At 49.3% G+C, this 72089-nt stretch overlaps 1 protein-coding gene across 1 annotated transcript; it reads left to right on the plus strand.

Moving 5' to 3' along the window:
* Positions 1 to 8818: 8818 nt before the first annotated feature.
* LOC147737092 (uncharacterized) lies at positions 8819 to 33227 on the plus strand. Its single transcript, XM_086963461.1, has 4 exons — positions 8819 to 8968; positions 22178 to 22242; positions 23261 to 23314; positions 26391 to 33227. Exon 4 carries the CDS (start codon positions 27557 to 27559, stop codon positions 29378 to 29380), a length of 1824 nt encoding a protein of 607 aa, XP_086819587.1. The 5' UTR covers positions 8819 to 8968; positions 22178 to 22242; positions 23261 to 23314; positions 26391 to 27556; the 3' UTR covers positions 29381 to 33227.
* The last annotated feature ends 38862 nt before the right edge of the window (positions 33228 to 72089 follow it).

The following is a 72089-nucleotide window of genomic DNA, read 5'->3' on the forward strand; positions in this document are numbered from 1 at the left end:
GGAGCATTAAGACGGGACAGGCGCCATTTTGAGCTCGGCGCCGTCCGGTCCGCAGGCACTCGATCGGTCTTCGTTCTCCTCGGCCGTGCCTCGCCGCGCCTCTCCGTTGTCGCCCCCCGGCTCAGCGTCCCTCCTCACCTAACAATCGGTGGGTTGGGGAGCCCTTAGTGCCCGGGAAACAGGATTAATGGCGGCTCGATTGCGGAGCCGAGCGCTCAGGCGACCTCCAACATCGGCGCTCTAGCCACGCCCCCCTTTGACTCTGCTGAATTGATAAACATTTCAATCCCTGTTATATGCTCATTGTGTATGAAAAGTCAATAAAAAAATTACATATTTAAAAAAGACACAGGAAGTGCTGTCACTTAACATTTGACTTTGACAGTTCCAAAGGAAGAGACATTACTGAATTTATAGACATGATCAGAACAAATGTAAAGTGATAAAATTAACAACCAAGTCTCACTAAAATTGACATTCAATTTAACATTCCACTGAACTGTGTGCAATACTTATGGTGAAATATGAGAAAAGTTTTGCCCCTAAAATGTGAAACGGAGGGTCTGCTCTGTGCCAAATAGTCACGTGTGAAGTTATAGTTAATCCCCATATTTTGGAAGAATGAGCCAGGTTTGAGTGACACTTCAGACCGACCTCCAAATATGTGAGTGTCACTCGTGATGAGTGAGGTTTGAGGGCTCTGATGTATGCATGTCTGAACTAATGTTGCTGTCGAGGCATTCAAGACTGCTTGCATGACAATGCTACAAAGAGTTGACACACTCACTAATCAATGGTGTATTGATGACGAGCGTACTATGATATAGGGGCCTCTGTGAAGGAGTAGAATATTTTCGAGTAGTGAAATGCCCCTCCCCTGTTCTTCAGATCAGTAACACCCACTCATTTTTATGATACAATGCAAACTGTGTGAGAAATTTCTGGTTCATACTTGATATCTCTGTCTTAGGAATTAGCTGTTTCAAAGATAAATTGCTTTATTTTTTGTCAGTGAATCTTTGTTGAGAGAGGATGGTGGTTATTGTAAACAAAACAACAAAGCCTGGAAGAGGCCGCTATCTTAATATTTTAGGAGACAGTTGTGCTCTTAAACCAGAAACTCAAAACGTAATTAGAACCTACAATTCAGTCTTGTTCGAGGATATAAAACCGTATCAAATATAAGGAATAAGCCACTGACACAGCAAAAGTAAAAATAAGCTGTTCCTTCAATTGTCGCTTTGACACATGACCTATGCCTCATTGTCACTGATATGGTTTATAAAACTCCATGGTATTTACCTCTGTTTACTTTGCTATCTAGCACGTTGTGGATTTGAAAAACCAAATAAATTATTTAAAAGAATAAATAAGCTGCCCATTTTAATTTCAAAACTGACCGAAATACTCATATATTCATTAAAATACCGTGTTAGACGGACCGGGAGGGTCGGCCGAGGATAAGGGGAGAGGTCTCCGGGGAGAGCCGCCTCCAGCGATCGTACAGTCAAGTAACTTCCCCCCCCCACAGACGTACACCACACAAGGTTAAGGTTCAACGATACTTTATAACCAATTCTTCAAGTACGGTAAAATGATACAAGGAGGTCTGGACTCAGGGGTCCCCTCGATTCTGGTCTCTGGATTGGGAAAAGGGTAGCGGGACAGTCTTGTTACCAATGGATGAAAATAGCTCTCAATCCTCGAGCTCGGCGTTCTAGAGGGTCGGGCCGCGGCGGAGCCAGCAGGTCCCGAGATGGATGAAGGAAGCGACGGTCCGCGGCGGAGCCAGCAGGTCCCGATGAAGGTGGCAGTTACAAACGGTCCGCGGCCACGCCAGCAGGTCCCGACGACGATGAAGGTTACGAAGGTTGCGGCAGCGCCAGCAGGCAGGACGGTAGTTCGCAAGGCAGGGCTACGGCAGCGGCAGTAGTCCGTCAAGGATGAGTTCTTCTCTGCGTCTCTCGACTCCAAGATACAACTCCCTCCCTGCTCTGGAGCTGCCCCAGTTATAGGGCTGATGCCCTTTGATGTCCGGACCCTCGCACTTGGAGGTCGGGAGGTCCGGGATGAGGGTGTTCAGACACCCAGCAGGGGGGTGGAGCCGGCGCTCGGGGAGGTTGGGGGCGAGCGATACCTGGAGGGGGAGAGCCATCGACACCTCTTTCTCCCATTGACCTGCCAAGTAGTCCGCTCACCTCCTGGGTGGATGGTGGTGCCGGGATATCGGAGGTCTGGCCAGGCCCAGGGTTAGGGTCGATCGGAGGCCACGCGGCCTCGTGGTGTAGTGTCCAAACTGGCGCCCAGGTTGGGCGCGCGGGCCAGTAGTGGATCAGGCCCACGAGGTCGATATGTTCAGAGGCCGGGGTCCCGGAGGGGACGGAAAACGTGAAGTGGTGATGTGTGACACTTGAGGGACCGGGCTCGGGCCTGGTCGGGCAGAGGGGGAGCGGGCCCTTTGTGTGGCCTGTCCAACATGCGTCCCCCCCAGCTGAAGGCGGGAAGAGTCACCCATCCTCTTGGGGACTCTCCTCGTCGAGGCGGAAAAAGCGTGACAGGCCATCTGCGTTGGCGTGGTCTGGCCCAGGCCGATGTTCTACAGTGAAGTCCATCCCTTGTAGGGAGATGGACCAACGTAGTAGTTTTGGGTTCTCCCCCCGCATCTGCATCAGCCACTGCAGGGGTCGATGATCGGTCTGTACCCGGAAGGGTGTGCCAAAGAGATAGGGCCGGAGCTTTTTGAGGGCCCATACCACGGCGAAGGCCTCCCTCTCGATGGTGCTCCAGCGTTGTTCTCGAGGGAGGAGTCGCCTGCTGATGAAGGCCACCGGCTGATCACGGCCTTCGGGGTTTAACTGAGACAGGACCGCCCCAATGCCGTGGTCAGAGGCATCCGTCTGGACGACGAATTCCCGGCTGTAGTCGGGGGCCTGGAGCACAGGGGCGGAGCACATGGCGGCCTTCAGTTGTTCGAAGGCTGTTTGACAATCGGGGGTCCAGTTGACCTTCTTGGGTTGATTTTTGGACGTGAGTTCTGTGAGGGGCCCCACTATGGTACCGTAGTCCTTCACGAACCGTCGGTAATAGCCCGTGAGTCCCAGAAAGGCGCGTACCTCGGTCTGGGTGATGGGGGGCTGCCAGGACTGGATGGCGGTGATCTTGAGCTGCAGAGGGGCCACCAGGCCGCTTCCCACCTGGTGTCCGAGGTAGGTTACGGACCCCTGCCCAATCTGGCATTTGCTGGCCTTGATCGTGAGGCCAGCTTGCTGAAGGGCCTGTAGCACCGCTCGGAGGTGGTGGAGGTGGTCGGACCAGTGGTGGCTGTATACAGCGATGTCGTCTAGGTAGGCGGCGCTGAATCCTTCGAGCCCGGCCAAGACCTGATTAACGAGTCGCTGAAACGTTGCTGGGGCATTCTTCATGCCGAAGGGCATGACCTTGAAATGATAATGGCCGTCAGGAGTGGAAAATGCAGATCGTTCTTGGGCCCGGGGTGTGAGGCCGATCTGCCAGTAGCCCGCCGTCAGGTCGAAAATGCTGAGGTAGCGGGCAGCTCCCATGCGGTCGATTAGTTCATCTGCTCGGGGATGGGGTGTGCGTCTGTTCTGGCGACCGCATTCAGGCCCCGGTAGTCGACGCAGAACCGGAGTTCCGGTGTGGTGCCGGGGGCGGCCGCTTTGGGGACCAGTACTACTGGGCTGGCCCAGGGGCTGTCTGAGGGCTCAATGACCCCGAGCGTAAGCATTTTGGTTACTTCTTCCTGGATGCAGGCCCGTACCCGATCCGGTACGCGGTAGGCCCGGTGGCGGATAGGGGGGCTGTCCCCCGTGTCCACGTCGTGCGCACACCAGGAGGTGACACCTGGGGTGAGGGAAAACAGGCTGGCGAACTGCAACAGAAGGTCCCGACATTCTTGGCGTTGTCCCAGGGTGAGGGCCTCCGAGAGTCGGACCCCGTCCACGGAGCCGTCTTTCTTCCGAGTCCGTAGGAGGTCAGGGAGGGGTTCGGAGTCTTCTTCGGCTCCATTGTCTGTGGCCATCAGGAGGCTGAGTTCTGAACGCACGAAATGGGGTTTCAGCCTGTTAGCGTGGAGGACCCGGAGGGGGTTCCGTGAAGATTCCATGTCGATGAGATAGGTGACAGGGCCCTTGCGCTCGACTACTTTGAAGGGCCCCGCCCATTTGTCTTGCAGGGCGCAGGGTTCGGTGGGGGACATCACCCATACTTGCTGGCCGGGTTCGAATTCGATGGAGGAGGCATTTTGGTCATACCACTTTTTCATGTCCTCTTGACTGGCCTCCAAGTTTGCTTTTGCCAGCTCTCTGAACCGTCGGGTCTGGTTGCGGAGGGTTAGGAGGTATTTGAAGACATCTGGAGGGTTCTTTAGCGGGGGCATTTCCCAGCCTTCCTTGATTAGACTGAGCGGCCCCCGTACGGGGTGTCCATACAATAGTTCAAACGGGCTGAAGCCGAGGGACTTCTGGGGGACCTCACGATATGCGAAGAGGAGGCACGGCAGCAGCACATCCCACTGGCGACGGAGGGGCTCTTCCAACCCCCCAATCATCCCTTTGAGCGTGCGGTTGAACCGCTCGACGAGTCCGTTTCCTTGAGGGTGATAGGGGGTCGTGAATCGGTAGGTGACCCCACACTGTTGCCAGAGGGACTTCATATATTTGGAAATAAAGTTCGTGCCTCGGTCACTGACGACTTCTCGGGGGAAGCCCACACGGGAGAAGATCCCCATCAGGGCCCGGCCGACTACCGGGGCTGTCACAGTTCGCAGGGGAACAGCCTCGGGGTAGCGGGTGGCGTAGTCTACCAGTACCAGGATGAACCGATGTCCTTGTGCTGTACGGGGGTCCAGGGGCCCCACAATGTCGATCCCGACCCTCTCGAACGGGGTGGTGACCACTGGAAATGGTTGCAGGGGGGCTTTTAGTTTGCGGCCGCTCTTTCCACTGGCTTGGCACGTGGGGCAAGATCGGCAATGCTGGAGTACATCATTCCTCATTTTAGGCCAGAAGAAGTGGGTCACTGGGCGGCTGTAAGTCTTATCCTGACCCAGGTGTCCAGCCAGGGGGACATCGTGGGCCAGATTTAGCAAGAAGTCTCTAAAACGGAGGGGCACCACTAGCACTCGACTGGCCCCCAACTCCGCGATCCTTTGTTCACTGTATAGCAGATCATTGTCCCAATAGATCCAATGTGTTCCGGAGGTATCCCCTGCGCTCTGGGCGAGGGCTTGTTGGCGGAGTCCCTCGAGGGAGGGACAGGTCTTCTGCTCTTGGCGAAACTGCTCCTGTGTGGGCCCCCCTTCTTGATGCCACTGGTCGAGGCCAGCGAGGTCCGGAGGTTGAGCTGGTTCTGGGGGGACGGCACGGTCGGTGTCTTCGACTGGAGCGACCGGGGGAGGAGGCGCCGGCCATTCGGGTTCCTCGGGTCGGGGGTTGGCACGGGCGGCCATGGACCGGGTGGTGACGCACGCCCAGTCCGGGATGCCTAACATCCCTAGGTGTTCTCTTCGTTCTACGGCTGCCCACGGAGAGCTTTCAAGGTCATTTCCCAGGAGGCAGTCTACGGGGGCATCATCTCGGACCGTCACCTTCAACATGCCGGAGACCCCTCCCCATTCGAAAGGGACGCAGGCCATCCGGCACAGACTCTCCGAGTTATCGGCTGAACGGACAGGGCAGAGAATGTTTGGTAGGAACTGTTCTGGGGTCACCAGGTGACAGCGGACGGCTGTTACACTGGCCCCGGTGTCACGGAGGGCTTCGGCCTGGCGTCCATTGATGCTCACCCATTGGCTGTACTTCCGGGTGTTAGCGGGTAGGGGGACCCGCGGGACCATGTCTTTCCCCCCTAAGCATGCTAGAGCCATGGCGGCTGGCTCCCATTCTTGATGCTCTTGCTCATATTCTTCCTGCTCCTCGGAGATCTGTTCTTCCCCCAGGGCAGCAGCAGCCACCTGGTGGGGTCTTGGGCTCTGGTACTGTGGGCAATTTGGGTCGTTTGCATAGTGACCGACTCGTTGGCATCGGTGACACGTGACATTGGCTCTGTATCCCGGTCGTGCCGGGGTGCTGCCCCGGTTGGCCGGGGGGGTGGTGCTGGTAGCGGGGGCGGCCGGAGTGTTGTCTCTTCCTCGTCCTTGGCCCCCTCCTCCTCCTCGGGGACGGTGCTGACCGTGGTTGTTCCGGTTCTGTTCATAGGATCCATTTCGTCCCACTCTGGTGATTTCCCACCGGTCAGCCTCGGCTGCGAGCTGCCGAGGATCAGTCAATTTGCTGTCGAGGAGGTGCTGCCGGAGCTCAATGAAGCAATTGTTTGATAGATGCTCCCATACCATGAGATTGAAGAGTTGTTCGTAAGTTGTGACATTGCTTCCCTTGATCCAGCCTTCGAAGGCTCGGCTAAAATAGTTCACGTAGTCCACCCAAGTTGTACCCGGGATGCGGGTGCAGTCTCGGAACCTCTGACGGTACATCTCGGGTGTGAGCCCATAGCGGGTGAGGAGGGCAGCTTTCATGTGGTCATAGGAGGTCATCAGATGGTCCGGGAGCTGTAGCAGGGCATCGCGGCCCTCATTGAGGAATCTCCCCCATAGACCGGCTCCCCAGTCGCTTCGATCGATCCGGTGAGCGGTCATAGCGATTTCGTAGGCCTTGAACCATTGCTGGATGTCGTCCTCTCGGAAGTATTCTCGCACGACATCCTTGGGGATGTGTACCTTCTTATCGGTTGTCCCTGGGGTGCGGGGTTGCTCGGGCACCCCTAATTCTTTGTTCTGTTTGCGTAAGTCTAACTCAGCTAATTTGCGCTCGTGTTCATATGCCAGTCTTTTTTCCTCAAGCTCCCTTTGTCTCTGTTTTTCCTCTCTTTCTTCTCGGAGACGCATATGCTCTAAGCTCAGTTTTTGTTCGGCCAACTTAAGTTCACCATCCATTTTGAGCCGGGCCATTTCTAGTTCATGTAGTCGTGTTCTTTCTCGTTCCTGGATCTCGTCTTGCGAGAGACCCGTTCTTCGCTCCTCGGGGGTCGTGGTGTCTTTTTCTACTGCTGCGGTATTCTGGTCCAGGGGTCCGACAGCCCCGGTTTCTGCCCAGGACTCCAGGACATGCTTGAAATCATCTTTGGTACTTAGACCGGTGGTAGCGATACCTAGTTCGATGCAGAATTGTTTTAATTCACGATGGCTGTATTCTTCCAATTTCTCCATCTGAAATTTCTCGGTGGATCCGCTTTCTTTGGTTGTCATCGTGCTTTCGTCGTGGGGTGAGCTACTCTCTGTACGATTATGCGGTGATTCGGATCGCGCCGCTGGCCACCAATGTTAGACGGACCGGGAGGGTCGGCCGAGGATAAGGGGAGAGGTCTCCGGGGAGAGCCGCCTCCAGCGATCGTACAGTCAAGTAACTTCCCCCCCCCACAGACGTACACCACACAAGGTTAAGGTTCAACGATACTTTATAACCAATTCTTCAAGTACGGTAAAATGATACAAGGAGGTCTGGACTCAGGGGTCCCCTCGATTCTGGTCTCTGGATTGGGAAAAGGGTAGCGGGACAGTCTTGTTACCAATGGATGAAAATAGCTCTCAATCCTCGAGCTCGGCGTTCTAGATGGTCGGGCCGCGGCGGAGCCAGCAGGTCCCGAGATGGATGAAGGAAGCGACGGTCCGCGGCGGAGCCAGCAGGTCCCGATGAAGGTGGTAGTTACAAACGGTCCGCGGCCACGCCAGCAGGTCCCGACGACGATGAAGGTTACGAAGGTTGCGGCAGCGCCAGCAGGCAGGACGGTAGTTCGCAAGGCAGGGCTACGGCAGCGCCAGTAGTCCGTCAAGGATGAGTTCTTCTCTGCGTCTCTCGACTCCAAGATACAACTCCCTCCCTGCTCTGGAGCTGCCCCAGTTATAGGGCTGATGCCCTTTGATGTCCGGACCCTCGCACTTGGAGGTCGGGAGGTCCGGGATGAGGGTGTTCAGACACCCAGCAGGGGGGTGGAGCCGGCGCTCGGGGAGGTTGGGGGCGAGCGATACCTGGAGGGGGAGAGCCATCGACACCTCTTTCTCCCATTGACCTGCCAAGTAGTCCGCTCACCTCCTGGGTGGATGGTGGTGCCGGGATGTCGGAGGTCTGGCCAGGCCCAGGGTTAGGGTCGATCGGAGGCCACGCGGCCTCGTGGTGTAGTGTCCAAGATGGCGCCCAGGTTGGGCGCGCGGGCCAGTAGTGGATCAGGCCCACGAGGTCGATATGTTCAGAGGCCGGGGTCCCGGAGGGGACGGAAAACGTGAAGTGGTGATGTGTGACACTTGAGGGACCGGGCTCGGGCCTGGTCGGGCAGAGGGGGAGCGGGCCCTTTGTGTGGCCTGTCCAACATACCGATATATTCATTGAAATTCAGATATGTTCATTTAAATACAGACTGCCACTTCCAGTTGTCACCTTTCTGTAAACACTCTCAAGTCCTTTACGTCAGTGTTTTGAAGATGCTCATCTGAAGTGATGCTATAAATACTTTTTTACAGCAGCAACCAAGTGTGAGGCCCTGTACTTGAACTGTATGACCCTTAAAACCATTCACGTCTGAAATCCCAGGTCTTTACAGGTATAATTGCTTGTTTGTGTGAAATGTATTTACTGCTGGAGCCTGGAGGCTGTGGTTCCGTCCGTAGCCACCAGAGGGCGCTCTTCGCCTGCCGATGAAATCCACTGAGCACACATTGGATGAAAGGGAGAAGGGTTTCCTCTTCCGGGTCAGCGGCGGCAGAGACAGCACCAGCAGCTGTGACATCACTTCCGGCCTCTCCTGATGTGTCCAGCCTGCTGCAGAGGAGGAAGGAGCCCTGTCTGGTGGGCAGATACCTCCATCTACAGACCCTCACAGACCTCCCCTCACACCACAGATCTGCCTCTGCCCCCAGGCCCCCAGGAGGACGAGAGAGGCCGGACAGGTTTCTGCTCAGGTAGGAGCTCTCTTCCTGCTGCTGAGACTGATTAGGGAGCGGAAGAGGAGAGGCCTGTCCAGGGTTGCAGAGGAGGAGAGGCCTGTCCAGGGGGAGCAGAGGAGGAGAGGCCTGTCCAGGGTTGCAGAGGAGGAGAGGCCTGTCTAGGGGTGCTGAGGAGGTGAGGCCTGTCCAGGGGTGTAGAGGAGGAGAGGCCTGTCCAGGGGTGTAGAGGAGGAGAGGCCTGTCTAGGGGTGCAGAGGAGGTGAGTCCTGTCCAGGGGTGCAGAGGAGGGGGTGCAGAGGAGGAGAGGCCTGTCCAGGGGTACAGAGGAGGTGAGGCCTGTCCAATGGTAGAGGGAAGGCAAGACCTGTCCAGGGAGGGCAGAGGAGGAGAGGCCTGTCCAGGGGTGCAGAGGAGGTGAGGCCTGTCCAGGGGTGCAGAGGGGGTGATACATGTCCAGAGGGGTGCAGAGGGGGTGAGTCCTGTCCAGGGGTACAGAGGAGGTGAGGCCTGTCCAGGGGGTAGAGGAGGTGAGGCCTGTCCAGGAAGAGCAGAGGCCTGTCCAATGGTGCAGAGGAAATGAGGCCTGTCCAGTGGTGCAGAGGACGTGAGGCCTGTCCAGGGGTGCTGACGAGGTGAGGCCTGTCCAGGAAGAGCAGAGGAGCAGAGGCCTGTCCAAGGGTGCAGAGGAGATGAGGCCTGTCCAGGGGTGCAGAGGGGGTGAGGCCCGTCCAGGGGTGCAGCGGAGGTGTGGCCTGTCCTGTGCTGGGGGTGCAGAGGAGGTGAGGCCTGTCCAGGAGGGCTGAGGAGGTGAGGCTTGTCCAGATGGGGAGCTGAGGAGGTGAGGCCTGTCCAGAGCAGGTGAGGCCTATCCAGGGGAGCAGTGTCTCTCTTCGGGCCTGTGTATAGCGCCCGAGACTCAGGGCGAAGTCAGAGGCGCTGTATGGGGTGGAATGAACTCTGGGCTCCTCTGTCCTTAATGAAAATCCTTCACCAGAGCTCCTGTTAGAAGCACCTGAGAGGCCTGTCCAGAGGAGGAGAGGCCTGTCCAGGGGTGCAGAGGAGGGGAGGGGTGTCCTGGGGGTGCAAAGGAGATGAGGCCTGTCCAGGGTGTGCAGAGGAGGTTAGGCCTGTCCAGGGGTGCAGTGGAGGTGAGGCCTGTCCAGGGGTGTAGAGGAGGTGAGGCCCGTCCAGAGGGGTGCAGCGCAGGTTAGGCCTGTCCAGGGGTGCAGAGGAGGTGAGGCCTGTCCACGGGTGCAGAGTAGGTGAGGCCTGTCCAGGGGGTGCACAGGAGGTGAAGCCTGTCCAGGGGTGTAGGGGTGAAGAGGAGGTAATGCCTGTTTCAGGGGGTGCAGAGGAGGGGATGCGTGTCCAGAGGGTGCAGGGGAGGTGAGGCCTGTCCTGTGCTTGGGGTTGCAGCCTGGGTTAAGCCTGTCCAGCTAGGAATGAAGAGAAGGTGAGGCATGTCTGGATAGATGTGCAGAGGATAGATAGATTACTTTATTATTTGATTAATAAAAATCATTACAATATTGAAGTACAGATACTAAAGCATATATCAATTGGCAGTTAAGATGTTTACTCACAATGAAAAGAATAAAAAGGAGGTTCACTCATTTCTGAATTCATGCTACATAGTTTCCTCACAATCCAATTCCAATTCCAATTCCAAAAATTCTTTATTTCGGCCACATGGGCCATAAAAGATGCAGTAAAATACAGTACATATATTACACAGTAAAAAAATGCAATACATATATTACACAATATTTACATATAAAAAAGTCTAGAGGGTCTGCATGGGGTAAGGAAACACAGTGGCACCAATTCAGGGGGACATTTTCTTCCTTATTAACCAAGCTGCCATTAGGAATTTTGATACCGCAAAGACAATATGTCCCAGGGTATTGGTTTTCATTACCCTGTATGCTTGTAGGTATTCCCGAAAACCCAGGTTTCGGCACATCGGTGCAATCCAACGCTTCCTGGGATTCTGGTATGCGTGGCAAACAAACATTATGTGCAAATCATCTTCATCCTTGGTTTTACAACAAGGACAGAGTTTGTCACCCCCAATGAGCCATTTATGGGTGAATACTTTGGTGGGGAGTGTGCCAAACCTCCATTGCAGGAACAATTTCCTCGCCAAAAGAGGAAAAATAAAATCCATAAAAGGTTCAAAAAGGTAAGAATTTTTGGACTCCATAAAACGACTCGTCAAGGTGCCGGTGCTATAAGCATTGTCCATGTCAGCCAAATTTTTATTTTTGTAAAGCTGGGCAAGAGTTTTACGTGTGATCCTTTGACAACCCTGAGCTGGATCATCCCAGAGTTCTGGCAAGTTCAAACTGGACAATTCTGATTTAATAAAAGCCAGCCAGGGGATTTTGTTACTGCCATTCAACCTCAATACATGGATAAGGTCCTGTCTATAGTGGTGCAGTTCCTCAGTAATCCATATCCGGTGCCAGAACTTCACGGGTTTCGACAAAAGATCTTCAGCAATGGAGTGTAACCCCAAATCCAATCTTAGGGGGAGGAGTGGCGTGCCCTGCGGGAGAGCAAGTAGGCGTCTCAAGAAAGTATTTTCCACCGCTACCAGTGCCTTCCCTGCTTTGAAACCCCACAGCTCGCTGCCATACATGGCTGCTGCCTTCGCTTGGGATCTATAAGTTTCAAGGGCCGGGCTTACAGGCTTAAAGGTGGACTTATTGGCCACCTTCAGGAGTGAACCCGCTAGCTGGGATAGTTTCAGCCTTGATCTCGCTATCTGGCAGTCCCAGGCCAAGTTTTCTTGTAAAGTTACCCCCAGATAAATAAAAGTCGAGACCCTCTCAAGACTAACTTCCCCCAGTTTTGGGTTGGGTCTGGTTCTGGTAGGGGGATTGAAGATCATAAACTTAGTTTTTTCTGTGTTGACCTCCAACCCGTGTTGCCGACAGAAAAGGCCAAAACCATTCAGAATCCTCTGGATCCCCATGGGGGATTTGGAAAGCAGGAGGGTATCATCAGCAAACATGATTGCCGGAACCCTCCTGCCTGCCAAAACCGGGGCATCATTGTCCTCAACAGTGTCAAGATGTTGAATGACACTGTTAATGAAAAGGCAGAACAGGGTTGGCGCCAAGACACAGCCCTGTCTGACTCCTCTACGGACCGGGAATTTGCCCGAGAGCTTACCATCCCTCCCACACCTTACTTGGGCATAGTTGTTCTCGTGGAGCCTGATAATAATACTAAGAAGGTGTGGGGGCACTCCTAGCTTCTGCAAAACCTCCCAAAGTTTCCCTCTAGGGACTAGGTCAAAGGCTGACCTCAGATCCACGAAGACCATGTACAGTCTTCCTCCCTCTATGGTAACAGTCTTCCAATATAGGAGAAGAAGGCGGAAGATCTGGTCCATGGTCGACGTGTTCTTTCTGAAGCCAGCCTGAAGGGGGGTCATGATGTCATTGTCCTCCACCCAGTCCAGGAGGTGATTAAGGATGAGGCGCGCAAAGAGCTTTTGGGGTACATCTATTAGGCTAATGGGCCTGTAGTTGGCGGGGAGCAGAGTAGATCCCTTCTTGTGGATCGGAACTATCTCTGCCCCCAGCCACGACCCGGGGATTGACATACCTCCTAGGATGGCATTAAAAAGAATAAGAAGGTATGGGCCCCAGATGTCCAAGTGGTGCCTAAACAAATCCCCAGGTAGCCTATCCAGACCTGGCGCCTTCCCCGCTGATAATTGCTTCAGGGCTGCCTCCACTTCCCCCAGGGATAGTTCCATTTCACAGTCCTGTGTGCCATAGGGCGCAACCAGAGCTGTGACAGGGCAGGGATTGGTATCTTGATAAAGCTCCCCAAAGTGGGCCTCCCAAACCTCTGGGGCAATATTGGGTTCCACTGCATTTTTGAGTTCCCCTATACCATTATTAACAAGGGCCCAGAATTTGCGGGAGTCCCTAACTTTTAGGGCATCATGAAGATCTTGCCAATGGTTTCAGTCCCACTCGGTCCTGGCAGACGCCATCACTGCTTTATAGTGTTTCCTATGGTCACGTACCTTGGCCTTATTTGACCCCTCTTTTATTGCAGCAATGAGCTCAGACTTTGCTGCCCTACAAGAGGAGGTATACCAGGTGGGAACATGGGTCTTTTTCTTTCTTTTTGGCACCAGCGGGTGGAATACCTCAGCCAAGTCTCTTACAAGACCCTGGTGGATATCACCCAATTTCTCATTGTATTCCGGGGTTCTTGGTGCGTTTAGAAGTGCATCCACCTCCATAAACCTTGGGAGTGCCAACTCGTATAGTTTGCTAATGGCCTCTTCTGAGCTCACAAGTTTTCCCCACTTGACCCGGCGCCTGCTGGTTGTGAGAACCAATTCCCCCTCATCTCCCCCTGGGTTTTCTACCACTTTTCCCACTGCACGGGGAGGCCACTGGATATTTAAACAAAGGGCATTATGGTCGCTATCTGACCTGTTTATTACCCTAAAGTCGAGGACTTTAGGCCAGAGTGTAATGTCTAGCATGATGTAATCTAGCCTCGACTCGTGACCCCTCCTATTAAAAGTGCACACTGAGGGAGTATCGGAAAGGGTGCGTCCATTACAAGCCCTCAGTGCGTGGTTCAGGGTAAGGGACATAAGTTGTATTGCAAGGGGGGACCAGGCTTTGGGATAGGGGGAGGACGAGGGTGGGACACCCCAATAGTCATCCTCTGCCGTGAGGGCACCCTCCGACATGCCCTCAAGGGGTTCAAAGTGGCAGTCCTCACAATCTATAAAAGCCAAATGCGGCCCTTGGGCCAATAAAGGTGTTATGTGTGAGAGCAGTTGGTAGAAACTTATGATATTTAACAATAATAATTGCATAAAACCTAGTCAGCACATGTTCAAATCTTTTGGGCTCTTAGGGTCATTCTACTTCAAGTGGGACTGCGTCACCAGGTGAGTTCTGAACCAAAGACCACTTCAATTACGTTACAGTCAAAAGTCACTAATAATTTGTTAAATTTTAACTTTGTATTAAAAGAAGGGAGCTAGGCTCTTGTCTTTACTAAAAACCTACTAACAATCCCACTTATTTAGTACAGATCAACTTTAAAGGGATTCGGAAAATGTGCAAATTAGCATTTTTATGGTGTTGGAGCAGCCCAGTGCTAATTGATTATTGTTGGCTCATCGGCTCTCACATTGAGTAAGCCTTTTTGCCGCTCTTGTTCATGGATGTAAGGCTGGCTTGACGGCAGGAGCGAACACCAAGCTTTTTCCATTCGCCCCGTAACAACATTCTTCGGTCATTAAGAAATACAGGGCAAAGACATAGCACGTGCTCAATGGGTTCCTTACTACTCCCGCTCCCCTACACATGGTGTTATCATTTGTATGGTGCCAAACATATTTTTTTCCAGTACTCTGTATAGGTATATGACAGATATGGGGCCTCAACCCCTGCCTTAAACCCTGATAAAACCGTCCAAGTATGTTTACGATATGCCAGTTTCGCTCTGTCTGAGTGAAAAGACCTGGAACGAATGGTCATTTTAATCAACATTTTGAGGCTTGTTGAGAAGGATTAGTGTCTCAGATTTCTTTTGCCTCCAGAAGTTGTAAAGAATCATCTAAGTAGTATTGATATGATGGTCTCTGTTGACCAAGTGATATTTCCTGCCACATCATAGCCTCCAGGCTCGATTCTCTGGGCGAGCGTAGCTTGTTGCACAGCTTGATAAATGCTCCAGCTCCAACTGCTCGAGGATTTGGAGGGCAAACTCAAGTCGAATTAATGCCGGGGATCAGGATTTTGGTCGGCTCAACACTTGATTAAAGATCCTTGTTGTTATTTTATTCACTACAACTGTTGTCCTTCCCTAACATAATCTCCTGACTGTAAGTAAGATAATTGGAGATTCTGGCCTTCAAAACAGGTATTAGAGGGTTTTGAGAAGGTGCACCTCCTATCCATGTGGACCCCTAAATATTTGTCTGAGGCGGGCTTTTCAATGCTTTTTCCATGCTGCTATCCACCTCCTTGCTATTTCCTTCACCCGTAGGTAATCACCCTTGTCTTTGATATAGATTTAATTCCAGGTCACTTGAGGTGGTGTTGCAGAACAACTGATCAGGCAGCCTCTACAGCCCGATCCTGGTGTGACTAATCAGGATAAAGTCATCTGCGTACAAAAGGTTGCCGACCCTGGTTCCCCCGAGTTTTGGAGGGAGGGAGTTCACATCTTCACGTGACTGTGTTAGATCCGAGATGAAGAGGTTGAAAAGGAGAGACGACAACACACAACAATGCTGAGTTACGTAGGTGCTTTAATTTCCTAATTTCAGCAGATGTTGTGGTTGAGTTGCCTCTTTTGTTTTTTTGTGAGCAGTTGGCTAGAAAAGATCTCCCATGATGTAGAGAGCGGGGTATCATCATGTTCCTTGTTGCTAACTGGGCTCGGCATGCTGTCATTATTGTTGCTATCAAAGGATTTGGCCATTTTACCTTTTTAAGGTTCTCTGTAAAAATTCCTTTTGATGTCAGACATGTCGTGGAGTGCCGAGCTATACTAAGTGACAAGGTGATTACTTGGGGTCGATGGTCACTATCACCTCGTGCAGCGATGGTGTAATTTATTTTCGATCAGTGCGAGCATCTCCTTATTGCATATAGTGTAGTTTTAAAAAGAATAAGTGCGGCCATTTGTTTTTGACTAGTTTGTAGGGTTGTTCATGGAGAAAAGACCATTCAAAGTTATATAGCCCAGATGTGGAACTGTGGTACCACCTATTCACCAAGTTTACTGTATTTGTTGCTGGTAGGCTTTGTTTGTTTCATGATGGGAGGACTTATTAGTCGTGCTTGTCTGGAGAGTCTTGAAAGAGGTTTGTGTTGTAATCTCCAGTTGTCAGATATTCATACTCACTTAATAGGTTACACATGATCCGGAGCAGGTGATCAAACTTGAGCCCCTTCTCCCTGGCGCTTGGTGAAATATCTACGTTGATCAAGAGCATTTGTTTGGTAGATTTGGAGCTTCTGATTCTAATACCGATAATCCAATCTTTTTCGAATTGTAGCTGCCCGATGTTCACGTTTAACTTGCCAGTGCCAGGTGCTGAGGAGGCGAGGCCTGTCCAAGGGATGCAGAGGAGGTGAGGCTTGTCTAGGAAAGGTGATGGGGAGGTGAGACCTGTCCAGAGGGTCAGAGTAGCTACGGCCTGTCCTGTGCTGGGGATAAAGAGGAGGTGAAGTCTGTCCTGGGCTTGAGGGGTGCAGAGGAGATTAGGTCTGTCCAGGAGGGGTGCAGAAGAGATGAGGCTTGTCCGGAAGTGGTACAGAAAAGGTGAGGCCTGTCCAAGGGGGTGCAGAGGAGGAGAGTCCTGTCTTGTGTTGGGGGAGGTGTTTAGAGGAGGTGAGGCCTCTCTAGGGGGTGCTGAAGAGGCAAGGCCTGTCCAGGGGGGTGAGGAGGTGGTGAAGCCTGTCCAGGTAATGCAGACGAGGTGATGACTGTCCAGAGGGGATGCCCAGGAGGCGAGACCAATACAGAGGGGGTGCAGAGGAATGGAGTTCTGTCCACGGTGTACAGAGGAGGTACGGCCTGTCCAGATGGTACAGAGCAGAGGTGAGGCCTGTCCTCGGGTGGGGTGAGGCCTGTCCTGACTCTGCATGATTTACGAATACATGAATACTTCTTAGAAATGTTGCTCATTTTGCCCCTCCTTCAGTCCATATTAAACCAGTGTACACTCCCCCACCCCACCCTCTTGATCCCTTCAGATAATGCAGGCTCACCTGTTGAAACAACTACAGACAGAATAGAACCTTTCCACCTGGTGGACACTGGACACTTCCTGTTAGTCTCCCCACCGAGTGCAGTCCCATCGGTGCTGCGGCTGCACAGAAGCAAAGCACTCAGGTACATTCCCTGACCTCACCTGTCAGAATGTCAGAAGCCCCCCAATATCTTATCCCACATGACTGCCCTCGAGTGCTCTAATCGGCCCCAAATCAGGGAGATCTCCCTCCAAACAAACTTCTCTCCATCAAAAATATGTTTCATCTCAAAAGATTTCACCAGGTTCATCTAAAGGATGAGAGGTGAGCAGTGCACATTCAAGCAGCCTCCTCGTATCAGTCAGGACGCACCAAAGCTGCTCCGATTTATGAAAGAGTTGAAGATGCATCTCGTTAAAGAACCCTACATCACTAATGCATTAACCGTGAACAAACTGCCTCCTCTTCTATCACTTTATGTTATGTTATACGCACTTGTAGAGAACATGGCTGCCCCAACAACAGGGTTTCCCAGCGCTAAATCTGACAGAGCAGATGGCAAGGAAGCTAGTGGTTGGAGAAAAGCCACTACTTGATCATTTTCCTGAAAGCCCAATGGTCTTGCGTGCTACGGGCAGCAAGAAGAATGGAATTCCAAAGGGCTGTTGCCAGTGCTCGGAACGAGTGCCCCCTTGCTCTTGTCCTGTGCACTCGTGGGACACGGGCCAAATGCAGGTCCGCAGAGTGCAAGGCTCGAGCCGGGACATACAGAGAGCACAGCTCGCCCAAAATTGTGGGACCCAGGATCTTGTGTGTCATACACAGATTCTTAAAGTAGACTCTCTGTTCTTTAGATAGCCAGTGGAGCAGGCGGAGAAGGTCTGAAACACGGCAGTACTTAGGTAGTGCAAAGAGTGTGTGGGCAGCCCACAGCACAATTAACACCAAGTAGCAACCCATTACAGTAGTCTAGTCGTGACAGCACGGTGGATAGGACAATCACCTATCGAGCAGGTGCGTTAAGAAGTCCCAAAATGGGTTTCAGGCCATGTAAGACACCAAAGCAAGTGCCAGCCACTGTCTTAGCGTGCCCCTCAAATGAGAGAGCACATCCATAGAAACTCCCAGTTTCTTGACCATGGATTTCGGTTGATGTGGGGTTCCAAGGGCCACAGGCCACCATTGATTGCCCCATCGATGGGCATCTCAGCCCACCAGGAGCACTTCTGACTTGGTGGACTTCAGTTGAAAGTAGTTAACTATCATCCATTCAGAGATGGCCGCGAGGTCGTCTTGAATTTTCGCCTGACTTTATGCTTGTCTTTGGCCATCTACAGCACTCCATTGCCTTTTTCGCTGGGTTCATGCCATAGTAATACCACAAAGCAAACGCAAGGAGATGATGGACGGAGCGCTGAGACTTTTCAGACACTCACCCCCAGTCACAGATCTGGGTTGAGTCCATCATCGTTCTTTAGCTCACTTCGCCACCCCCAGTTCAGACACATCTATATGAAAATTAGTATTGACCCTGTGCCTCATGGGAACAGTCCAGCCCGAACTGCCAAGCCATGTCTTCCCTGGACCGGAAACAAACTTCCGAGGACCGGTTTCTGGCATTCCAGCCGTCTTCAGCCCGGCTTGCTTGAATCCAGTGGCAAAGTGAGCAAGGGACTCACGTCTGAGCATACCCTGCCACACTTATGGCGGCCAAAAGTGGTACAAAAGGGGGTGGTGATGGACGGAGCATCTGAATCAATCAAACACTCACACCCAGTCAAAAGATCTGGGTTTAATCCATCACCGTTCTTTAGCCCACTCTGCCACCCCAGTTCAGACATGGCTATATGCAAATCAGTCTGACCTTGTGCCTCATGGGAACAGTCCAGCCCGAACTGCCAACTCCCTGCACTGGAAACAAGCATCCTGGGACCGGTTTCGGGCTAACAGCCCTCATCAGCCAGGCTTTTAGTTCGGGCTGGGCTGTTCCCATGAGGCAAAGCGTCAAGACTGGCTCAAGACTGATTTGCATATGGCCAGGTCTAAACCGAGGTGGCATGGTGAGCAGAAGAATGATGGATTTAACCCAGATCTCTTGACTGGGGGTGAATGTTTTGATTTGTTCTGCATTTTGTCCATCAATTATGTGTCTTTGCTTCCTCGCCCTAAGTGTACCGGGTATGCCCAGACGTGGGTCCCGGGCTCACTGTGCCACTGGATTCAAGCCATCCTGGCAGAAGAGGTGTGAAACCCTGAAACCGGTCCCAGGATGCTTGTTTCCGGTCCAGGGAGGACCTGGCTTAGCAGTTCGGGCTGGACTGTTCCCATGAGGCACAGGAACAAGACTGAGTTGCAAATGGCCAGGTCTAAACTTGGGGTGGCATGGTGAGCAAAAGAATAATGGATTTAACCCAGATCTATTGACAGGGGGTGAATGTTTTGATTTGTTCTGCATTGCGTCCATCAATTGTGTGTCTTTTGATAGTAATACCTCATACATATATAGATTCATCCATATTGGCATGACCAGTGGGCCCTTGTATAGCTTCCCTGTTCGCTCATATACTTGCCCCACCCTGTGCTGGGAAGCCGTGCTGCCCTCCATTCACTATTGCCAGCCAGGGAATGGGTGACCATCCATCGTTTAAGGCATTACTTCACCCCTTGCCTTTCCAGGGCAGAGGTCACTAATTGCACATCATCATCCAATCTGTGTCTATTTCACATGATCATGGGCTTCCTGGTTCCCATCACAACGGAGGGCCTTCAGGTCCTGCCATCTCGAATGTCCCTCCTTTGACTCCAACATTGCCCACCAGCCATTTATTTATTATTTATTTGTGTAATTTATATAGCGCGCAGCTACCCCAACGGGGTGTCCCGGCGCTTCTGAGTGAAAGCAGAGTGATAGTCCTGGGGGAATTAACAAAAGAGAAAAGTTTTTAGTGCCTTACAAAAGGGTAATTCTTCCTGGATCTTCCTAATTGCGATCGGGAGTTTGTTCCAGAGAGTTGTGGCACAGACCTGGAAGGTTTTACCTCCAGAACGTGCTTTCCTGAATCTTGGTATGGAAAGCAGATGTTGGGAGTTGGAACGGAGGTTCCGAGAGTTACAATAAGGACGGATACTAACAGAGAGGTAGGCCGATCCCCTACCCCTAGTTGCTCGATGGGCTAAGGTCATGGCTTTGAATGCAGCTCTTTGATGGATTGGAAGCCAATGTAATGCTCTGCGATGTGGCGAAATATGGGTGCGTAGGGAAACCCCGCAGACCAGCCGAACAGCCGCATTCTGGACTGTCTGGAGCCGATGTAGGAGGCCCGCGGGCAACCCTAAATACAGGCCGTTCGCATAGTCCAGGTGAGATGTAATCAATGCCTGGACTATGGTTTTCCTGGTATCACTAGGGAGATAGGTGATGAATTTCCTAATCATCCTGATTTGGCTCACATGTTGTTCCTTCAGGTGGGTCGCCTTGCTTCCACTTCTGGTTCACCTTAAGAGCAGGGATTGGATGCATTGATGCCTTGTTGCTGCCATTTCTCAGCATTCGGTCGGACACTGCATCAGCTTAAAGTTGCTCAGAGAGCATGGTTTCTGTAAATCTGAGTGTTGACGGATTTATGGAGGGTGGGCAGAAATATGTACAAAGACTTAAACATGCTGTTTGTCAACCAGATTTCAAGGGCTCTAAATAGAAAAATTGGGTTATGAAGAAGTGGGCTTAGCTGTTTGGATATGCTCTCTGAGACTGTGGGTGTGCTGTAAGTTGACTCAGACCTTGTTCAGCCTGTGAGTGTGCTGTATGTTGTCTCAGACCTTGTTCCGCCTAAGGGTGTCCTGTACGTTGACTCAATCCTTGTTCCGCCTAAGGGTGTCCTGTACCTTGACTCAGACCTTGTTCAGCCTGTGGGTGTGCTGTAAGTTGACTCAGACCTTGTTCAGCCTGTGGGTGTGCTGTATGTTGTCTCAGACCTTGTTCAGCCTGTCAGTGTGCTGTATGTTGACTCAGACCTTGTTCAGCCTGTCAGTGTGCTGTATGTTGACTCAGACCTTGTTCAGCCTATGGGTGTGCTGTATGTTGACTCGGACCTTGTTCAGCCTGTGAGTGTGCTGTAAGTTGACTCGGACCTTGTTCAGCCTGTCAGTGTGCTGTATGTTGACTCAGACCTTGTTCAGCCTATGGGTGTGCTGTATGTTGACTCGGACCTTGTTCAGCCTGTGAGTGTGCTGAATGTTGACTCAGACCTTGTTCAGCCTAAGGGTGTGCTGTATGTTGACTCGGACATTGTTCAGCCTGTGGGTGTGCTGTAAGTTGACTCAGACCTTGTTCAGCCTGTGAGTGTGCTGTATGTTGTCTCAGACCTTGTTCAGCCTGTGAGTGTGCTGTATGTTGTCTTAGACCTTGTTCCGCCTATGGGTGTGCTGTACGTTGACTCAGACCTTGTTCAGCCTAAGGGTGTGCTGTATGTTGACTCAGACCTTGTTCAGCCTGTGAGTGTGCTGTATGTTGACTCGGACATTGTTCAGCCTGTGGGTGTGCTGTAAGTTGACTCAGACCTTGTTCAGCCTGTGGGTGCACTGTTTGTTGACTCAGACCTTGTTCAGCCTGTGGGTGCGCTGTATTTTGACTCAGACCTTGTTCAGCCTGTCGGTGTGCTGTATGTGGACTCAGACCTTGTTCAGCCTGTTGGTGCGCTGTATTTTGACTCAGACCTTGTTCAGCCTGTGAGTGTGCTGTATGTTGACTTAGACCTTGTTCAGCCTGTGGGTGGGCTGTATGTTGACTCAGACCTTGTTCAGCCTGTGGTCGCGCTGTATGTTGACTCAGACCTTGTTCAGCCTGTGGGTGGGCTGTATGTTGACTCAGACCTTGTTCAGCCTGTGGTTGCACTGTATGTTGACTCAGAGCTTGTTCAGCCTGTCGGTGTGCTGTATGTTGACTCAGACCTTGTTCAGCCTGTGGGTGCGCTGTATTTTGACTCAGACCTTGTTCAACCTGTGGGTGAGCTGTCTGTTAACTTAGAATCTCCTATACCTGTGGGTGCGCTGAATGTGCACTTAGACTTTGTTAAGCCTGTTGGTGCGTTGTCTCTTCATTCGAACATTGTCCAGCTTGTGGGTGCGCTGTATGAGCACTCAGACCTTGTTTAGCTTGTTGGTGGGCTGTGTGTTCACTTGGACCATGTTCAGCAAGTGATCATGGTTCATTGTGTGTCCATTGCAGTGCAAGGTTTGGATTTGGAGGATGTTGTGTGTTGTGGGTTGGTCGTAGATACTAGAAGAATAAAAAGGTTACAAAAAAATGTCTATTTAATCATAGACCAACAGTGCTTTACAATGGTTTTGCAGAGAACAAGAGTTTTCCTTTGTAAGTTAAGGACAGTTGTTATGGAAGATGAGATGAAGTGTGATCCATATTTGATGCAGATAAGCTCTTGGTTGAAGCGTCTCTTTCCTTCCTTTCAAGGTATTCTGGGACGGGCCAGGTGGTGCGGCTGCCTCCCTTGGAGGAATAAACAAGATAACTGTCAGGTAACGTTTCCTAGTGCCTTCTGTTTCCTTTTCTTCTATTTATTCTCAAGTCTCTCTGTGTATCTCTGTGTCTCTGTTTTTTATCTCTCTTCAGCTTCAAGAATTTGACTCCCTCTCCAGATCATTCTCTAGCTAGATAGCATATGATCTTAAAAAAATAAAAAAATAAAAAACAAATACGTGGCTATAACGTAGTCCTCTTCCTTATTTGTTTTTATGCTAGCTGTTTTAAGCGTGTTTCTGTACAAATGTTGGTATACTCAAGGGTCAGGCTATTTATCTTCGGGTTCCTAAATTGTGTGATGTTTTTGTTATAATTAACCTGCTTGGTACAACCCTCCTTTCCCCCTTTGTCCTGCCACATTTGGAATGCTCTATCATCTGTTGGCCTGAAGGTATGGAAGCTAATAAGGAACTGTTGAACTCTTTCAGTGTATTCTCTTCATACCAGTTTTATTCTTTCTGCCTCTTACTTTAGGGCTCTTATAAATACTAAGGTTTATCTGGCAAAACGTGCCGCCACACATGGTCGTTGTAGCAGTGGCCAGCCACCCCATCTTCCCGCAAACCTCCCCCATCAATTTTTGAGTTTCCACTAACCCTGGCACCCACCTGATGCAGCCACATTCTCAAGGAATATGAATGTGGTGGGGCCTTAGCGCAGGTCTGGGCCCTTCTCGGGTCGGGAGGCACTGGGCCATCAGCACGCTTGCCTCCCATGTTCCCAAGCAGTCCCTTGACTGTCGACACATTTGTCTCCTCCACACCTCATGATTCTATCCTCTCCTTGGTCTATATCTTCCGTGTTCTTTCTCTCTAGATCTGACTTCCAGCTCTTTGCGTCCTCCCAGCCTGCCCTTTCCTGTCCTGTTTGTCACCTTCAGGGCCACACTGGGTCTCTTTGAAGAAGAGTGGAAGATAGACTCTTTTTTATTATTCTTCTGTTTCTGTAGTATTCGTCTTTTCTTATCCCATTTTACTTTCCTTTCCCGTTATGCTGTGTTTTTTTTTTTTCTAGGTGTTGGACTGTCTGGGTCCTGTCAAAGGAGTGTGACAAGTTCCGGGCCACCAGGTAAGTCCTTATCCTCAACATAATTTGAAATGGTGAATTCCACTGAGCTAACTGGACACAGCCTCAGTCTACGGTGGTGATCCAGGGGAAGAGGTTTAAAATTTTTGAGCTCAGATATAGGTTACCCACCACATCGTAAACTCAGTCCTCAGCAACACAATTCACAATAACACAGAGTTTGGCCCATAGAAACTCTACAATTTAATCACAATCATAAGGTCCTCCGTATGAGCTAATAGGGACTCAGATAACTAGAGACCGAAAGCCACTCCTTTACGAGGACCTGTAATAATGAAGTGCCTAGGTAATAATATTCACACAATATTAATAAAATCATCAATAAGTAAGGACAAACACATGGAATAGTTATCAAGTTATCTTTATCTAAACTTCAGATTGAATGGTCAAAGCACAAACATACACTAGAATCGTTTAATAACGGTTATTCTTTTGTATACAGGTAAATCACAGCACATCCCAGCTCAGACCAAATTCATCGTCAAATAACACCTACTGTGGAAGGAAGAAAGAAAAAGAGAGACAACATATTGCAAAATCGAACACGCAAATCGGAATCATACAAACTAAGAATTGGTTGTAGACTTATCAGGACACAAGGTGGACCCAGTAGAACGCTAGAGCACAGCGTGCAATAGCCGGAGTCATGAATTCTAAGGGTAGGCGAAGTTGGCGGAGTACCACTACGCAGAATTCTGCGGAGTTGAACAAAAACTTGGTGAAATTCCACTCCGTAACTCCGTCCCGTCTCATCCCAATTAATGAAACAGAAACCTCACATACCTTTGGTAAAACAACAAGTAACTCTATCATTACATGCTAAAATGCATATAGTCATCTCACAAAAGTGAAAATGAAAATGTAGCAAGCATGGGAGAGTTGATGATTTTGGGGTCCTCCCTAACCTAAGGGGAGAACTAAGCAGAAGCCTTAGACACAAAGAGCATATCAGGCTGAACGATTCAATGATGCTCCCATCCTCCTAGGACCACCCCAAGCGCAGTCAGTTATGGGCAAAATTACAATCCCAACCAAAGGCCCTGCAAAGCATTATGGGATGAGATTCTAGAGTGCAGTGAATATTATAGTATGCAATATCAAAACATTCCTGTAGCTGCATCTCTCCCGGCTCAGCTGAGAGCTAATAGTATAATATTCACTGCACTCTAGAATCTCGCCCCATAATGCTTTGCTGGGCCTTTGGTTAGCATTGTATTTTTGCCCATAACTTTGCTTGGGGTGGTCCTTGGAGGATGGGACCCCCACTGAATCGTTCAGCATGATATGCTCTCAGTGTTCAAGGCATCTGCTTGGCCCTTCCCCAGGTTTGGGGGACCCCAAAATAATCACCTCTCTCATTGCCTGATATTTTTCGAAGCTATATATTGTGAAACGGTTATATGCTTTTTAGCATGTAAAGGTAACGTTGTTTTATCAAAGGTTGTGGGTGTAGTTGCTAAGTCCCTACGTGGCAGAGTCAGAGTTTTTGCATGGACTCCGTGTTTTCAATGTAATGCGTAACCTCCACTAGCGGACCTGAGTTCATTGCCCGCGGTTAATATATTCTTCCGCTGAAAGATTTGGCCTGCTCAACTTCACCCGCCGGTAAAGTGCGGCGGTAATCAGGAGATTTCAGTTCAGGGAAAAATCAGAGTTCAGACCGACAGCAGGTCAGGCCCAGAATTTGTAAGGGAAAATAGCAGCGTGCCGTCCTTTTCACAATGGGCAATTATGCCTCCAAACGATTTCAGTTCCTGCCCACAAAATAACTTCTAGGTAGTTTGCATGATTTCCATTGGTCAAAATCCATAGTGGAACTGTGGTGTGATCGTTCTCTAACCCAAATCGTCTGGAACCCATATGTAATACCTTTGTTCAGTGGTCATTGTTCTTTTTTTTTTTACCCAGTGGTCATTGTTCTTTAAGAATGTGCAATATCACTTCCCTTCAGAAATAGTAAATACATTTGCAACTCAACGTGTCCACTCCACTCGCTCTCTTCTGAGCTTGCAACAAAGTCAATACAGTTTTGTTCTACCAGAAAGGATGTCCATTTTTCAAACTGTAGGACAAAAATTTCAGGGATAATACTCATTGCTACTGTGCAATCAGGTCAACATTTTTAGTCTATTCGAAGGAAATAATGAAAGACAAAATAAATTTTTGAGGCCTACATGGAAAACCACTAAATCACTATTTTCTAAAGAAAAACATGCTAATGTTGAAAACATTAAAGAACTAGAGATGCATAAGAAATAATATAAAAACACCATTTCATTATACTGTTAAGCATAGCCTAATTACATTTCATTAAGAAACATGCAAGCACTTTCTCTCGGATTTACATCTCAAAAAAAACATAAGCAGGACTAATTTTACTTGAGCATTCTCATAATCATATATTTTTTTTAAACTACAGACTGCATTACTACCTTTCATATTATTTTCATAGCACATTAGTAGGTTTCTCTCTCTGTCATGAATGACTTAATCTCAAATCAGTTTGTGACCCTTCTGCATGCTTTTATGATGCAGTTTTAAACTCTCACGTGTTTCACGAGGCACACTGTTAGTCATGTTTCTTAAGTACGCATTATGTATTAGTATCACACCCAATGGTAAGGAATTGATCGACCAAAACACTCTTAATAAAATAATCACGCTCCACCAGTGGCATTTAAAGCAGTGATTACAACAAGGCAGATTCCTTTGTTCAATGAAATGTCCCTTCATGGATGCCTGAAATAAGGAATAGAAGAGTCCTTTAAATGGGCAGGGGAGTACACAACATCTGATAATTAATTAAAGCATCACTAAGCAGTGCTTAGTGTGATGCCAGTCGTCATCACCGAAAGAGTAAATTGTTGGTGTTGGATGCTTCTGAGAATCTGTGTCATGATGCATGTGTAACTTATGTTTCTTTCTGAAGTATTCACTACTTTTGCTCTGACAACATTGAGTTTCAGTGTTCCCAAGTTCCCTGTCTATGCAGTATCCATGAACTGTTTTACCCCCTTGGATTGCAACTCATTTATAATTTCTAACTCTATTTTTACAGGTCACTGAAGCAACAAAAAGAAAAAGAAATGTTGCAATGTTGGACACATTTCTAAAAAGGGTTATTTTGAGGAAAGTAGAAACATTCTAGATCTCTAAAAGAGAAAACAGTCCTATGCACCAGGAATGGTGAGGAATTTGGTGTGGAAGAAACTGCTGAATGTGAAAGTCATTTATCGACTTTCTTACAATCATTATTTGTTGTCGAACCCTTGAAGTACAATGACCAGGAACATTTGCCAAGATGTCAGTGTTTGGGATGGAATAACCTTTGAAATAATAACTGTACCCGCAAGTAAATTGAAAATCTACTGCAACTACTAATTATAAGAATATTTTAACTTAAAGGAAACATTTCACGATTGGTCAAGCAAAGAACATTGGCAACAACTGATCCTCACAGAGAGCACTTGGGAATAATCAGTGTTGCAAATTCTGTCTGATGGTTTATGAGAAATGCCTTGGAGACCTAAGCCTCTCCCAGCAAATCAGTATCCGTAGACGTGATGTGATGTGACAGAAGTGTCCGGAAGGCTAATAACCTCAGTTTACACAAGCACGCTTATGTCTCTGTCTCCTGTGATTCGGAGGAGAGAAAACCTTGTATTTCAAAAATAACTGAAAATGTTCTTCTCAGATGTCATTACAGCAAAGACACTGGACTAAAATCTACAACATAGAAAGATTTTTCCCACCAACTCTGTCTCTTGGGTTGATTTATGCTGTTTCCAAGTGTGCCAGACCTTCAACGTTAATGGTGGGCCTCACCGGAATAGGAAGCTTAAAAAGGGCCAGTGTTACACTATTGATAATTCGTAAACTACCCCAGCATCTTTTAATCCCAGTTCATTACTTGTATAAAAATTTACCTCACTTGTAAGTACTAATCCTCAAAGACCCTGTCAGTGCTTTTAAAACTAAATTAAATGTGATAAACTGCAGTCAGAATGAGCTTAATTCTACTTGAGAGAATCCTTGTGGGCATAACTTGTAAAAAATGAATCCATGAGGGGCAACTTAATAAAAATAAGGGGCCCCTCAGTGAAAGTTTATAAGACAAGTTAGATAGGCTGGCTACAAAGGTAAGAAAATTGATCTCCAAATAAAAACTATAATTAGTTAAATGCAAATGTGAAGAAGAACTTCGGCAGTGACGTTTAGAAGTTAATGTTGAGTTTTAACATAAACAAGTACATACTCAGATTCAGTCTTAAGATGGCATGTATCCAGGAACAACCCCAACTTGTAGATACAAACAAATCGAATAAGAGCAATGAATGTGAGAACAGCTTTAGTTATCAATCCCACCTCACTAAACACAAGAGAACTCACACTGGACTTAAACTGTATCAGTGTCCTGAATGCCAGAAAGGCTTCAGTTGGAAAAGCGATCTCATTCAACATGTGAGAATCCACACTGGACACAAACCTTATCAGTGCAATGAATGCCAAAGAAGCTTTAATTTTTTAAGCAGTCTCACTCAACACAAGAGAATCCACACTGGGCAAAAACCTTATCAGTGCACTAAGTGCCTGAAGTGCTTTCGTCAGAAAGTCCATCTCATTCAACATGAAATATCTCATACTGGGCTCAAACCGTATCAGTGTTCTGAATGCTTTAAAAGCTTCAGTCAGAAATCTACTCTCTCACAACATGCGGTAATTCACACTGGGCAAAAACATTATCAGTGCTCCGAATGCTGTAAAAGCTTCAGTCGGAAATTCAGCCTTACTTTACATGAAAGGACCCACACGGAGCAAAAACCTTTTCAGTGCTCTGAATGCAGGAAAAGCTTCAGTCAGAAATCTGGTCTCACAAGTCATGAGAGAACTCACACTGGACTAAAACCGTATCAGTGCTCTGAATGCTTCAAAAGCTTTAGTCAGAAATCTTGTCTCACAAGTCATGAGAGAACTCACACTGTACTAAAACCGTACCAGTGCTCTGAATGCTTTAAAAGCTTCAGTCAGAAATCTGGTCTCACTCAACATGAGAGAACTCACACTGGACTAAAACCGTACCAGTGCTCTGAATGCTTGAAAAGCTTCAGTCACAAATCTGGTCTCACTAAACATGGGAAAACTCACACTGGACTAAAACCGTACCAGTGCTCTGAATGCTTGAAAAGCTTCAGTCACAAATATGGTCTCACTCAACATGAGAAAACTCACACTGGACTAAAACCGTACCAGTGCTCTGAATGCTTGAAAAGCTTCAGTCACAAATCTGGTCTCACTAAACATGGGACAACTCACACTGGACTAAAACCGTACCAGTGCTCTGAATGCTTGAAAAGCTTCAGTCACAAATCTGGTCTCGCTCGCCATGAGAAAACTCACACTGGACTAAAACCGTTTCAGTGCTCTGAATGCTGCAAAAGCTTCAGTCAGAAATCTGGTCTCGCTCTTCATGAAAGAACTCACACTGGACTAAAACCGTACCAGTGCTCTGAATGCTTGAAAAGCTTCAGTCACAAATGTGGTCTCACTCAACATGAGAAAACTCACACTGGACTAAAACCATTTCAGTGCTCTGAATGCTGCAAAAGCTTCAGTCAGAAATCTGGTCTCGCTCTTCATGAAAGAACTCACACTGGACTAAAACCGTACCAGTGTTCTGAATGCTTGAAAAGCTTCAGTCAGAAATCTGGTCTCACTCAACATGAGAAAACTCACACTGGACTAAAACCATATAAGTGCTCAGAGTGCCAACAAAGCTTCAGTTGTAAGGTCAATCTCATTCAACATGAGCACATACACACTGGGCAAAAACCTTATCAGTGCTCTGAATGCTGGAAAAGCTTCAGTCACAAATATGGTCTCACTCAACATGAAAGAACTCACACTGGACTAAAACCGTATCAGTGCTCTGAATGCCAGAAAAGCTTCAGTCAGAAATCTGGTCTCACTCAACATGAGAAAACTCACACTGGGCAAAACCTTTTCATTAGTCTAAATGCCAGGGAAGCATCTGCTGGAGACTCAGTTTGATTCAACATGAGAAAATCCACAGGGAGAAAAAAAACGATCAGTGCTCTCAGTGTGACAAAAACTTCAGTTATAAAAGCAACCTCTCTACATGACAGAGACAAGGTGGGAGAGTAAAAGGTGCTCTGAGGAGAAGCTTTCAGCATTGCAAAACCTTCACATTAAGCAGCCACAAAGACATTAATCAATTTATCGTCCAACAAACTGTTTACTGAGAAAAGCGCTCAGTGAGGGATAGAAATTTGTGAATTAACCTCATTCCTTAGTAACTATTTGTGGCCTCATCCCATTCAGTGTATTTTGCTCCCTGAGTGTTTATAAGCAATGACTGACCCACCAAGTCCATTTGATCCTGAACTTTGAGGCCATGCCCCCAAGGATCTGGAATCCAAGTAACCTCAAACTATTTCCAGCCTTAATGAGCCTCAGCAGGTGTCTGCGGCAGGAGTCCCTTTGTTTGTAGGAATCTATGGGACCAACGTCTGTTCATGCCTATGCAATTTGTGACCGATTATTGAAAAAAACTAAAAGTGATGGAAGGACAGGTCATTAATCTCAGCAACATCCCACCACATTATTCTCCAGTCTCTGTGCCACTAAAGACAAGACCAACCATATGCAAACCATTCCTGTCACCACCCTAAATAGTCATAATGACTTCAGTTCCCAGGGGACATGGCCTCGTATTACAAAGATCCGCTTTAGCGGCCTCTTTCCATGTCCTTTTTTGTTACAAATTTAACCTGCTTCCCATCTGCTGAGGACAGTTTACCAAGCTTTAGAAACACATCAGACATACCCAAGAGAGAACTACAAAATGCTATTCACAAACTACATGCGGTTGTTCTGCCTCCCCTATCTTTTTCTGTGTGGAGTTATCTGCCCCGACTTCATAGTTTCCGCACATGTTAGTCTAGTTTTTAGTAGTAAATGTGGAAGGGACAGAGGGAGTGGCTGTAAAATGGTAAATACTTATGAATAAAGGGGAGGGGTTAAGGCAGGAGTAAGGAGGCATATAGGGAGGGGTTTAGGGAAGGACAGGCACTCACCCACTAAAAAGTAAGCCCATTGCTGTTTACAAACCACAACTCTAAAGTCACTAAGCCATAATGTCCCTAAAACAATCGTAAATGTACTTGTGCTCAGAGCGGGAGTAAGTCCAACATCACACATGTCCATCCACTCGAACTGCAGTACACACCCATAAATAATAATGGCGGTAGGGAAATAAAATAAAACCCCATAGGAAATAATGATAAATTAAATATTTAAAACTAGTTTAAAGAAATCTAAATAAATGTCATTTAATGATAAAAAATATCTAAAATTAAACAGTTCATTGTTTTAATAACTTTTTAAAATTTAAACACTAATATAACATTTGTTATTAGTAACGTCTAATTACATGTATTAAAATTAATTCTCTACAGCACATTTAATAACTATTAATACATACTCAAAATTTTACTTTAGGTGGGAAACCTTTAACTTAATCTTAAGAAAAAATATAATCTTTAATATGTTCAACCTGGTTGGAGCTCTCCCTGTATAAAAATATATGGACTATTTTGAATGTTTTTTAAACTTGAAAAAGAAAACTTTTTAAGTTAAATATTATTGTAAATTAATTGTATAAACTTTACCTGTAGAACAAAATGCTTCAACACTATTAACTTGTATTTTAATTAAATATTTAATTGATTTTAAATGTGTTAAAACGTTTTTTTTTCACAACCGTGTAAAACGTTTTTTTTAAAGATGTGTTAAAAAAAAATCCCACCAAAAGTAAAATCACTGTATTTTCTTATTATGTACTAAATTGCCTTACGTACCTCTGTTCAGATGGGACACAGACTTCCAAAAAGTTTTGTATAGAATTAATTGATTTTTTTTTTTAAAAGACAAAATATATTATAGTAATTTATCTTTATTTCATATGAGGTTCTATTTTTGGGTCTCAGGTAGACAGTGCTTGCGCTGTCTCAAAGAGACATGTTTATCTCCGTTCTGGGCTTCAGCCCACCCACAGACTTACCATTTGCTGGCTCCACCATTGATCTGATATTATTTATCCCCATTTGTCCAAGGCATGCATTCGTTTATCTCTACCTGCGTTTAGCCCTCCCTGAGAGCATGGCCCAATTACTACTATCCATCCCCAGCTGCCATTTTAGCATTTGTTATCAGTGCTACTTTTTCCTTTCATTTAGAGCACTTGAGTCGAGCGCTCGTGGTTTATGGAACGCCACTGCAGACAGGGATGAAAATCTTGTTCTATTCATAACATTTGCTGTCCAATCAAACATCGAGATCAAATGTCAGAGGCTGTCTTATCTGTTAACTGCTCTCATATACAATGGCTCCGCCCTGTGTTCTGCCGCTGTCCTGCTTAATAATAATACTGAAGTTTGTATAGCGCAAACTGCTACCTCACAAGGAGGTGTCCCGACGCTATTTTAAGCATCAAGATAAACTGAGTAGTAAAAAAAGCAACAACAAAAAAGATTACTTGTTAAAAAGCCATGTCTTTAGCTGTTTCCTAAAGACGGGCTCTGAATTTGCATTGTGAATAGAAAGTGGTAGGGCATTCCACAGTTTTGCAGTTCTTGCCGAAAAGGCTCTACCCCTGTGGCGAGACTTTGCGAATTAGGGGACAGCGAGCAGGTTCAGAGTATTCGAGCGCAGTGACGGTACCTGCCTATAGCAGGGAAATCTTAATTTAAGATAATTATGTCCCTTACACCGTTTTCTGCGCTCCGCCCCACGCCATACAGTGCATTTGCGCCTCACAATGCGCATGAAAACTGAAGACCGAGATCAAATGTCAGACGCTGTCGCATCTGCTGACTGCTCTCATACACAATGGCTCCACCCTGTATTCTGCCTCTGTCTCTCTCGTCCCTTACACCGTTTTATGTGCCACCCTACCCCCACGCCATCAGTGCATTTGCTCCTCACAATGCACATAAAAACTGAAGACTGAGATCAATAGTCCGATGCTGTCTCATCTGCTGACTACTTTACCTTAAACGAAGTGCAGCACGAGGAAAACAAAGGAACAAAGATTGTGCAGCTCTCCCCAGCACAGCGAGGGAAACCCTGCTACCATATTTACTACTTTCTCAGAAAATCACCCCATAATGCCTTTTCAGGCCTTGCTGTTTAAACACTTTTTGGCCCATCTCTACTTGTGGTGGTCCCAGGATGACGGGACCACCACCAAAAAGTCAACACAACGCAGCCTTTCTTTTAAAGGTACTGTCAGAGTCCTCACCCTAAGTTAGCGGGACTCCAAAATGATCACCTTCCCGGGATTTTCGTTTCTTTTTGAGCTCTCCCACAGCTGTGTCTTTTACTCTACAGCCGGTAGTGTTTCAACCTCTAGGGACCACATGTATGGTAATTTAATGGCATTTAATCAGACCTGGAAGGCCTGGAAATCCACAAATGTGATGTTGATCTTATGCCCTTTAGGGGCTGACTATATGGTTGCAATGCAATGCTTTTTCAACGTGATGCCCTCAATGGGTTGTTTTTATATCAAACCCATGAAAGAATACACAAACACAAGACTAATTACTGATACATTCTTAATGGGGTTACCATTATGATTGAAAATGTTTTATTGCTTATCACAGTAATGTTAATGATTTTTGCAAAAGGTATGTGTTTATTACAAAACAAATGATTGAATAAATGTGAGATGTTTGGGTGACCCTCTAAGGGGTCCCCAGTGATTACGCAATGGCATCTATGGTATGTTACATTTGCCAATGCACATATTTGTAAACTATTGTGTAGTATTTAGTAGTGTGTGTAATAAATATACTTCTCCTTATTCTAAAGAAAATGTACTGACTGGACAATCAGTTATTGGGTGTTGTCATTGCATGCCAGTGATTAGTGATTACTGGCCCACACCACCTCCCTTGAGTAGGCCTTGGACTGCTCCGCCAGCTAACCTGCGAGAGTCAAGCGCTACAATGGGGTGTTTGGTTCCCAGTGAAGATAGTTGTGGACAAATCTTTAGATAAGCCTGACTGCTCTGTGCCAAGTGACCGGAGGGTGCACACAGGTTATCTTTTAGTGTGTATCTAGCTTACCCTTTAGAGAGCAGTGGTTCCTGCCTGGCTTGGTTGCATACCTCAGCCAAATAGGAATCCCATTTTTACCAATCTATCAACCACCTTAAATCAGCTATTTAGGGTCAACGAGCCTCTTACAGAACATTTCATATAACATGAATATCAACATTTCAGAGCAGGTTGAAGCCTCACCAGCAGATCTTTGAGCACAGCAACATCATAGCAAGTGAACATTACATGATCTTTGAGTCAGTGACCTCACATAACCTTTGACCAAGTGACATCGCAGAGAGTGACATCACATGGTTTTTCTTATACATTTCAGTCCCTTACTGCATGTGGTCTGTAATTGGTGAGCTATTTATAGCACCAAATAAAATACAATTCTACTGAGTCTGAATTTGTAAAGTGTGATAAATACCATTCAGTGTACAGATTTTTTATACCATGTTTGTTACACACATTTTCAAATCAGGAGAAGGTGAAAAATCCCTAGCTAAAAGACACTCACATTGAAACGCCTGTAGCTGTCGAATTGCAGAGACCTATTGGATTTGTCAATGCTTGTTAGGTCTCTGCCTCCATTATTTTCTACGGGAGGGCGTTTTATTACCAGTGGTTGGCAGTGTGTGGTGCTGCATTTTCTATTGCTCCACTCTGGATGCAGTAAGTTACATTTGTAAATATGACTCCACCTCTTTTTAAGCGTGTGCAGGCGTGCAAGTCCACACTTTTGAATAGGGGAGGCCGAATCACGACGCCCTGAACCCTGTTGCTGGTCCCTGTCCCATAACGCACTCTGCACTTTATTGAGAGTCCATGGAGGGGCTTTAAAAGCATTGTGGCAGTCCCACAGCATGGGAGACCGAATCACGACACCCTGAACCCTGTTGCTGGCCCATGACACACTCTGCACTTTATTGAGAGTCCATGGAGGGGCTTTAAAAGCATTGTGGCAGTCCCACAGCGTGGGAGACCAAATCACGGCACCCTGAACCCTGTTGCTGACCCCTGGCCCATAAGGAACTCTGCACTTTAATGAGAGTCCCTGGACAGGCTTTAAAAGCATCATAGCGTTCCCGCAGCAACGAACCGCGTGGGGGGTGCCCGGGTCAAGACCGGGCCAAGATGGGCCCGTCTTCGCCCGTCATAGACCGTCAGAGGCCGGTTGGACTGCTATTTTCTTTTATCGGATTGTGTTTGGGGATCTTGATTTTCCTTTGTTTGCTTGGACACAGTAAAATAATGGGTAAAAGGAAGACAGGCTTCACACCCACTATCGCCCCAAGAGTGGGAGGACAAGAATCCTTGATGACCTATTTGACTGGTGCAATGGGGGCCATTGAGGAACAAATAAATACAGTTCAAGAGACTCTTACCCAAGGCAGGTTGGGTACGCTAACTGCAAGTAATACATATGTTAGTTCCCTATATAAATCTCTTACTGGAGTATGTGATGGGCAAGCTGCCCAGGGCGTTGAGGATGGGTGCATACAGGAGACATCAGATCATATATATGTGAGTGACCCCGAGGATGATCCCCAACCACCCTCGAAACGTAAACGTAGTAAGAACCCTGATGTATCTGTGGGGATACAGTCAGTAAACCATGCTGGGAAGTGTCCCGCGAGCCTAAGTAAAATGTGGTTATCTATGAAAAGGAGAAATACTGGTAAACAATTAAAAACAGGCGAACCTAGAAGGTCTGTTAGCTCAGGGAGACCCACCGTGAACATGCTAACTGAGGGTCAAACGCTTGAAATTGATGAAATTACGAGAAAAATTGATGATTTATATAATTATGTGGTTGGTGCTTTGGGGGAATTAATAGAGAGAGTGGCTGTTATAGAGGGATGATTAAGCAGAGACAGAACCTTTCCCTCAGTATTGTACCCGAAGAAACCTCAAGCACAGATCCCATGTCTGGTACAACAAGATTGGTCACACATAGATCAACACCGCCTTGAAATAAATCGCAAGTTAATAATGATCATAAAAAGCCAATAATACAGAAGAAAGGAGTTAATAACAGAACAGGGAGACACCCAAAAGGGACGATGGAATCCCCAGAGAACCTAGGATACAATCATTTTTATTTACCACCGGCTGCCACACCATACATAGTAATCCAGGCCAATGTTCCTTCACTGCATACATCAGTGTATGAAACGTTGGAGGGTCTTCAAAATAAATCTCCTAATTGGCTTGGTAAAATAAACGGTCTTACTGATGCATTATTTGAAAAATTCAAAATGGTTATACGGGTTACATGGGTGGAAATGGCTGTAATTTTTATCAGAGAGATTGTATTGTTTTGACTTTTAGCGACCCTATGTGCTAGCAGCTCTCACAAGGCCAGGGAATGTACGTTTTAATTATACAGAAATTAACGTCTTACCTATAGGCGCTTTCTATCAGCCCCTAGTTGTGAAGCATTTTAAAAGCCATGTAAGGGATCCCTATGTTGACACATCGAGCTCATGCAATGTCCCGCTGTACAATCGTTTTGATTTGTTAACCACACTTGAAGATAAAGATTGACCAAGGGTACAGCATTTGAGAGGGGATGGCCAAACTAGGCTGGTGATACCTCACAGGAGCAGCTCCCTGGTCAAGGGTACAGCATATGAGAGGGTATGGCCAAACTAGGCTGGAATATCTACCATCCCCTGGTGACACCTCACAGGAGCAGCTCCTTGGTCAAGGGTACAGCATATGAGAGGGGATGGCCAAACTAGGCTGGAATATCTACCATCCCCTGGTGACACCTCACAGGAGCAGCTCCCTGGTCAAGGGTACAGCATATGAGAGGGGATGGCCAAACTAGGCTGGAATATCTACCATCCCCTGGTGATACCTCACAGGAGCAGCTCCCTGGTCAAGGGTACAGCATATGAGAGGGGATGGCCAAACTAGGCTGGAATATCTACCATCCCCTGGTGATACTTCACAGGAGCAGCTCCCTGGTCAAGGGTACAGCATATGAGAGGGGATGGCCAAACTAGGCTGGAATATCTACCATTCCCTGGTGACACCTCACAGGAGCAGCTCCCTGGTCAAGGGTACAGCATATGAGAGGGGATGGCCAAACTAGGCTGGAATATCTACCATCCCCTGGTGATACCTCACAGGAGCAGCTCCTTGGTCAAGGGTACAGCATATGAGAGGGGATGGCCAAACTAGGCTGGAATATCTACCATCCCCTGGTGACACCTCACAGGAGCAGCTCCTTGGTCAAGGGTACAGCATATGAGAGGGGATGGCCAAACTAGGCTGGAATATCTACCATCCCCTGGTGACACCTCACAGGAGCAGCTCCTGGTCAAAGGTACAGCATGTGAGAGGGGATGGCCAAACTAGGCTGGAATATCTGCCATTCCCTGGTGACACCTCACAGGAGCAGCTCCTTGGTCAAGGGTACAGCATATGAGAGGGGATGGCCAAACTAGGCTGGAATATCTACCATCCCCTGGTGATACCTCACAGGAGCAGCTCCTTGGTCATGGGTACAGCATATGAGAGGGGATGGCCAAACTAGGCTGGAATATCTACCATCCCCTGGTGACACCTCACAGGAGCAGCTCCCTGGTCAAGGGTACAGCATATGAGAGGGGATGGCCAAACTAGGCTGGAATATCTACCATCCCCTGGTGATACCTCACAGGAGCAGCTCCTTGGTCAAGGGTACAGCATATGAGAGGGGATGGCCAAACTAGGCTGGAATATCTACCATCCCCTGGTGATACCTCACAGGAGCAGCTCCTTGGTCAAGGGTACAGCATATGAGAGGGGATGGCCAAACTATGCTGGAATATCTACCATCCCCTGGTGACACCTCACAGGAGCAGCTCCTTGGTCAAGGGTACAGCATATGAGAGGGGATGGCCAAACTAGGCTGGAATATCTACCATCCCCTGGTGACACCTCACAGGAGCAGCTCCTGGTCAAAGGTACAGCATGTGAGAGGGGATGGCCAAACTAGGCTGGAATATCTGCCATTCCCTGGTGACACCTCACAGGAGCAGCTCCTTGGTCAAGGGTACAGCATATGAGAGGGGATGGCCAAACTAGGCTGGAATATCTACCATCCCCTGGTGATACCTCACAGGAGCAGCTCCCTGGTCAAGGGTACAGCATATGAGAGGGGATGGCCAAACTAGGCTGGAATATCTACCATCCCCTGGTGATACCTCACAGGAGCAGCTCCTTGGTCATGGGTACAGCATATGAGAGGGGATGGCCAAACTAGGCTGGAATATCTACCATCCCCTGGTGACACCTCACAGGAGCAGCTCCCTGGTCAAGGGTACAGCATATGAGAGGGGATGGCCAAACTAGGCTGGAATATCTACCATCCCCTGGTGATACCTCACAGGAGCAGCTCCTTGGTCAAGGGTACAGCATATGAGAGGGGATGGCCAAACTAGGCTGGAATATCTACCATCCCCTGGTGATACCTCACAGGAGCAGCTCCCTGGTCAAGGGTACAGCATATGAGAGGGGACGGCCAAACTAGGCTGGAATATCTACCATCCCCTGGAGACACCTCACAGGAGCAGCTCCCTGGTCAAGGGTACAGCATATGAGAGGGGATGGCCAAACTAGGCTGGAATATCTACCATCCCCTGGTGACACCTCACAGGAGCAGCTCCCTGGTCAAGGGTACAGCATATGAGAGGGGATGGCCAAACTAGGCTGGAATATCTACCATCCCCTGGTGACACCTCACAGGAGCAGCTCCCTGGTCAAGGGTACAGCATATGAGAGGGGATGGCCAAACTAGGCTGGAATATCTGCCATCCCCTGGTGACACCTCACAGGAGCAGCTCCTTGGTCATGGGTACAGCATATGAGAGGGGATGGCCAAACTAGGCTGGAATATCTACCCTTCCCTGGTGATACCTCACAGGAGCAGCTCCCTGGTCAAGGGTACAGCATATGAGAGGGGATGGCCAAACTAGGCTTGAATATCTACCATCCCCTGGTGACACCTCACAGGAGCAGCTCCCTGGTCAAGGGTACAGCATATGAGAGGGGATGGCCGAACTAGGCTGGAATATCTACCCTTCCCTGGTGACACCTCACAGGAGCAGCACCCTGGTCAAGGGTACAGCATATGAGAGGGGATGGCCAAACTAGGCTGGAATATCTACCATCCCCTGGAGACACCTCACAGGAGCAGCTCCCTGGTCAAGGGTACAGCATATGAGAGGGGATGGCCAAACTAGGCTGGAATATCTACCATCCCCTGGAGACACCTCACAGGAGCAGCTCCCTGGTCAAGGGTACAGCATATGAGAGGGGATGGCCAAACTAGGCTGGAATATCTACCATCCCCTAGTGATACCTCACAGGAGCAGCTCCCTGGTCAAGGGTACAGCATATGAGAGGGGATGGCCAAACTAGGCTGGAATATCTGCCATCCCCTGGTGACACCTCACAGGAGCAGCTCCCTGGTCAAGGGTACAGCATATGAGAGGGGATGGCCAAACTAGGCTGGAATATCTACCATCCCCTGGTGACACCTCACAGGAGCAGCTCCCTGGTCAAGGGTACAGCATATGAGAGGGGATGGCCAAACTAGGCTGGAATATCTACCATCCCCTGGTGACACCTCACAGGAGCAGCTCCCTGGTCAAGGGTACAGAATATGAGAGGGGATGGCCAAACTAGGCTGGAATATCTACCATCCCCTGGTGACACCTCACAGGAGCAGCTCCCTGGTCAAGGGTACAGCATATGAGAGGGGATGGCCAAACTAGGCTGGAATATCTACCCTCCCCTGGTGACACCTCACAGGAGCAGCTCCTTGCTCAAGGGCACAGCATATGAGAGGGGATGGCCAAACTAGGCTGGAATATCTACCCTCCCCTGGTGACACCTCACAGGAGCAGCTCCTTGGTCAAGGGTACAGCATATGAGAGGGGATGGCCAAACTAGGCTGGAATATCTACCATCCCCTGGTGACACCTCACAGGAGCAGCTCCCTGGTCAAGGGTACAGCATATGAGAGGGGATGGCCAAACTAGGCTGGAATATCTACCATCCCCTGGTGACACCTCACAGGAGCAGCTCCCTGCTCAAGGGTACAGCATATGAGAGGGGATGGCCAAACCAGGCTGGAATATCTACCCTTCCCTGGTGATACCTCACAGGAGCAGCTCCTTGGTCAAGGGTACAGCATATGAGAGGGGATGGCCAAACTAGGCTGGAATATCTACCATCCCCTGGAGATACCTCACAGGAGCAGCTCCTTGTTCAAGGCTACAGCATATGAGAGGGGATGGCCAAACTAGGCTGGAATATCTACCATCCCCTGGAGACACCTCACAGGAGCAGCTCCCTGGTCAAGGGTACAGCATATGAGAGGGGATGGCCAAACTAGGCTGGAATATCTACCCTCCCCTGGTGACACCTCACAGGAGCAGCTCCCTGCTCAAGGGTACAGCATATGAGAGGGGATGGCCAAACTAGGCTGGAATATCTACCATCCCCTGGTGATACCTCACAGGAGCAGCTCCTTGGTCAAGGGTACAGCATATGAGAGGGGATGGCCAAACTAGGCTGGAATATCTACCATCCCCTGGTGATACCTCACAGGAGTGCTCCTTGGTCAAGGGTACAGCATATGAGAGGGGATGGCCAAACTAGGCTGGAATATCTACCATCCCCTGGAGACACCTCACAGGAGCAGCTCCCTGGTCAAGGGTACAGCATATGAGAGGGGATGGCCAAACTAGGCTGGAATATCTACCCTCCCCTGGTGACAGTGACACCTCACAGGAGCAGCTCCCTGCTCAAGGGTACAGCATATGAGAGGGGATGGCCAAACTAGGCTGGAATATCTACCATCCCCTGGTGATACCTCACAGGAGCAGCTCCTTGGTCATGGGTACAGCATATGAGAGGGGATGGCCAAACTAGGCTGGAATATCTACCATCCCCTGGTGATACCTCACAGGAGCAGCTCCTTGGTCAAGGGTACAGAATATGAGAGGGGATGGCCAAACTAGGCTGGAATATCTACCATCCCCTGGAGACACCTCACAGGAGCAGCTCCCTGGTCAAGGGTACAGCATATGAGAGGGGATGGCCAAACTAGGCTGGAATATCTACCATCCCCTGGTGATACCTCACAGGAGCAGCTCCTTGGTCAAGGGTACAGCATATGAGAGGGGATGGCCAAACTAGGCTGGAATATCTACCATCCCCTGGTGATACCTCACAGGAGCAGCTCCATGGTCAAGGGTACAGCATATGAGAGGGGATGGCCAAACTAGGCTGGAATATCTACCCTCCCCTGGTGATACCTCACAGGAGCAGCTCCCTGGTCAAGGGTACAGCATATGAGAGGGGATGGCCAAACTAGGCTGGAATATCTACCATCCCCTGGTGATACCTCACAGGAGCAGCTCCTTGGTCATGGGTACAGCATATGAGAGGGGATGGCCAAACTAGGCTGGAATATCTACCATCCCCTGGTGATACCTCACAGGAGCAGCTCCTTGGTGATGGGTACAGCATATGAGAGGGGATGGTCAAACTAGGCTGGAATATCTACCATCCCCTGGTGATACCTCACAGGAGCAGCTCCTTGGTCATGGGTACAGCATATGAGAGGGGATGGCCAAACTAGGCTGGAATATCTACCGTCCCTGGTGACACCTCACAGGAGCAGCTCCCTGGTCAAGGGTACAGCATATGAGAGGGGATGGCCAAACTAGGCTGGAATATCTACCATCCCCTGGTGATACCTCACAGGAGCAGCTCCTTGGTCAAGGGTACAGCATATGAGAGGGGATGGCCAAACTAGGCTGGAATATCTACCGTCCCTGGTGACACCTCACAGGAGCAGCTCCCTGGTCAAGGGTACAGCATATGAGAGGGGATGGCCAAACTAGGCTGGAATATCTACCATCCCCTGGTGATACCTCACAGGAGCAGCTCCTTGGTCAAGGGTACAGCATATGAGAGGGGATGGCCAAACTAGGCTGGAATATCTACCGTCCCTGGTGACACCTCACAGGAGCAGCTCCCTGGTCAAGGGTACAGCATATGAGAGGGGATGGCCAAACTAGGCTGGAATATCTACCATCCCCTGGTGATACCTCACAGGAGCAGCTCCCTGGTCAAGGGTACAGCATATGAGAGGGGATGGCCAAACTAGGCTGGAATATCTACCCTCCCCTGGTGATACCTCACAGGAGCAGCTCCCTGGTCAAGGGTACAGCATATGAGAGGGGATGGCCAAACTAGGCTGGAATATCTACCATCCCCTGGTGATACCTCACAGGAGCAGCTCCCTGGTCAAGGGTACAGCATATGAGAGGGGATGGCCAAACTAGGCTGGAATATCTACCCTCCCCTGGTGATACCTCACAGGAGCAGCTCCCTGCTCAAGGGTACAGCATATGAGAGGGGATGGCCAAACTAGGCTGGAATATCTACCATCCCCTGGTGATACCTCACAGAAGCAGCTCCTTGGTCAAGGGTACAGCATATGAGAGGGGATGGCCAAACTAGGCTGGAATATCTACCATCCCCTGGTGATACCTCACAGGAGCAGCTCCTTGGTCAAGGGTACAGCATATGAGAGGGGATGGCCAAACTAGGCTGGAATATCTACCATCCCCTGGTGACACCTCACAGGAGCAGCTCCCTGGTCAAGGGTACAGCATATGAGAGGGGATGGCCAAACTAGGCTGGAATATCTACCATCCCCTGGTGATACCTCACAGGAGCAGCTCCTTGGTCAAGGGTACAGCATATGAGAGGGGATGGCCAAACTAGGCTGGAATATCTACCATCCCTGGTGACACCTCACAGGAGCAGCTCCTTGGTCATGGGTACAGCATATGAGAGGGGATGGCCAAACTAGGCTGGAATATCTACCATCCCCTAGCGATACCTCACAGGAGCAGCTCCTTGGTCATGGGTACAGCATATGAGAGGGGATGGCCAAACTAGGCTGGAATATCTACCATCCCCTGGTGATACCTCACAGGAGCAGCTCCTTGGTCAAGGGTACAGCATATGAGAGGGGATGGCCAAACTAGGCTGGAATATCTACCATCCCCTGGCGATACCTCACAGGAGCAGCTCCTTGGTCATGGGTACAGCATATGAGAGGGGATGGCCAAACTAGGCTGGAATATCTACCCTCCCCTGGTGACACCTCACAGGAGCAGCTCCCTGCTCAAGGGTACAGCATATGAGAGGGGATGGCCAAACTAGGCTGGAATATCTACCATCCCCTGGTGATACCTCACAGGAGCAGCTCCTTGGTCATGGGTACAGCATATGAGAGGGGATGGCCAAACTAGGCTGGAATATCTACCCTCCCCTGGTGACACCTCACAGGAGCAGCTCCCTGCTCAAGGGTACAGCATATGAGAGGGGATGGCCAAACTAGGCTGGAATATCTACCATCCCCTGGTGATACCTCACAGGAGCAGCTCCTTGCTCAAGGGCACAGCATATGAGAGGGGATGGCCAAACTAGGCTGGAATATCTACCATTCCCTGGTGATACCTCACAGGAGCAGCTCCTTGGTCATGGGTACAGCATATGAGAGGGGATGGCCAAACTAGGCTGGAATATCTACCATCCCCTGGTGACACCTCACAGGAGCAGCTCCCTGGTCAAGGGTACAGCATATGAGAGGGGATGGCCAAACCAGGCTGGAATATCTACCATCCCCTGGTGATACCTCACAGGAGCAGCTCCTTGGTCATGGGTACAGCATATGAGAGGGGATGGCCAAACTAGGCTGGAATATCTACCCTCCCCTGGTGACACCTCACAGGAGCAGCTCCTTGCTCAAGGGTACAGCATATGAGAGGGGATGGCCAAACTAGGCTGGAATATCTACCATCCCCTGGTGATACCTCACAGGAGCAGCTCCTTGGTCATGGGTACAGCATATGAGAGGGGATGGCCAAACTAGGCTGGAATATCTACCCTCCCCTGGTGACACCTAACAGGAGCAGCTCCCTGCTCAAGGGTACAGCATATGAGAGGGGATGGCCAAACTAGGCTGGAATATCTACCATCCCCTGGTGATACCTCACAGGAGCAGCTCCTTGGTCATGGGTACAGCATATGAGAGGGGATGGCCAAACTAGGCTGGAATATCTACCATCCTCTGGTGACACCTCACAGGAGCAGCTCCTTGGTCATGGGTACAGCATATGAGAGGGGATGGCCAAACTAGGCTGGAATATCTACCATCCCCTGGTGATACCTCACAGGAGCAGCTCCTTGGTCAAGGGTACAGCATATGAGAGGGGATGGCCAAACTAGGCTAGAATATCTACCATCCTCTGGTGACACCTCACAGGAGCAGCTCCTTGGTCATGGGTACAGCATATGAGAGGGGATGGCCAAACTAGGCTGGAATATCTACCATCCCCTGGTGATACCTCACAGGAGCAGCTCCTTGGTCATGGGTACAGCATATGAGAGGGGATGGCCAAACTAGGCTGGAATATCTACCCTCCCCTGGTGACACCTCACAGGAGCAGCTCCCTGCTCAAGGGTACAGCATATGAGAGGGGATGGCCAAACTAGGCTGGAATATCTACCATCCCCTGGTGATACCTCACAGGAGCAGCTCCTTGCTCAAGGGCACAGCATATGAGAGGGGATGGCCAAACTAGGCTGGAATATCTACCATCCCCTGGTGATACCTCACAGGAGCAGCTCCTTGCTCAAGGGCACAGCATATGAGAGGGGATGGCCAAACTAGGCTGGAATATCTACCATCCCCTGGTGATACCTCACAGGAGCAGCTCCCTGGTCAAGGGTACAGCATATGAGAGGGGATGGCCAAACTAGGCTGGAATATCTACCATCCCCTGGTGACACCTCACAGGAGCAGCTCCTTGGTCAAGGGCACAGCATATGAGAGGGGATGGCCAAACTAGGCTGGAATATCTACCATCCCCTGGTGATACCTCACAGGAGCAGCTCCCTGGTCAAGGGTACAGCATATGAGAGGGGATGGCCAAACTAGGCTGGAATATCTACCATCCCCTGGTGATACCTCACAGGAGCAGCTCCCTGGTCAAGGGTACAGCATATGAGAGGGGATGGCCAAACTAGGCTGGAATATCTACCATCCCCTGGTGATACCTCACAGGAGCAGCTCCTTGCTCAAGGGCACAGCATATGAGAGGGGATGGCCAAACTAGGCTGGAATATCTACCATCCCCTGGTGACACCTCACAGGAGCAGCTCCCTGGTCAAGGGTACAGCATATGAGAGGGGATGGCCAAACTAGGCTGGAATATCTACCATCCCCTGGTGATACCTCACAGGAGCAGCTCCTTGGTCAAGGGTACAGCATATGAGAGGGGATGGCCAAACTAGGCTGGAATATCTACCATCCCCTGGTGATACCTCACAGGAGCAGCTCCCTGGTCAAGGGTACAGCATATGAGAGGGGATGGCCAAACTAGGCTGGAATATCTACCCTCCCCTGGTGACACCTCACAGGAGCAGCTCCCTGGTCATGGGTACAGCATATGAGAGGGGATGGCCAAACTAGGCTGGAATATCTACCATCCCCTGGTGACACCTCACAGGAGCAGCTCCCTGGTCAAGGGTACAGCATATGAGAGGGGATGGCCAAACTAGGCTGGAATATCTACCATCCCCTGGTGACACCTCACAGGAGAAGCTCCCTGGTCAAGGGCACAGCATATGAGAGGGGATGGCCAAACTAGGCTGGAATATCTACCATCCCCTGGTGATACCTCACAGGAGCAGCTCCTTGGTCAAGGGTACAGCATATGAGAGGGGATGGCCAAACTAGGCTGGAATATCTACCCTCCCCTGGTGACACCTCACAGGAGCAGCTCCTTGCTCAAGGGCACAGCATATGAGAGGGGATGGCCAAACTAGGCTGGAATATCTACCATCCCCTGGTGACACCTCACAGGAGAAGCTCCCTGGTCAAGGGCACAGCATATGAGAGGGGATGGCCAAACTAGGCTGGAATATCTACCCTCCCCTGGTGACACCTCACAGGAGCAGCTCCGTGCTCAAGGGCACAGCATATGAGAGGGGATGGCCAAACTAGGCTGGAATATCTACCATCCCCTGGTGATACCTCACAGGAGCAGCTCCCTGGTCAAGGGTACAGCATATGAGAGGGGATGGCCAAACTAGGCTGGAATATCTACCATCCCCTGGTGATACCTCACAGGAGCAGCTCCTTGGTCATGGGTACAGCATATGAGAGGGGATGGCCAAACTAGGCTGGAATATCTGCCATCCCCTGGTGACACCTCACAGGAGCAGCTCCCTGCTCAAGGGTACAGCATATGAGAGGGGATGGCCAAACTAGGCTGGAATATCTACCATCCCCTGGTGATACCTCACAGGAGCAGCTCCTTGGTCAAGGGTACAGCATATGAGAGGGGATGGCCAAACTAGGCTGGAATATCTACCATCCCCTGGTGATACCTCACAGGAGCAGCTCCCTGGTCAAGGGTACAGCATATGAGAGGGGATGGCCAAACTAGGCTGGAATATCTACCATCCCCTGGTGACACCTCACAGGAGCAGCTCCCTGGTCAAGGGTACAGCATATGAGAGGGGATGGCCAAACTAGGCTGGAATATCTACCATCCCCTGGTGACACCTCACAGGAGAAGCTCCCTGGTCAAGGGCACAGCATATGAGAGGGGATGGCCAAACTAGGCTGGAATATCTACCACCCCCTGGTGATACCTCACAGGAGCAGCTCCTTGGTCAAGGGTACAGCATATGAGAGGGGATGGCCAAACTAGGCTGGAATATCTACCCTCCCCTGGTGACACCTCACAGGAGCAGCTCCTTGCTCAAGGGCACAGCATATGAGAGGGGATGGCCAAACTAGGCTGGAATATCTACCATCCCCTGGTGACACCTCACAGGAGAAGCTCCCTGGTCAAGGGCACAGCATATGAGAGGGGATGGCCAAACTAGGCTGGAATATCTACCCTCCCCTGGTGACACCTCACAGGAGCAGCTCCTTGCTCAAGGGCACAGCATATGAGAGGGGATGGCCAAACTAGGCTGGAATATCTACCATCCCCTGGTGATACCTCACAGGAGCAGCTCCCTGGTCAAGGGTACAGCATATGAGAGGGGATGGCCAAACTAGGCTGGAATATCTACCATCCCCTGGTGATACCTCACAGGAGCAGCTCCTTGGTCATGGGTACAGCATATGAGAGGGGATGGCCAAACTAGGCTGGAATATCTGCCATCCCCTGGTGACACCTCACAGGAGCAGCTCCCTGCTCAAGGGTACAGCATATGAGAGGGGATGGCCAAACTAGGCTGGAATATCTGCCATCCCCTGGTGATACCTCACAGGAGCAGCTCCCTGGTCAAGGGTACAGCATATGAGAGGGGATGGCCAAACTAGGCTGGAATATCTACCATCCCCTGGTGATACCTCACAGGAGCAGCTCCCTGGTCAAGGGTACAGCATATGAGAGGGGATGGCCAAACTAGGCTGGAATATCTACCATCCCCTGGTGATACCTCACAGGAGCAGCTCCCTGGTCAAGGGTACAGCATATGAGAGGGGATGGCCAAACTAGGCTGGAATATCTACCATTCCCTGGTGACACCTCACAGGAGCAGCTCCCTGGTCAAGGGTACAGCATATGAGAGGGGATGGCCAAACTAGGCTGGAATATCTACCATCCCCTGGTGATACCTCACAGGAGCAGCTCCCTGGTCAAGGGTACAGCATATGAGAGGGGATGGCCAAACTAGGCTGGAATATCTACCATCCCCTGGTGACACCTCACAGGAGCAGCTCCTTGGTCAAGGGTACAGCATATGAGAGGGGATGGCCAAACTAGGCTGGAATATCTACCATCCCCTGGTGATACCTCACAGGAGCAGCTCCTTGGTCATGGGTACAGCATAAGAGAGGGGATGGCCAAACTAGGCTGGAATATCTACCATCCCCTGGTGACACCTCACAGGAGCAGCTCCTTGGTCAAGGGTACAGCATATGAGAGGGGATGGCCAAACTAGGCTGGAATATCTACCATCCCCTGGTGATACCTCACAGGAGCAGCTCCTTGGTCATGGGTACAGCATATGAGAGGGGATGGCCAAACTAGGCTGGAATATCTACCCTCCCCTGGTGACACCTCACAGGAGCAGCTCCCTGCTCAAGGGTACAGCATATGAGAGGGGATGGCCAAACTAGGCTGGAATATCTACCATCCCCTGGAGACACCTCACAGGAGCAGCTCCTTGGTCAAGGGATTGCGTTTGTTACTGGGATAGATTGCAATTTAAAAATAGATCAAATAAACGAGGGTGTGGACACTGACGTAAACAAAATTAACTCCGAAGTAAACACTGAAATGTGTCCTAAACATAAAGTACCATCAATAATGGGAGGGGACGACCCCAATGGAGAAGTGAACACTAAGATCCCATGAGGGGGACAGGAAAAGAAAGACACAGTTAAGGCATGCAACATACTTTTGTAAAAAAAAAAAGCAGTGGAGACAGGGGGCACTCTTGTCGGGTCCCCCTTCTTATGGGGAAATCCTCAGACACCACCCCGTTGACCTTAACTGTAGCTCTAGGATCTATATATAACAACCGCAAGGCCGAATATGGACAACACCCTTCAAGAAAAGGCCGGTGTACCGCGTCAAACACCTTTTCGGCGTCCAGGTATAAAAACAAATGGGGGTCCCTCAACCAATTGTGGGTCCTTCTAAGGTTCAATCCGGTGGCCCTATCCAGAAGAAAGCCAGTTTGGTCCAGATGGACTGGATCCAGGATCACCCGCCGTAATTGAAGAGCTAAGATTGTTGCTAGTAGTTTTACCTCTACGTTCAGAAGGGATATGGGGCGATACGGAGCGCATTCCTCCACGGGTTTACCCTCCTTATATATCGGAATAATTTTGGCCATCCGTAGGTCAGGTGGCAGCATACCCTCCTGTGCCGCCCCCTCAAACAGAGCCAGGAGGTGGCGTGCAAGGGTCTATCCAAGTCTGCGCAGCCACAAAGGGAAGAGTCTTCTTAATCAGTATGGCTACCCCCCTAGAGCCCATGGTGTACCCCGCATGCGCAAGTACTCTGTATGGCCCCTGTACCAGGAAGCCACACTTGGTGCCCTGAAGATGTGTTTCCTGCAACAAGACTATATCTGGCCCCACCCGTTTTACATAGGCTTGCATTAGACCTTGTTTAACTTCACGGCCCAGGCCATTCACGTTCCATGTTAGAATTTTAGTCCCCCTCTGAGCCGGGACTGCCGCCTCATGACCGTCTGTTAGTGTACAAGGCATCGTAGTATAGGTCTCTCAATTGCGGTGGAAGTAGGGCTCCTGGCTCCCAGGTGTGAATGACAATCCTCATCATGACATGCTAAAACATTCCCCTCCTCCCCCAACCAGAACATTGACTCTTGTAATTCCACCCCTCTCGTAGCCCCAAAAAGGAACAACTTCCCCCCGTAACCCCCCCTCCCCACCTCCTTCCCCCAACCAGTCCCATCGCCGTACAAGACAGAGCATAGGACTTCCAGGTGAAGAAGGTCTGTCACCCTCCCAAATTTCCCCACTAGAAACCCACTTCAGAACCTCTAACTCTAACTAAAAAACATACAGAGTTATACTCGCAAGCAATTACCGACAATAGAAAACATTTAACCAAGAAAGAACAGAGCAAAATTGTAGGGGGTAATTAAACTTGCGTGCTCCCCGACCACTGAGTCCATATTTGGTCTGTCCAGCGAGTTCCTGCTTCACGAATTGGAGTCCGGAATGTCCCCTTGTGAAGCTCCCGCCTCCTGAGCCGATTCTTGCTCCAGGTCGTTAATCGCCACCACCAGTGGATGCCATGACTGCTCCTCCGCTTCATCATCGATCTAGAGAGTTCTGATAGAACCAAGAAGAATAAGGGTTTACACTATAATTTTAATATCAATCTTCCCAGCACAAACCGGTATTCTTTAAATTGGTCAAAAGTGGATCCCATGGTTTTTATTAAGCAACTTGTAAAAAGGTCCAGAGAAAATCTTGAAGCTTGTCTCTCCGAGGAGAGGGATGATGAAGATGTTCTAAATGCCTTCCTTAAAATTACCGGAGAGGTACAGAAATTATTAATTAGGGAGCAGAAACGGGGAACGCACTAGACACAGGGCTGGTTTGATAGGGAATGTAGTAAGGCGCACATCCATTTGAAGAAAGTATTGCATAGGGAAATTAGGAATAGGGAGGAAATAAGACAGGCTAGAATTACATATCGGCAGGCGATAAAAAAGCGAAAGGTAGAATTAAGATTGGAGGCGTGGCAGACGCTATACCAGGCATGTTTAAGAAAAGATAATAATAGCTTTTGGAAAGCGGTTAATGCACCATTTTTTGCTAACAGGGATACTGACATTGTAGATATTGCCTTTACTGAGGGTAAATGGGTCCAGTATTTTCCTGGTCTCTATAATGATGAGATCAACAGATATGATGAGGCATCCTCAGTAGTTACGGTGACTGATGATAGTGTACAGACTAAAGTATTTCCCATAGATATTTGTTTTTCCTTAGAGGAAGTAACTAGGGCCATAAATGAGAGCGCATCTGGTAAAGCACCGGGCCGGATGGCGTCCCTGTGGATGTATATAAAACTAATATTGAGCTGTGGGCCTCACTTTTAACTAATGTTTTACCTAGATATAGTTGACACGTTTCATTCCCACATGGTCGGACGCAATAGTGATCCCCATTTTCAAAAAAGGGAGATAGAAACGAACCAAGGTGCTATTGTCCAATTTCCCTGTTAGATTCCCTCTTGAAAGTAGTAGGGAGGATAATTCTAAATAAACTACAATTATGGCCCGATGAGACAGGAGTGTTATCTAATCTTCAATATGGGTTCTGAGCAGGGCTTTGCACGATAGAGCAAGGACTCAATTTAACCCTGCTTATAAGTAAATATGCATTAGCAAAGGAGGGGACACTATTTTTGTCATTCCTTGACCTTAGTTCAGCGTTTGACTGGTAAAACATGAAATGTTATGGGGTGTTCTTAAAGGTATGGAAGTTGATCCACCTTTGCTTTTATTTATAAAGGAATTGTACAGGGAGGCAGGGGCAAGTGTTTGATTTGGGAGGCAGGAGGAGTGTTCAGCTAAGTTTCAAATGAGAAAAGGAGTGAGGCAAGCCTGTGTACTTGCCCAATTTCTTTTCTCATTATATATTAATAGTCTTGGCCAATATTTGATTGGACACCGGCAGGACTATCCGATCAATAAAAATACACCTGACCCATTTTACTTTATGCGGACAACGTGGTTATAATGGCGCGGATGCAAAGAGGGTTGCAGAGAACTGTCACTAATTTTGTTAATTTTATGCAAGATAGGGGTCTAAATGTGAATATCAGTAAGACTTACACAATGAATTGTGGAATAAAATGACTACAAAATGGGAAATTTGTATTAATAATAATAAAATCTGCTCTGTCATTAAGCCCTAGCTCCCAGGCAGAGAACTTCGCTCCGCTCATTTGGCCCTCCTAGCCATCCCTCGCTTTAAAAAACAGAAAGCGGGTGGAGCGAGATTCTCTGTCCTGGCTCCAGTTTTTTGGAATTCCCTCCCAGTCACCTTGCGCACTTCACCCTCTTACCTCCAGTTTCGAAAGGATCTTAAAACCTTCTTGTTCATGCAAGCTTACTCTACCTAAATTCCCTTGGTTGCTGCCGTCCTATGTTTCACCTCTAGCGCCATGAAACCGCTGGGTAAATGAGCGCTGTACAAACGTTTTTAAATTCAAATTCAAATTCAAATAAAATTGAAAGCACTGACAAATTCTCCTACCTGCGGATTAACTTTGATCGGACAGTGTCTTTGACTACCGCTATTCAGGCAAGGAAACTAATGTTTTCCAGAGAAATAGGTGCAGTGAATAATTTTTCCAGGAAATTAGGCTGCCGAGTTACTAGCTTTTTACAAATCTAAATGTCTATCAACAGCTATGCACGGGGCAGGTGTATGGGGATTGGCTACTGTACCTTGATTTGGTTATATTAAAAAAATGGCGAACGAAATCGGCCATCCTGAATTCTTTGAAACACCGGAGACCATGGATAACAATCCCTAGAAAAACCGTTAAAGCAAATTGTTTGACCTACCTAGAGAATAAGCGATGGCTACAAGAAAGAGATTTTTAAAATATCAAGGGTAACCATTTGATGACAATTCGCCCAGGTAAACAACCCTATTTGGAACAGGTACAGGGAAGCTTTGTCCACATGCTTTTTTCGCTTTCGTTTTTGGACTTTCCATAGATTGATTACCTTTCCAGAAATTAATGACTGGTCGAGAAACCTACTCCCATGTCCACCCAAACCACGATGCCTAGTATTTTATTTATTTTGTAAATGTATACATTTCCTAGGAAAAGGTTTTTATTACCAATTTTGAAGAGTATGGATTTAAGACAATGCAGAATAGCTTACCTGAAGTTACAAGCTTTAGAAAATCAATTGATTATAATGGCTATCTCCTTCTATCCTCTACTCACACATTGACTGTCTTTGTTTTGGACCATGTGCAGAGCACTGATGCCTTCCAGTGATAGTCATGGTATGTTAATGAGACATATATATATATATATATATATATATGAGGTGAAACTTGTTCACACTTGAGTAGCTCTCATCCCTCTTACATTGTGTTGTGAGGAGCTACGTTCAGTATACTGGTTTCCATTTGTGATTCAATGTTGTGACCTGATATGTCAGACACGTGATCTCTTATAAGGTCTTCCTGTTACTCCGTGTGTAGCTTGTAACCAGCTGGAGCTGTGGCTGGAAGAGCCAATGGTATTTACGGATCGGTACATAGAGCGTAGAAAGAGGACAGAGATGACACCAGACTCCACATGACCTGGTTCGGATGTCAGCAGGATTATGGTTGGCAACGGGCGCCGAGAACATTCTGTAAAACATAATGTATCATGGCGGTTGGACTGAATATCCATCACGCTGCAGATTGCCAGACCCTGGCTTTCTTTCATCACCTAGCTCCTCTCCCTGTTTAAAAGCTCCTGTGCGTCATCTTCAACCAGGCACCACCAAGCTCACATCTCCCACATATGTAGAGGAGCACTAGGCTCCTATCCTCCTCCCTGTGTAAACCCGCTAGTGTGCCGTCTCCAACCAGAAGCCACCAGTCGTGTATGTAAATGAGTCTGTGTGCCATCTGTAGCCCAGCTCACTTGTGCATATGTACACAAGCTCCAGGCTAATGTGACTCCCGCCGTGTAAACACGCTAGTGTGCCATCTCCAACCAGGAGCCACCATTCGTGTATGTAAATGAGTCTGTGTGCCATCTGTTACTCGGTTCGCTTGTGCATATGTACTCAAGCACCAGGCTTATGTGACTCCTCACCGAGTAAACAAGATTGTGTGCCGTCTGCAACCAGAATCACTATACTTTTAGTAACCAAGCTGAGGTGTGGCGCCCTTTATAATCGAGAACAGCCTCTCCTATTTCTCATCTCTAAGTAAAGAACATGGTGGGACTCTGTGACCAGGAATAATCAGGCTCCTATCGTCATTATGTAAATCTCCCGGTTACCACAGAGGCTAATTCTGTGATACATAAATGCTATGGCGTTAGTGCACCGCGAGTGTTGATTGTCTCTGATAGCACCCAGTGATGAACATCTAAAGCTGACAGGCTATACAAGTGGTAAAGTACCCTCTGTCATACATTATACAGATATTGCAAGTCACTAAGTGGTTCTGTGACCATGTAGAATAACGAGGCTGACGACAAAGCTCCTTGTTAGGGTCATGGAACTCAGAGATGGTTTAAAATATCCTTTTAAATAAGCCTGGGCAGTGACCTCCGCTCAGTTTGTGGAGTTTTCTGCACTCCACGGAGCACGCGGAATTTCACGGAGCACAGTTTTTTCCTTGCTTGTGCTCGTCAATGTCAAGTTGGTGAGTGTGAGCGAGGAAAATCCACCTCCAGCGAGATTTTATCCTTGCTCGCCAAGGTCTGGTTGGTGAGCGCGAGCGAGGAAAATCAACCCCCTCTCGAGATTTCTGAACACGGGTAATCGAATTTATCAATGCAAGTGGTCACGGCAGGTCGCGACCACTCACATTGACAAACCTTCCGTTCGTCTTGAGAAAGCTGCAGCTGGAGTAGAAAATCTACAGACGCCCTCTTTCCCTGCGTATGGTGCTGTTCGCAATGATTTTACAGTACTGGTCAAACACCCGGCACTCAAAATCACCACCAGTGACATGACCCTAACGCACTCCGCCACTCGCAGTACTCTGAGTAGCGCAGCAGAGTTTTTTTGTCACTTCGCTGAGTTCCCATGAACTCTGCCCAGGCTTACTTTTAATGCCCATCAGGTGGAATTTTCTAACTCATAACTCATCGGCTAGACAGATCAATGCGTGTAGGCAGGTGGATACCTGACTATGGTTACCCCAGATTTTTTGCCTAGTATTTAGCTGGTTTTCGACTTAGTTGGCCTGGGATCCTGCTAATCAGGGTCCCAGGCTATCTGCTCTCTCTGTAAAATAGACTCCATGTACCCTAGGTACATCTCCAATTGGACATTGGGTCACCTTATCAGCCCCTGTACAGTGTACTATAGGTACCCAGGGCATAGGTGTATCCAAGGCCTACCAGGGGCTGCAGCATATCTTTTGCCACCCCTGGCTGGCTCCCCAACCTGACACAACTGGCTGATCACTCAGCTGGGGCAAGGTCGTGTAATCACCCCTTGCTTAGATATAGTATACCTATATCTAAACCTATATCTGGACACATATATACCTATAAGTCACTCCTATGGCAGGCCTTAACAATCCTGGAGGCAGAGTGCTTGGTTTTATGTGAGATGGTGCTCTAGCAAGAGCTGAGCCTGTCTGCAGCTGTCAGGACCAACTCCCTTAGCTGTTCCGGGATATTGCCATACCATATACTCTTAAGTGCATTATAATCCTCGCGGTTACTTGCTAACTTTGGTTTGGCTTCATCAAAACATGTTGTGAAAGGTGTCATACGTTTTGAAATACTACCCCCTCGCCAGTCCTGGCGACGGGGGTAGCATTCCACCCTTCTAGAGGGAGAAGACATGTTACTTTGCTTAAACGCGGTTAAATCTAACCAAAGCATCACAAAATGGATGCTGCTGCCACAGACACGAGTCTGGCCTCCTGCTGCTGACCGAAACTCTGGCAGGGGAGGCCTGAACAATTGGTATCCTGTCTCAGGGAGGTGTTACACCACCCTAGACAGGAGATAGTGGATTGTAGCAGGGAGGGTTGAATGAAACTAGATACTGCCTGGGGAGCACAAGGCTTCCCATGCATAGTCCAGTTCAAACCCATGCTGGGACACTCCAGTCCCAGCTCTGGTGCAAAACTGGACAAAGGGAAAGGGGTGGAACCACCCCCTTCCTGGGTTCCATCCATAGGAGGGACCTAGCAGGTAATCCAGCACCTTGATTTGGAATAAAGGTAGGAGCTGTGCCCAGGAGCATTAGATTATCCTGAACGAAACTTTGATACAGAACTCTGGACCCTTCGACATCCCACTCGACATGGAAGACTGAAGAATCTCCCTTGTGGTCAAGGAGGGACCACCCTGTGCAAACAGGCACCCAACGGTTTGCTTTGTTGCAGTTCCCTCCGGAACTCGAGCAACAGAGATCAACAAGACCCAGCTTCTTTGACTTCTAACAGCTCGAACCACAGTCCCAGCGAATCTGAGACCCGTGGAGGCGACGTGAAGCGTGGAGCTGGCCATCTTGGAAAGACTACGAAGTGCTGACCGTGCAGCTCCCGAGGCACCCTCGAAGCTGTGCATTGGGGTTTGAGAAGCCCCGGCCCGAACAGCTTGTGCACCAAAGAACTCCCCTCCACACTCATCGAGTACTGCGTGGGGCCCTTTTGCATTTTCCTGCTCGACGCGTTGGTCCGGTCGCTTGCCCGTTGGCTAATGGCCCCAGAACCAACAAACCTTGAAATTTACACTGCTAGTCTGGTTGCTCCAGACTGGCCCTCGCTCCCCTGAAAAGGAGCCACCGCTCTGACCTTGCTGGTCTGAGTAAGAAGCAACTTCCAATCCTGCGTGGGTTGCATTTGCCAAGGCCTGTTAACTCCGATCCGGATGCCGACACTGCCGACAGCGAGAACCTTCGTGGGACAGCTCGTGCTCCACTCCTGGTCATCGTCGATGCCCCAGAGTCCACGTGGCAGCGGAGACAAACTTCACGACAACCACCTGATTGCGCCCGACATCGCCTGGTTCCTTCCTGGTGCCATCCTGGTCACTGGCTAGTGACCCAGACTCTGTCCCCTCTGCTTTCAGGTACTCTACATCTTCGATCCACCCTTGGATCCAACCGGACTCTTCTCTCCTGGCCGCCTGCAGCATCTTCATCTCCAGGCTCCATAGATCTCCACGACGAAACCCGACACACTTTGGCACCTATGCACCCGCTTCCTGTGGGTTCAGGTAACGAACTAACACCAGTGCTCCTGTAGTGGTTTACACCACTAGTGTCCTAGTTTAAAGTGGGGTAATTCTATTCCCGTCGGACGACTTCCAAAACAGTAACTCTTGAACTTTTCTGCGCCATTGACTTTGCATTGATGCATGCGTGTGCTTTAGGCACTGCACCCGTGTCCCGCGGGCCTCTCCGGACTTCATCACTGTTAGTCCCGAGTAGTCCCAGCGATTCACAAGGCCCTAGGCCTTACCATTGTTCGAGAGGTGGTACTTATACCACTATTTTAGTATATGGTTTGAGTGGCCACCGGGCCTATCTAAAATTGTGCAACCTTTGAATGTTTAACTGTGCTTTTGTTTAAACGCTTGTGCCTCTGCACTCATAAAGAGTACAGAGGATTATTCTAGTATTAAATACATATATTTTTATAATATATAATTTGTGTGGTGTCCTTTCATTTGATATTACAGGATTGCATATGGTAAAACAGCTGGCTTCACATGCCCTCTTGAGTTTAGCCTAAGACTGCTTAGTCCATGCTACCCCTAGGATAGCTTGTCTATAAGGTTGACTTTACAACCACCAGCATAAGGGATTGTTTGGACTGATACAAGGTGCCCACAGAACTGTGGACATCATACATCAGGCCAACTTCTCACAATGCGCCTTTTATTGTGGGTGGGAAAGCATAGTCAAGTGATGCTTGCAAAGTTCAAACTTTCAAGGATGAAAGTGTCACAATCTTGCCCTCACCTTATGACCGACAAGGGTTGGATTTCAAACCCCCAGGTGCAAGAAAACCACTTTGAACTGCGACCCATACACCACCCACTGAGCAGTACTGTGCAGGAAGTGTTTTCGGGTTATCAGTCCCACTAGGTGAGGTCAGCGACAAAATGGGACTCCAAAACCTCTTTCATAAGTGAATAACACGCTCAAAATTGCAATAAGCTGAGACGAGCTGCGCAGTGCTGTTTTTGTTGTATATACTAATTTTCCAGAAATCACGATTAGAAGTATGCATTGTCACATTTATCCATCAAAATGTATCCTCCTGGCTAATGCCCTATATATATCATGTAACTCAATAAAATATATTGTTAAAAAAAATTGCAATAAGAAACATGGGATATGCTTAAGAATGTTTACTTCTAAAATCCAAGCTTAGTGTATTTAATATGAACAGTAACTAAACAGAATGTGAAAATAAATGCAGTAGTGCATGACATGGTCAGTTAAAACAAAATGAACATTTCTAACATGATTTTCAGGTTCTAGCATCCCGCCACCCTAACTCTGTTTCCAAGCTCTATGCTAAAACTTAGTTCAAGCAGTAACTAGAAAGCTGTAAATCGAGTTTCTTAAGATCGATCGCAGAGCATGCCTTCTCTCGGTGTTTAGCTATTCTCTATCACAGCTTTGCCCCTGTATGATAACAGTTTCTTAAGATCGATCGCACTGCATAACTTCTCTCTGTTTAGCTATTCTATATCACAGCTTTACTCTGGTATGCTAACAGTGTCTTGTGATGGATCGCACACCGTACCTTCTCTCGATGGTTAGCTATTCCCTATCATAGCTTTGCAAACAGTTTCTTGCGATGGATTGCACAGCGTACCTTCTCTCGGTGTTTAGCTATTCTCTATCACAGCTTTGCCCCAGTAGGACAACAGTTTCCTAAGATGGATCACACAACATACCTTCTCTCTCTGTTTGGCTATTCTCTATCACTGTTTTGTATGATAACAGTTTCTTAATATGGATCGCACAGCCTACCTTCCCTCTGTGTTTAGCTTTCTCTATCACAGCTTTGCCCCAGTATGATAACAGTTGCTTAAGATGGATCGCACAGCGTACCTTCTCTCTCTTTTTAGCTATTCTCTGTCACAGCTTTGCCACAGTATAATAACAGTTTCTTAAGATGGACCGCACAGCGTACCTTCTATAGGTGTTTAGCTATTCTCTATCACAGCTTTGCCCCAGAATGATAACAGTTTCTTAAGATGGATCGGACAGCGTACCTTCTTGCTCTGTTTAGCTATTCTCTATCACAGTTTTGCCCAGGTATGATAACAGTTGCTTAAGATGGATCGTACAGCGTACCTTCTCTAGGTGTTTAGCTATTCTCTGTCACAGCTTGATTCTAGTATGATAACATTTTCTTAAGATGGATCGCACAGCATACTTCTCGCGGTGTTTAGCTATTATGTATCACAGCTTTGCCCGGGTATGATAAGCAGGGCAAGGCAGAAGGCCACTCCCAGAGCCCGTCTCCCACAAACTGAGGTGACTTCTAATACAATAGTTCCATTGAGAAGCCTGTCTAGTATTAGGGGTTCATGGTGTGTCTAGTCTGAGCCGCATTGCGTACAGGAGCAAATGGCACAAAAAGTGTATTGCCAAATTGAGGGGGTGCAAGTTGTATATAGTCTGATCCTCCCACATACAGAGCTGAAGAGGTAAGTGGGCAGTGGCAGTGTCCCTACCGCTTTTACTGAGGCGCTACCGGCGTATTGGTGAATAATACTTGTATGCTGCTATAGCGCGTGAGCTCTTTTTAAAAATCTTTAAAAATCTTTTAACTCACTTGGCACTGTGGTGAGCCAGTGCGTGCAAGCCACTTATGCACTGTTTATTTTGGCACAACTGCGGACAATTTTAACCATACCAACCTGCATTTTGCTCGGCTGAGCTCTTCGAAGCAGACAGGCAGTTGCCGCAACCTAGCAACGGAGTGCTGGACTCGCCCCTCCCTCCCGCCTCGTTCTGACGCCGGTGACTAGCACCGTTCGAGCAGAGGGCGTGGAGGGTCCGAGCCAGACACTTCCGGCAGATACCTGCAGCGCTCTAGTTGTTGGGACGCTGGGGGGGGATATAAGGCGGATGTGTTGTAGGCAGCGCTGCGGACGAGCGCAGCGGGCGCGACGAAGGCGCGCCGAAGTTGCGCCTAAGTTAAGCCCGTCTGCGCCCGTCCGCGGCCGACCGCGGCCCAGGGCCAGTCCCCCTGCTCCTCCATTAGAGCATGTCAGCTGGAGTCGAGAGGATCTACTTCTCCTCCGCAGTGAGCAATTAGGACCTTGCTTACATACTATGGAGGTGGAAAACAACGTGGGCTGCAGCCACTGCAGCTTCACCTTCCGTAAAGTGGATGCTAAAATCGGAGAGCAACATAACTTGGTATGTGGTCTGCTGAATGTACGTTCCTTACGCAAGCACTGCCTTGATATGCATGACCTCCTTAGTGGGAAGCATAGGGATCTGCTCTTTCTCACGGAAACATGGTTAGATCAGGACTCCATGCCGGAGATTGTTGAGGCTATCCCAGAGGGCTACTCCCTGCAGAGGCTAGACAGAGCACTAGGCAGAGGGGGTGGCATTGCCATAGTTGCTAAGCAGGACTATCAATGCCATCTAGAACGAGTCACAATTGAGGATAGTGAAGCCGGAGCTTTCTCTATCTCGATAAGTGGCAACTTCACCTTGAAGGGCCTTCTGATCTATCGCCCGCCTGGCTCGACAGCAACATTTATCGAGAAGCTAGTAGAAGGCGTCACAGAGGCGGCATTAAGAGCTGACAAATATTTAGTTTTGGGTGACCTGAACTTACACCTAGATACCCCTACGGACAAGGTGGCTAGGGATCTCTGTCAAGTTATGGCAGGACTGCAGTTTGAGCAGAAAGTAAAGCACCCCACCCACCAGCTGGGCCACCTTCTTGACCCGATTTTCGCAAATTGGGAACAAGTGGAAGCTCAGAACCCGGTCCCTATCCCATGGTCGGACCACCATCTCATCCCGTTTACATGCTTCCGAACTGTTCGAGGGTCTCTCAAGCCTGAACTTCACCCAACTAGTCAGGTCTGCCACCCATAAGGGTGGCCACATCCTCGACCATGTCTGGACCCATGGAGTCACGTCCTCCTGCCCATTAATAACACCTTGTGTGTGGTCGGACCATTGCCTGATCGACACCACCTTTTCAGCGGTCGGCCACATCAAGGTCCCCCCACGGGAGGGTGGCACGGCTCGCAAGTGGAAGGCTGTCGACCCCTCCAAACTTCTGGCTCATCTGTCCCAAACCTATCCTCTGCTACCCAACGACACTGGTACCGATGAGCTCCACGGTTCCGTGGCAGACTGGCTTACTACAGCCAGTGACATCTTTGCTCCCCTCACTAAATTTCCTCAATCCAGGCACAGTAACTCCCACAAATGGTTTACCCCCCACCTAAAAGCTCTCCATTTGGAACTCCGCCAGCTCGAGCGCAAGTGGAGGAGAGACTACAGTCCTGTAAGCAGAGACGCATATGTGGCCGCCCGTAATGGGTACAAATTCGCCATTCGGGCTGCCAAAAAAACCTATGCCTCTGGAAAAATTTTATCTGCCCCCTGCCAGTCTAAGGAAATTTTTAAAGTCCTCAATGATTTTACCTCTGACCCCAGGACGCTTCCTACCCAGGCCCCTACACAGGAAGCATGCAACGCTCTCAGCACCTTTTTTATTGAAAAAATCGTATCGATCAAGGACACCATTCCTGTCACCCTTCCTGGCGCTGGACCTGTCTCCCCCCCCCCACAATACTTCTTCTTTCACACAGTTCCCTCTTCTAGATTCCACCTCTCTGGCCACTCTTGCAACCCGCATCAAGTCGGGATCCCCAGATGATTGTTGCCCCCCCTCCATTCTTAGGGACATCTGCCACACCCTACCTGACTGTATCCTCCCCTTGCTAAATTCTTCTCTTTCCTCTGGCACGGTGCCGGGCTCCTTCAAGGAGGCCGTACTGGTTCCTCTTTTGAAGAAGCCGGGGGCCGACCCGGCTGTTCCGGCAAACTACCGCCCCATCTCTCTTCTACCTTTCTTTTCAAAAATCCTGGAAGCCCACGTCACCACCTGTCCCTCACAGTTTATCGAGAGCTCCGACTTCCTCGAGGGCAACCAAGCTGGCTTCAGACCCGGCCACTCTACGGAGACAGTCATCTTGGCCGTGCTGGATGCCCTGAGAGACGGTGTTGACAAGGGCACCCCCCAGGCCCTGGTATTACTAGACCTGTCAGCCGCCTTCGACACGGTGGATCATAACATCCTTCTCCGCCGTGTCGAGCAGGCTGGCATCCAGGGCCTGGCTCTGGCCTGGGTCAGATCCTTCCTGACGGGCAGGTCTCAGACCCTAAGCCTGGGTGCCTTTAGGGCTCCTAGAGAGCACTCGCTCTGTGGGGTTCCCCAGGGTTCTTCTTTGTCCCCTCTCCTCTTCAATCTTTATCTTCGCCCCCTTCTATTTTCTCTGAGGCTGTGGGACGTCACCGTGTTTAATTACGCGGACGACCTGCAGCTTATTTTCCCTTTTAATTCCCCCTCTGCTATTTCTAACTTTCAGTCAGCCATGTCCCACATTCTCCAGTGGATGGGCCACAACCAGTTAAAGCTGAACCCCGGTAAGACCGAGCTCCTCCTTCCTGGTAGGAGCCCCACCTTCTGGGGGCCTCAATTCTGGCCGGTGGAACTGGGCCCCTCTCCCACCCCCGTGGCTTCGGTGAAGAGCTTAGGGGTCACTATTGACTCCGCTCTATCCCTAGGGCCGCAGGTGGGGACCGTGGTCTCGTCCTGCATTTACCAACTGCGCAGGATCAGGAAAGTGGCATATCTCTTTACACCTGATGCCCTCCTGCAGGTAATCATGACCCTCGTCCTCTCTCGCCTAGATTTCTCCAACTCGATCTACCATGGTCTGCCTAAAACATCGATGGGCAGACTACAGGTGGTCCAAAATCAGGCGGCGAGATTGGCCTTAGGGATTCCGAAGTGGCAATCTGCCAGGCCCCTTCTTGTTAAACTCCACTGGCTTCCTGTCGCCTCTAGGGCAGCCTTCAAGATCGGCTGCCTTATCTTCAAATCTTTGGCTGGCTCTTGTCCCATCTTTGTAAAATCTCTCATCCGTCCCTACCACCCGTTCCGTAACTTGAGATCCTCCCATCTTCACCTCTTGACTGTCCCCTCTTACAAGCTCTGCAGATCTGGAGGCCGGAGATTTGCATACCTGGCCCCCAAGTTCTGGAATTCTCTCCCCCTCTCTCTTAAAATTTCTAATTCTCTGATCCTCTTTCGTAAATCTTTAAAAACTTGGCTTTTCCCTCACACTGGTTAGTCTCTCTGTCTCCTCTATCTCCAACCAGCGCCAGGAAACCCATGGTGTCAGTGCGCTTTACAAGCACCCCTTACGATACGATACGATACGATACTATTGAGTTGTTGGGAGCACGACCGACTGAACCTCCTGCTGATAAACACCCATGGCGGAGATGGGCGGCGTTCTCTCAAGCCAAATTCAATCAGGCGTTCACTGCGAAGGGCAACCCTGGGGGAGAGGGAGTGGAAGAAATCAACTCCAACCTAGCCCAGCGCATCACGGAAGCACTTGACCCGGTGGCCCCACTCGGTGTGGCAAAAGTGGGAGGCCGCGCTCAGAGATCGGCTCCATGGTATAATGAGGATGTGCGAGTGGCCAAAGCAGCGTGTAAACGCGCTGAAAGGCAATGGAGGATTGCCTACACGGCCCACGCTAAAGCAGAGTACATAGACTGTAGGCGCAGCTACCATAAACTGATAAGGAAGGCTAAGACATTGTATTTCTGCAATAAGATTGAAGAAGCAGAACAGTCCACTAAGGAACTCTTCTCAATCTATAAATCAATCTCGGTAGGGAAGCCTGCTGTGGTGCCCAAGAAACTCTGCACAATGGAGGGCTGTGATCGTATCGCAGAGTTTTTTGCAAATAAGGTAGCGAACATTTACAGCTCCTTCCCTCAGCAGACTGACAACAGCCCTAAGCACTTGGAAACCACTAAAACCAAAGGGGAACAGCGACTAACCACTTTTTTCACCCCTCCGACTGAGGAACTTCTCCGCATGTGCGGGTCGATAAAATCTGGCTCTCCAAGAGACCCAACTACTCCAAGTCGGTTGAAGGGCAGTCTGCAAGTACTTGAACCCTGTGTCCGCCATCTACTAGATGCCTCCTTCAAGTCCCAGACTGTTCCTAATGCTTGGAAGCAAGCAGTTGTACTTCCTCTGCAGAAAAAAGATAATGTCAGCTTCGAAAAACTTGACAATGTTTGCCCAATCTCCCTCCTGCCCTATATGGCTAAAGTGTCGGAAAAAATAGGTAACCTACAACTAATGCATTTTGTGGAGGAGGCATCTCTACTCCATGACTCGCAGTTTGGCTTCCGCCCCCGCCATTCGACGGAATCTGCGCTACTCATGGCGGTCGAAGCATTACGACAGGGTGTGGATGAGGGCCAAACAATGGCTCTGATCCTACTAGATCTTAGCGCGGCATTCGACACTGTAGCACATTCCACCTTGCTACAGTGTCTGAATGAAGGAGGGGTATCAGGAGAAGCGCTTGGCAGGATTAGATCCTTCCTGTCAGACAGGTGCTTTCAGGTACGCTTGGGTGACTGTTACTCGAAGGAGATTGGGCTGGGCCAGGGCGTGCCTCAGGGCCCGTCCCTGAGCCCAACCCTATTTAATCTCTATGTCTCCCCCCTAGCAGCCATTGTGGAAGGATACGGTCTACGCCTGGTGTCCTATGCCGACGACACGCAGCTGGTCATCTCCCTCTCGCGTGCACCCGGCCTTGCAGCGGACATTTTCAAAGATTGCATGCAAGACCTGGCAACCTGGATGTCCGCAAACTGTTTAAAGTTGAACGGTAGCAAGACCGAGGTGCTCGTGGTGGGGGGAGGGCCGTCTGCTTGGTCGTCAGCATGGTGGCCGCCCTGCCTGGGTGAAGTCCCCGTCCCTTGCCGGGAGGCCAGGAACCTTGGTGTGTGGCTGGATACGGATCTTGCCTTTGGTCCCCAGGTCAGCCGGGTGACGGGGGGGTGTTTTGGTGTTCTGAGAGCCTTAAGGAAAGTATTAGACCTCCTACCTATTTCTGCTCGAAGGACGCTGGTGCACGCCCTGGTCACCTCGCGGCTAGATTATGGGAACTTGTTATATCTGGGGGCCACGGGCAGGGTCTTGGGCCGCCTTCAAGTGCTCCAAAATGCTGCGGCGCGTCTTGTACTCCGGCTCCCCAGGAGGTCACCCTCTAAACCAGCTCTCCAGGCCCTCCACTGGCTCCCTGTGGGGAACAGGGTGGAGTTCAAAGCCCTTTCCACATGCCACCGCATTCTGAGCGGCAAAGCTCCTGCTCCGCTCCAGAGTCTGGTGACCTGCTATGAGCCCACACGCAATCTACGGTCCTCTCGGACTGGGCTGCTAAAGGTTCCCAGAGTAAGGAAGGCGCGCATGGGAGGAAGATCTTTTAGATACCTCGCTCCCAGGTGCTGGAATGCGCTGCATTTAGAACTGCGCTTGGAACCATCTGAGATCCTGTTCAGGAAGAAACTTAAAACCCACTTATTTAGCAGGTAGCTTTCTGTGGGAGGGGGGGGGCAGCCACTCCACTTATCATAGCGCGGGGACACGCCGGTGGCGTAACCAGGCGCTCTACAAATGTCCAATAAATAAATAAATAAATAAGAGAACAATAATTGGCATTGTCACCTTAAAGGGACAAATGATGTGTCTTGTCTTATCCTCACTCCGAACCGAAACTACGGGCACAAGAAGTATAGTGCACCATCAGTAAGGGAATCTGGGATAAATGTATCCTCGCACAACCAACTGAGCATTCCTGCAGGTATGGTACTTGATGTCAAAAGTTTATTGTCAGCAGTTTATGTCATAGCAATAAAAACATTGATAATTACAGCACATAAATGAATAGTGCATAAGCACAGTTCATATAAAAACTACTACACTTTGCGAATCATCCATGATCTGACGTAAAATGCAAGTGCAAACGAATGACATACATCCCTATTAAAACCAATCAATTAGATAGAGCGTCATTAGATCTTACAAAGCGTACCAGCTAACAAGGACGTACCTAGATGCAGATACCGGCGTCTACGCCTGCTCGTTGCCTACTCAGAGCAAGTAAACCTGCTAGTAAGCCTGACAGCTGTCTTATAAACAACAGAAATAAAAGAATAGCACAAGCCTGTCTAGGGTGGTGCAGAGGATGTGAGGCCTGTCCAGGGGTGCAGAGGAGGTGAGGCCTGTCGAGGGTGGTGCAGAGGACTTGAGGCCTGTCCAGGGGTGCAGAGGAGGTGAGGCCTGTCCAAAGGGTGCAAAGGAGGTGTGGCCTGTCCAGGGTGGTGCAGAGGACGTGAGGCCTGTCCAGGGGTGCATAGGAGGTGAGGCCTGTCCAAAGGGTGCAAAGGAGGTGTGGCCTGTCCAGGGTGGTGCAGAGGACGTGAGGCCTGTCCAGGGGTTGCAGAGGAGGTGAGGCCTATCCAGAATGGTGCAGTGGAGGTGAGGCCTGTCCAAGGGGTGCAGATGAGGTGAGTCCAGTCTAGGGCATGCAGAGGAGGTGAGTCCTGCCAGGGGGTGCAGAGGAGGTGAGTCCAGTCTAGGGTTTGCAGAGGAAGGAGTAGTTTCTTACCTGTAACTCCAGTTCTGTAGTAGGGTATCTCTTGTATAGTCATAATCTAGTGAATAGTCCCGCTCATGTGCGGGGACCCCGGAGCAATCAAAAATAATCTCTTAAGTTGTCTTTATGTGCAGTCCTGCATAGACACTTAAGAGAGAATTTAAAGACAAATAATGCAGCCTATACTTATCAGGTTACACTGTCCAGTACTTCAACTAGATATTCCACCAAAATTAAATGCAGCACCGCCTGCCAAGTTTCTCTCATAGAAAAACTTCCGCTTTTTAACAAGAAAGCGTCTAGAAGATAAAGAGGAAGGGGTGGACAGACAAGCCCCATAGGCTGCCATTATGTGGCTCAAAAAGGGATACTGTGCCTTTAAGGAAACTTTCTAGAACTCTCAGTATCCCAGAATGCACAGCAGCTCCCCTCCACTTTCAGTTCTTTTTGGAGGCATATAAAGCTAGACCTGTAGCATTCAGTACATGAATAACTTTGTCCACCGGCGAGGAGGGCGGGCGCTTATGACTATAACAGAGATACCCCTACTACAGAACTGGAGTTACAGGTAAGAAACTACTCCTTCTGTAGTAGGGGATCTCTGTGTATAGTCATAATCAAGTGAATAGAATGGCAAGCCCATCCCCAACACCAAAGCGTTGGCGGAGAAGAAGAAATACAACACCACTACTGTGCGAACAGATTTTTCAGCGAAGCCTGCCCAACCTGAGCATCTGCCTTGGCATCAGAGTCCAGACAGTAATGCTTAGCAAAGGTATGGACCGACTTCCAAGTGGCAACCCTGCAGATCTCTGCAATGGGAACATTACAGAGCAAAACTGTCGTGGCCGCTTTGCCCCTGGTGGAATGAGCCTTTTGATAGCACAATTGTATACAGGAAACAATCCACCTCGAGATGGACTGTTTAGAGGTAGCAAGACCAGTCCTGACTGACCCATAGTTGATAAACAATTGGTCTGACCTACGAAAATCCTTGGTTTTATCCAGATAATATTTCAACACCCTTCTGACATCCAGGGAATGAAGCGATCTTTCGCTGGAGTGGAAGGATTCTGAAAAAAATTTAGGTAACGTTATAGTCTGGTTAACATGGAAATCAGAAATAACCTTAGGAAGAAACTTAGGGTGAGTACGCATTACAACTTCAGCAGCATGAAATACAGTATAAGGTTCTTGGCAACACAATGCCTGAATTTCACTCACCCTGCGGGCCGATGTAATGGCCACGAGGAACGCCGCCTTCCAGGACAGGTGCTGTAGCGAAGCCTTATGAATAGGTTCAAAAGGCTCCTTCATCAATCTGGACAGCACCACATTCAATTCCCATGAAGGCGAGGGAAGACGAACAGGAGGAAACACTTTCTTCAAGCCTTCCAAAAACTCCTTTATCACAGGAATTTGGAAAAAGGAAGTCTGTGAAGGGCATTTCCTGTAGGCAGTCAGCGCAGCTAGATGGACCTTAATGGAATGGAAGTTAAGGCCAGGCTGCGCCAAATGTAAAAGGTATGGAAGGATGAAATCTTCCTTACATGTCGTCAGGTCATAGTTCTCGGACTTGCACCAGATGCAGAATCTCTTCCACTTGTAAGCATAAGAAGTCCTAGTGGAAGATCTCTTAGCCTCCTTCAGTATGTCCATACAATCTGCAGGGAGATTCAAATGGCCATATATCTCAGGAGCCATGCCGCCAAACTCAAAGACGAGAGGTTGGGGTGTACCATCTGTCCCCCGAACTTCGTGAGAAGGTCCGGCCGGCACGGCAGCCGTATGTGAGGAAGAAGAGACCGGTGAAGCAGGTCCATGAACCACCGCTGTCTGGGCCATTCCGGGGCAATTAGGATCATCCGCGCCCTGGACTGGGACAGTTTGATGAGCACCGCCGGAATCAGGGGAATGGGTGGAAAAGCGTACAGAAAGCTGTTCGACCAGTTGATCCATAGCGCATTCCCCAGCGTCCCCTGCTGGTAATACCTGGGCGCGAAGTCTCGGCATTTGCTGTTTTCGGCGGTGGCGAACAGATCCACGTCTGGAGTGTCCCACCTAGTGAAGACGTCTCTAAGTACTTCGTCGTTTATGACCCATTCGTGGTTTTCTTGAATCAGTCTGCTCAGCGCGTCCGCCTGAACATTCTGCACACCTGGCAGATGGGTAGTTGTTATCACCAGTCCTCTGGCCAGCAGCCAGTGCCAGATCGCCTGTGCCTCTTGCGACAGAAGGCGCGATCTCGAACCCCCCTGCTTGTTGAGGTAATACATCGTGGTCGTATTGTCCGTCTGTACAAGCAGAGAGTTGGTCTGAAAGGACGGATGAAAGGCCTTCAGTGCCAAGTGAACCGCTCTGAGTTCCAGGAAATTGATATGATACGTGGACTCCGTCGGGGACCACGTTCCTTGTATCTGTAACTCTCCGGAATGCGCTCCCCAGCCGTGGAGAGAAGTATCCGTCACGATGGTCTGAGTGGGAATGTCCTTGTGGAAGGGAACCCCTTTGAGGAGGTTCTCCGCTGAACACCACTATTTCTGAGACTGCAGAGCATGCAGAGACAGTCGAATTTTGTCGTCCCTCTTCAATCGCCTCTGGTCCCACTGATCCTCCAGACACTATTGCAGCGGTCTCATGTGCAGACGTGCGTGTGGAAGATACAGGAGGCTATTGACCCAAGTAGAGAAGACACCATCCTCACTGTTGTAGATGGAACGGTCATAAGAGCCTGAGCCTTCCGAAGGACTGATAAACGTCTCTCCTCTGAAGGAGACACGCTTGCTGACAGCGTATTGATGGAGGCTCCCAAGTACTGGAGGCACTGGACTGGTGTCAGGACAGACTTGGACATGTTGATGTGCAACCCCAGCTTGTTCAAGAGAACGGACGTCTTCTGGAAGTGCGATTGAGCTTCCGCAAAGGAGGATGCCTTGATCAACCAATCATCCAGGTACGGGTAGACAAACACCTTGTTCTTTCTCAGGTGTGCCACTACCACTGCCATGCATTTTGAAAAGGTCCTGGGCGCAGACTTCAGCCCGAAGGGTAGTACTGTGTATTAATAATGATTGGCGCCGACTTGGAATCGCAGGAAATTCCGGTATTTCTGTGCAATGGGCACATGAAAGTATGCATCCTGTAGGTCTATCGCGCACAGCCAGTCTCCCCTTTGCAGCTGAGGGTAAATCTTGTGCAAAGACAGCAGGCGAAACCTTTCCCTGCGAATCCATTTGTTTGCTTGCCGCAAATCCAGAATGGGCCTGAAGTCGTTCTTGTCTTTCTTGTGTACCAGAAAGAACCGTGAGTAAAGACCTCTTCCCCTTTGAGACAGAGGGACGTCTTCTATCGCCCTTTTTCTTAACAGGGTATTGGTCTCTGCCTGTAGCTCGCGCAGCTGAAACTGCGAGCAAACTGGTGGAATTGCTGGAGGCGGGCTGATGAACCGAAGACTGCATCCATTGAAAACAATATTCAGAACCCACTTGTCCTGAGTAATTTTTCTCCACTCTGCCAGTTAGTATTGGACACTTCCCCCAACCGGAGGGGGCAACGGAGTACGGGGAATTAACAACTCAGGGCCTAGACCCGGCCGGGCCCTTGGTTGCAGTGGCAGATTACTGCCCACCCCGGCCCTTCTGACGTTTTTGGAAGGGCCTTCTCTGGAACTGCTGTTGTTGTTGCTGTCCAGTTTGCTGGCCTCGCCCCCTGCCCTGCGCCCCGTACCGTCTCAGGAAAGGCGGTAGGTCTTCTTTTGTTCCTTGGGCTTCTCCAACTCGACAGCCGTCAGGGTTTCAGCCTCAGCCTTCATCTGGGCCATTTCATCGTCAGCGTGCTTTCCAAAAAGGGTAAGTTGGCCACCCTCTGTTGGGCCTCAGGTTTCATGGACGTAAGCCGCAAACAGGCATGACGTCTCTGGTTGACTCCATGGCAGTACCCGTGGGCTGCCAGGAGAGATGAATCTGCAGCTGCGCTGATCAGTTGATTAGAGACCAGCAGCCCTCGTTCAGGATCTCCATGAAATCCTCCCTCTTCTCCTTGGGAAGGAGGTCAGCCAACTGTTGGAGGGACTCCCACAGAGCCCGATCGTACCTTCTCAACAACGCCGATGCACTTGCGGCCTTCATGGAGGTGGCGGACGTCCCGCAGATCTTTATGCCTGCCAAATCCATCCAGCGGCTCTCCTTGTCTGAAGGCACTGTAGATGACGGGGTGGTCGCATGTTGTTTCCGCGCCGCTGTCACTATCACCGAATCTGGTGCTGGATCCTCCCTGAGAAATGCTGGGTCCGAGTCAGGAGCCCTGTACTTCTTTTGGAGCCTGGAGGGGGCTGATTTCGTAGTCGCAGGAGTGAGAAACAACTCCATGGCGGGCTCCTCCAATCCTGGGACTAACGGCAACAGAGGTCGAGACAATTGCTTCTTAAGAAGGGTCTCAAAAATGACTGAGATCGTCGGTGTGGGCACAGTAAGCATTATGCCCAGCTGGCTCGCCCCTCTCAGCAGTACATCCTGGAAAGATATAATGTCGTCCACAGACGACACCCTCGTCCGAGGGGACCCCGACAGGGTAGGAGAGTAGCCCCTGGCGCTGGATGAATCCGTACGAGATCTAGACCTGTCCCTCCTGTGGCACCGTCTAGATCTAGTAGACAAACAACGGCGACTCCAGGATCTCCCTCTCCGGCCGGAGCAGGATGTAGACTTCCTCGGCCTTGGTCGTTCCGCTGGTCTCAGAGGCGGAAGTTGTGGCGGCCTGACCGGAAGCTTCGGAAGAAGAGGCCCTGCAGGCAGAGTCGGAAAGCGTGGCAACGAGGTCGACCTCGGTGGAGCAGGCGGCCGCCCATGAGGTGGCGGAAGTGGATTCGGTGGCAGCCCATGAGGCGGCGGAGGAGGAGGGTGCTGAGGAGGAGGTGGCGGCGGAATCCGAGGAGGCTGATCCTTTGGCAACGGAGGCGGTGGTGAAGGCGACCTCGGTTTAGGGGGCGAGTATACCACAGAGTACACAGATCCTGGAGACTTCTCTCTCCTTTTCTTCCTAGCCTGACACAACTGGGGAGACCGAGAGGTCGTGCCCCCTGTCGGTGAATGACCTCGTCGCTTTGCCCCCGATGATCTGGAGGAGCTTCTGGTGTCAGAACGTCTCCTGGAGGACGAAGCCTTCCTCTTAGGCGCCAAGCGCCACTTCGGCGTCAACGAACGCCTTCTCGACGCCGATGAACGGCGTCTCGACGTCGATGATCTATGTCTCGACGTGGGACTTCTCCTCCTCGACGACGAACATCTCCGTGACCTCGACGCTCTTCATCTCGACGCCGATGATCTTCTCGACGTCGACGATCTCCTCTTCAACGTCGAACGCCTAGTCGATGTCGACGTCGAACGGCGGTGTCGCCTCAACAGCGAGCGCCGGCGCCGTCGTGACTTCTCTCGACGTCGATGACTCGACGATGACAATGAATCTGTACCCGAGGTCAACATCTGCGGAGGTCTCAACGTCAGTCCCCTCGATGCCGAACGTCGACGCCGCTTCGACCCAGAGCCCTGGGGAGATGGGGAACAGACCGTGGTCATTCCTCTCGACGCCGACGTCAAGGATATCGATGTCGACAGAGACTGGTGGCGTTTTCTGGCCTTCTTCTCACTGGGGAGCCCCCCAGAGGCCTCAGCACGGGCAGATGAAGCAGATCCAGTATTCCCAGACCCACCTTGACCTTGATGTTTTCTTTGCTCCAGTCCTTGGAGCCTGATCTTCTGTCTGTCCTTCAGGATCCTGGAGGTGAAAGTCTGGCAGATCTCACACTCTTCAGGAACATGTGTTGAAGGGAGACACAGGATACACACCTCGTGTGGATCGGACTTGGCCTTCTTCCTAGAGCACTCAGGGCATTTATCAAATAAGGCAGGCATATTTGATAAATGAGGGCTCAGAATTACCAGAAAAACACCAGTAATTAAAGAAGGCTCAAAAACACGTAGAGTGAACACACTCTAACACTGTAAAAGTGCAAAAAAAAAATTGAAATAAACCCTAAATAGGGAGAGCTCAATGCTCCAGGGTCCTGCTAGCAGGAGCCGGAAAAAAGAACTGAAAGTGGAGGGGAGCTGCTGTGCATTCTGGGATACTGAGAGTCCTAGAATGTTTCCTTAAAGGCGCAGTATCCCTTTTTGAGCCACATAATGGCAGCCTATGGGGCTTGTCTGTCCACCCCCTCCTCTCTATCTTCCAGAGGCTTTCTTGCTAAAAAAGGGGAAGTTTTTCTATGAGAGAAACTTGGCAGGCTGTGCTGCATTTAATTTTGGTGGAATATCTAGTTGAAGTACTGGACAGTGTAACCTGATAAGTATAGGCTGCATTATTTGTCTTTAAATGCTCTCTTAAGTATCTATGCAGGACTGCACATAAAGACAGTTTAAGAGATTATTTTTGATTGCTCCGGGGTCCCCGCACATGAGCGGGACTATTCACTAGATTATGACTATACACAGAGATCCCCTACTACAGAAGTGAGGCATGCCCAAGGGTGCAGAGGAGGTGAGGCCTGTCCAAGGGGGTGCAGATGAGATGAGGCCTGTCCAGGGGGTGCAGAGGAGTTGAGGCTTGTCCAGAAGGTGCAGAGGAGGTGAA

Source organism: Lissotriton vulgaris, chromosome 1_1 (genome assembly GCF_964263255.1).
Source record: "Lissotriton vulgaris chromosome 1_1, aLisVul1.2, whole genome shotgun sequence".
In the NCBI taxonomy this organism is placed as follows: Eukaryota; Metazoa; Chordata; class Amphibia; order Caudata; family Salamandridae; genus Lissotriton; species Lissotriton vulgaris.

Coding starts and splice junctions, on each gene's coding strand:
- LOC147737092 (XM_086963461.1), top strand. CDS start 27,557: ATGTTGAGTTTTAACATAAACAAGTACATACTCAGATTCAGTCTTAAG.